At 42.2% G+C, this 72,089-nt stretch overlaps 2 protein-coding genes across 2 annotated transcripts in view; both read right to left on the bottom strand.

The window, feature by feature from the left end:
• Positions 1-12,565, bottom strand: part of LOC115177971 (myosin heavy chain, fast skeletal muscle-like) — a 20,960-nt gene extending 8,395 nt beyond the window's left edge. Inside the window, exons 1-22 of the mRNA XM_029738974.1 lie at positions 12,541-12,565; positions 12,075-12,119; positions 11,714-11,941; positions 11,230-11,376; positions 10,862-11,018; positions 9,875-9,902; positions 9,518-9,626; positions 9,267-9,359; positions 9,031-9,091; positions 8,793-8,891; positions 8,355-8,458; positions 7,846-7,984; positions 4,565-4,683; positions 4,249-4,398; positions 3,984-4,154; positions 3,452-3,755; positions 3,032-3,096; positions 2,854-2,941; positions 2,617-2,734; positions 1,444-1,567; positions 860-996; positions 142-397 (exon numbers count right to left, since the gene is read on the bottom strand). Of these exons, the coding sequence (XP_029594834.1) occupies positions 142-397; positions 860-996; positions 1,444-1,567; positions 2,617-2,734; positions 2,854-2,941; positions 3,032-3,096; positions 3,452-3,755; positions 3,984-4,154; positions 4,249-4,398; positions 4,565-4,683; positions 7,846-7,984; positions 8,355-8,458; positions 8,793-8,891; positions 9,031-9,091; positions 9,267-9,359; positions 9,518-9,626; positions 9,875-9,902; positions 10,862-11,018; positions 11,230-11,376; positions 11,714-11,929 (2,685 nt within the window). The 5' untranslated portion in view covers positions 11,930-11,941; positions 12,075-12,119; positions 12,541-12,565. The remainder of the gene's footprint in view (positions 1-141; positions 398-859; positions 997-1,443; positions 1,568-2,616; positions 2,735-2,853; positions 2,942-3,031; positions 3,097-3,451; positions 3,756-3,983; positions 4,155-4,248; positions 4,399-4,564; positions 4,684-7,845; positions 7,985-8,354; positions 8,459-8,792; positions 8,892-9,030; positions 9,092-9,266; positions 9,360-9,517; positions 9,627-9,874; positions 9,903-10,861; positions 11,019-11,229; positions 11,377-11,713; positions 11,942-12,074; positions 12,120-12,540) is intronic.
• Positions 12,566-40,292: 27,727 nt separating this feature from the next.
• Positions 40,293-57,734, bottom strand: LOC115177969 (myosin heavy chain, fast skeletal muscle-like). Its single transcript, XM_029738972.1, has 40 exons — positions 57,693-57,734; positions 57,334-57,561; positions 56,856-57,002; positions 56,503-56,659; positions 56,095-56,122; positions 55,745-55,853; positions 55,488-55,580; positions 55,253-55,313; positions 55,006-55,104; positions 54,567-54,670; positions 53,904-54,042; positions 53,555-53,673; positions 53,238-53,387; positions 52,973-53,143; positions 52,468-52,771; positions 52,043-52,107; positions 51,860-51,947; positions 51,644-51,761; positions 50,580-50,703; positions 50,020-50,156; positions 49,140-49,395; positions 48,659-48,901; positions 48,142-48,318; positions 47,900-48,045; positions 47,630-47,720; positions 46,897-47,286; positions 46,649-46,775; positions 46,343-46,461; positions 45,918-46,114; positions 45,589-45,772; positions 45,313-45,478; positions 44,872-44,996; positions 44,403-44,711; positions 43,978-44,181; positions 43,711-43,836; positions 43,420-43,590; positions 41,621-41,725; positions 41,429-41,524; positions 40,841-40,972; positions 40,293-40,409 (listed from the first exon to the last, which is right to left on the bottom strand). The coding sequence occupies exons 2-40, from the start codon at positions 57,547-57,549 to the stop codon at positions 40,389-40,391; spliced, it is 5,814 nt and encodes a 1,937-aa protein (XP_029594832.1). The 5' UTR covers positions 57,550-57,561; positions 57,693-57,734; the 3' UTR covers positions 40,293-40,388.
• Between the last annotated feature and the right edge of the window lie 14,355 nt (positions 57,735-72,089).

The raw sequence follows: 72,089 nt of genomic DNA, 5'->3' as shown, positions 1-72,089 counted from the left end.
ATAGAAATTCACGAAATATATACAATATATAACATGGGCAATAAAAATGTGTGAGTTAACCACATACTTTTCAGTGTGTTCATATGTGTGTGTATTCATGTGTATGTAAATGTGTCCATACGAGGGTAGGTGCTGACTCACAGATGCGACTTGGAGTGCCAGGTCGTTCTTTTCCTGAGTCAGGGACACCAACTTCTCCTCCATTTGCTTCTTTGTAGACAGAGCCTTGGCCAGGTCTGTCTTCATTTTCTCATAGTTCTCCTTCATGTTGGCCAGCTCCTTCTCAGTCTCAGCGCTCTGCAGCAGGGGCTTGATCTTGAAGTACAACTTCATCCATGGCCAGGTTTTCACATTCATGAATGAGCGGATGTTGTACTGGATGGAGTAAATTGATTCTCTGGTCGACAGAAACGATGGAGTGGCATGGTGAGTCATTAGATGATGGAATTAGATGAACAACAAAACAGAACCACCTGTCACTGTTTGTTTACAGATGAGCAAGGGGGCTAGAGAAATGTAACCCCTCCTAAATGCACAGATAGTGGACTAGATGCAAGGACTGACAGGTTATGCTAAGCTCATGATGTATTTTATATTCTTCAAGAATTAAAAGGTAAATACCACACATTTAAAAGACAGTTGAACAGCCAAATCCCAAACTGCAACTATAATGCTAGAATCCTTAGTTGCTACATCCATTTCTGGACTTATAAATGAATTAACCCAAAAGATTTAGTAGACCATTATAAGATGTACTTTCTCATTCTGAACAGCTCACAGCATATACAGTATGTAATCATAATGCATTAGATACAGGTGGTTGACAGAAAGCTTTGCCAAGATGTCTACTATTCCTCACCTCCTCTCCATCATCTTGCTAAACTCTCTCCTCATGAGGAATCCACGGCTGAGAGCCTGGACCATGCCGACCAGAGTGGCCAGCTTCTCATCTCTCATCTCCTCCAGGACACCCAGCAGACCGGCTTTGAAGAACACCTGAGACACAGGTTAACATGGTCAATGGAACCACAGACGGTGACAGATAGAAAGGGTTGAATCAAAAGAGGGGAATATCACCACTAGATTGATTTAAACAACATTAACTTTGCTGTGGCTACAAACAAACCAACCATGTGATAGGTTGTTTCTAAGTTGTTAGTTATTGTACAGTTGTAGATTAATAATGTACACAGATACAGATAACTGAATCCATACCACTCTAACACAATGTACATGATAATGAGTTTAGTTTCTCTTCTATACTTGTGATGTATGACTTTGGAGGAAAAAAACATAATTTTTTTCCACCTTTTCCATTAGTTAAATGAAGAAGAAAGAACAAAAGGATGGATAGATCACCTGGAGAGATTTTATATGGTACGGGTTTAAATTATTATTGAAGTTGTGTTTTGTTGTCAGCTTTGCTGGGGGTATTTGACTGACCTTGGTGTGTCCAAACTTGTAATCTTCGTGATTCACATCAATGGATCCAAGCAGCTTCTCAGAAGCCTTCTTGTTGTCCATGAACTGGCCTTCAGGGATGACACTGGCATTCAGTACTTTGTACCTGAATGAGAGGACAGTTTTAAAATATGGCAAGTTGTAATTGGTTGGTTGGATATACAGTGAGGTTCAAAATGATTTGCACCCTTGATAAAGATGAGGAAAATAGACTGTATCAAATGAACAATACAAATGCTGAGATATATTGTATGGTCAAAATGTTTTTTGGATTCGAAACAAATATGTAAATGAGGAAAATAACCCCATACCTACTGTAAAATATGTATATGAGGAAAATAACCCCCATTCCTACTGAAAAATATGTATATGAGGAAAATAACCCCATACCTACTGTAAAATATGTATATGAGGAAAATAACCCCCATACCTACTGTAAAATATGTATATGAGGAAAATAACTCCACACCTACTGTAAAATATGGTGGAGGATCTTTGATGTTATGGGGCTACTGTACATCAAATGATCTGGGGGCCCTCGTTAAGGTCAACGGCATAATGAACTTTACCCAGTACCATGACATTTTTGCCAAAAACTCGGTTGCCTCAGCCAGGAGGCTGAAACGTAGCCACAGGTGTGTATTACAGCAAGACAATAACCCCAAACACACATCAAAATCCACAAGGAAATGGTTAATCGACCACAAAATCAACATTTTCCTATGGCCGTCTCAGTCTCCAGACTTGAACCCCATTGAAAACCTGTGGTTTGAACAATGGATATCAAGGATCTGGAAGAATTCTGTAAGGAGGAATGGTCAAAGATCCCTCCCAATGTGATCTCCAATCTCATACAACATTCTAGAGAAAGACTCAGTGCCATGATCCTCTTATTGAAAACAGGGGTGTCAATAATTATGAGCCTATCTTGAAATAAAATATGAATTGTTAAACGAAATCTTTTTCTCTGAGTATAAAATAATATAATTGTCACAAATGCTTGATCATAAAATATAGCTCAGTATCAGTGTTATTTATTTGATACAGTCTTTTCTGCTCATCTTTATCAACAGTGCCAATCATTTCTGTGTGTGTGTGTGTGTGTGTGTGTGTGTGTGTGTGTGTGTGTGTGTGTGCATGCTTGCATGTATGTACCTTTGCTTGAAGTCAGCATAGATAATTCTGCTGGGGAAGCCCTTTCTGCAGATCCTGATACCCTCCAGTACACCATTACACCTGAGCTGGTGGATAACCAGGAAGTTCTCCATCAAACCTGATAAAACAAACCAAGTCTCTTTTAATACTCATAAACAGGTAATTAAAGATTGGAATGCTTGAGGTTACTGATACTGTACTGATAAGATGACATATTTAACTCAATATTTCTTGTACCTGGAGTCTTTGACTCGTTGGGGATCAGGCAGCGCACAAAGTGAGGATGAGTGCTCCTCAAGTTGGTCATCAGCTTATGTAAGTTCTCCTGTAAGAGGGTTACAAACCATTTTCTCAGAAACCATTTATAATAATTGCACCTTTGAAAGGACTGAATATGCAGATTTCAAAAGCTCACCCTGAACTGGGAGGACACAGTCTGCATGGAACCACCCTTCTTCTTGCCTCCTTTCTTGGCTTTATCTGTTAAAATGGGGAAAAGTAAAAGATAACTAGAAAAGTACATTTCCTAGAGTGGGTGGAATAAATATAATATTAATAATATGTAAGAAATCTAGAGTGGTCTTGTCTTCAGCAAGCACACTAATTATAAACCAGAGAATCTCTGGTTAACTTCACACTTATCTAGAGGCAAATGCTGCCAATGAGATTATGTTAAATAAGACCTACTGCATGATTAAATTAACCAAGTCTATGAGTAAATCAACCTAGTAATAAACGTTGAGAAATTGTCATACATTCTAAGACTTTAAAGAACATTTGGGTCTGAGTTGTAACTAGTGCCTAATTAAATATTGTGACATGATGCTAGTCTTACCCTCAGGAGGTGGAGGGGGATATAGTGCAGCCAAAATTTTGACTCCGGACTTCCCATACAGTTGACAAACTGAGTCGTTCAAGGGGTCCTTGTTCTTCTCCAGCCAGCCAGTGATGTTGTAGTCCACAGTACCGGCATAATGCACCAGGGAGAAGTGGGCCTCTGCCTTGCCTTTGGCAGGCTTGGGCTTCTCAAACGCCTTTGTTTTGCCAAGATGCTGGGCGTACAGCTTGTCCTTGAAGGTAGTGTCTGAAGACTTGGGGAACATGCACTCCTCTTCAAGGATGGAGAAGATGCCCAATGGCTTTACGAAAATAGATGTATTTCAAATTAGTGATATTTCCATTTAGGATCGCAATCATTCCTTTAGTAAACATTATATTTGAGGATTACATTAATTTTGGGGTACATAATAGGAAACATATTGAGTTCTCAACAGTCAGATACGTTGTACCACTGTGATAATATCTCACACAGGACTCACTATGATCTTCGCTTTTGCGGTCCATTACAATCTTCACAGACAGCTTACCTTCTCAATAAGCTCAATGCAGGCAGCCAAATCCATGCCGAAGTCAATGAAGGCCCAGACGATTCCCTCCTTCTTGTACTCCTCTTGCTCCAGGACGAACATGGTGTGGTTGAAAAACTGTTGCAGTTTCTCATTGGTGAAGTTGATGCACAGCTGCTCCATGCTGTTGTACTGTTGATGGAGTTTTAAAAGGGATCATTTCATCATACAAGGCTGTAATCAATCTGAATCACAACTAATTGTCTTGTTCTGGTGTCATACTCACATCAAAGATCTCAAACCCGGCAATGTCAAGCACACCGATATAGAACTGCCTTGGATTCTTGGTGTCCAACATCTCATTGATACGGATGACCATCCACAAGAACATCCTCTCATAGATGGACTTGGCCAGAGCACTGACTGAGTTATTAACCTGCAATGATAATACCTCAAATTAATACATTAGCTATTGACCGTGTCTGGTGATAAGGTGATAAGACCTTGGGATAAACAACATCACTATTTAAAAAAGCAATGCACTCGTCCCCAAATAATTCCGGTGCTCAGAAAATGGTAGATGCTGTGTTTTGCAGTCTTACCTGAGCCACAGTCTGTCCCTTGGTCACATACTCGTTGCCGACCTTCACTCTGGGGTAGCACAGAGCTTTCAACATCTCAGCTGAGTTCAGGCCCAGCAGGTAGGCGATTTTATCAGCCACTGGAGAGAGAACCAACAACAACAGATTCAGTGACACTAGATCGCTTGTTTCTGATGTCACACTGACAAAATACTTTGGATAACTTTTAGGTTAGGTTTTGATTTTCTCCCATATTCATCATTTCAAATCATTTCTGGAGGTGGGAATTTGGTTTCCAAAAACTCTCCTGCATGACTTTTAAAATGTAATTTCTCCACTAAAGACGAACACTCAATGTAAATGAATCCTTCTTTATTAAGAGTAACATTGTTAGACTAAAATGAAAACAATGCCTTCCAATAAGGAGAAAGGTATCATGTTTGTTTTGCATGTTTCTCAACCTTACAATAGGGGTAAAAGCAGAACATTGTTTGAGTGATCCATGTGTATTAGCAGTAGTGATTGAGAGGGGGTTTTCCTACTGGAAAGACCTATGTCCTAGTTGAAGGAAACTGATAACCCATGTTCTTCTGAAAGGGGAAAGAACACTCACTTAATGGTGTTGAATGACCTTTGCTCTGACTTTCTGGTGAGGCCTAATCACTCAAAGGCTAGAGACACTGGGTGAGATTTCAGTATAATATGTAAATGCTGGTAAATGCTATTAAGTAGTGTTTTGCTGTTGTTGTTTGGCTTCAATACACATCTCACCAGATTGGGTCTGCTGTTCTCTGACTCCCTGACCCTGTAACTCTGCCATGAGGTTGCCAATATGATAGGGGAGTATAAGCCAATTTGCAAACAGTTGTGATTCTCTTTGACACTTGAAATGGTGTGAACAGTTGTGATTCTCTTTGAAATTTGAATTAAGAATATTGGGAATGTAATAATTTGTCATGCAATGAATAGTTATTCTGGATTTCCTGAATCAGAAACAGCCTAAACTGTTGTTCTGGTCTGTCCTCTCTCGAGGTTATGGCGAAGGTGACCACAGATGGTATCTAGATGCATGGAAGAGATCATTCCGCCGAGAACAGTGTGACCCTCAACCCCTCCAAACTTATCTCGTGCTACTTGTGCACTGGCCGGAAAACGGATAAGACAGAATGGACCACAAAGGGTGGTGGCGGCGGCTCAGGTGAGTGTTTCGTCTGCTTGGGGATATTGAAATCGGGACATTATCAAGGGCCATCCACATTGACAGGCATGAGTTCCATGTGTACCATTATGAGGATGAACTGCAACGCTATCTTAAGAAGAAAACAAAGAGATGCCAGAAGAATGAGTGCTGGGAGGGAGGAGGAGTGGTCAACCGTTATCCGTAATTGATTTAGGATTGTCCAAAATGGTTTATTTGGGGGTATTAGGTTGATTGTGGGGTCTGCACACTGTGAAATGTTATTTAGTAATTTAGAATAGAAATGCATTGAGATACCGATCTGTCACTAACATGCCACTGGCGAACAGTGTAACACAAGGACAAAGATATGTTGACATGTAGTACATGTACACACCCTTGTCTTTAGATGTACATTCTGCCAGTGTCGGTCGGTGTGTGCTAAGTTGAGAGTCTTAAATTAAAGTCAGAGATTCAAGAAGCATGGGATCATTTATCAGTAGTTTAAAGAATGATTTGAAAAGCTGAGAAGGAGAGAAAATGATTAAACATGTATTCTCTATCTTCCCTGTTCAAGGCAATATGTATTCTTGGTGGTGTGGAACATGTGAGTGATCACCGTTCCAGATGAGGGACTAATTGTTTGACTTGACCATGTTTTAGTATGTTTGTTAAAGTGGCCTAGTAGCGGTAATTCATGTGTTATGGGTTAGATGGAATGATCTATGTGCAACTGTATTTGTGGCCGGTGGCAAAGTACAAAGGGGGCATGTCTCTGAGACAGAATGTTTCTACAAGAGTGAGATAGGAGTCATATCATAGAGCTAACTATATAGATTATGAACTATTGCCGTATAAAACTGTCTTATAGCTTCACTGTTTTATATCATTATATAAATTGCTTATTCTCAAATAGCTGTTTGTGTATGAGTCTGGGTAATTATTAACAAAGGACAGAGGCAGGCTGCAAGAATGCGGACTTCCTAATCTGAAGGCTTCTCCTGACTGATATCAAGACTGGGAGACACCACCTGAATAGCCACAGAGATTCATTGTACATCCTAGACTCAGAAGGGGAGAGGGCTTGTTTGGGAAAACAATAATTATACTTGGGAAAATAATAATTATACTTGTTGACTGCATATAAGCATGACAAATAGAGGCGAAGTGAGGCTATTACTAACACTGGTCATATTCCGTTTTTTATTTTTATTTTCAAGTCTCTTAGGAACCAGAAGGTTGAAGAGAAAGTCTAAAGCTCCAGTTCTCCCCTGCCGCTTATGATGTTTCTATAAATAAACGTATGTAATGAAGCATGTGTGTACTTGTATGAAAGGAAGGTCTTAAGTTAAACCATTCTACTACAATGGTTTTACAAGTGTTAGACCTATGGAATAAGGATAAGTTATTAGTTAGATTGTGTAACCCAGAATGAAGGGTTTGAAAGGATAAAGTGTCACTATGTGTTGATTTCACTTACTTTTATAGAAGTATTTTGATAGAACCTCCTTTGCTAGTTTATGCCATAATCTAATGCTCACCTTATGTTACAATTATTATAACGGAAGTGATAAAAGGAGGGAATGTGATGGAACATTTTCTGTTTGTGTGTTTTCAGATTAATGCTGCTTTTTCTAAAAATGCTTTTTCTTATTACCAATTCTGTTGGTTTCATGCGAGTGACTGATTGTACTCACTATCACTGTATAAGCAATTTGGCAGTTCGCCTAGAACATTGCTCCGGGAACCAAGAGGAGTATCTCAGTTTCAAGGTCTCAGCTTTGAGAGAAGAAGCCTCGTGAGGTATGGGTCAGTCACATGCAGGAACCACCGTTAATAATGAATAAGGTAAATCATGCTGATATGACTTGTTTGTGTAGCAGTATATAAGGACTGAAAGGGTACGCCCTTGTCAGAGTTTTCATCAAGCTTGTATTGAGTTTGTGAACCTCTCCAGTTAACTGTTAATAAAGATGGATTCATTTACATTGAGTGTGCATCCTTAGTGGAGAATTTCCATTACACTTTCATGTGGCACTGTCTGTCTTAGGTGTTCTATTTCTATGTTGGAGACTGAGAATGGGACTAATGCTCTACATATTGTATGTCTATGAGTGGGACTCACCCTCTGTGCCGTCTGGCTCGGCCTGCTCCTCACGCTGCTTCTGCTTGAATTTCAAGTTGCCATGGTGCACTACAGCTCCTGTCAGCTTGTATATTCCAAGCTTCTCCTCATTAGTGAAGCCCAGGATTGTAATGGCTTCCTGGCAATAAAGAAGAGGTACAAAAATTACGTTACGCTACAGTTCTGTGCTCACTCCAGAACGAATGGGATGGATAGATTTGACTCTTGGCCAACACATTAGTAGATGGCAACACAAAAGGAGTTTTACACAGTTCCACAGGGCACTTAGTGGTGCTCTCTTTTGGATGTCTTACATGTATGTGCCTCAGGGCGAAGTGTGAAGGCATGAAAAGTTCCTTTATGTTCATGCTTAACTAACACAAGGCATTTAAAATCAAACAAAAATACATGAAAATTCCTAGCAAGTTGGAATTTTACAGACCTTCAGTGTGTATGGTGGTCCTACCCATTCTATATCTATAGTTTGGTTAACCCTTTGTTTGACTCACATCTGTGGCATCCAGCTCTTCATTGTCGTTGATGCTGGCCACAGTGATCTGTCCCTGGCTGCACATGGGGAAGTCGTAGGGGTTGGTGGTGAGGAGCGCCAATTCTGTGGACAACAGAGAACAGCTTGTCAGTTAAATCTTAGAATTCTGCTGTCCTACCTTTACAGTATCTCTCCCTCCTTTACTCAATAGATGGACTCAATGATACATGTAGTATATAATAAATAGCATCAAAAGAGGAGACTGAGACTTGTGGACTAGTGCATCACAGTGCATTACTTTACAGATATTTCCCAAAGACCTTCCAAATGTCTAGATGCCTTGTTACCTTGGATGTACTCATTGTAATAGTATTATTAGTGTGTACTATGAATATTTTTAACAAGTTCCACAGATGGGGGTGGGAATCATTTCCCCTGGACCTCTACTTTGTCTTACCAACTAGCTCAGGTTTGTGGCCTGTCATCATCTGGAAGAAGATGTGGTAGCCTCTCTCATCGGGAAGCTGGAAGGACACTCTGGACTTCTCCAGCAGGTCTGAGGGTGAAAGAGAGAGCGCGAGTGACACAAAGAGAGAGAGAAAACATAAGATGAAATCAAATTTGATGTTAAGATCTCCAAAAAATAATCTGTGTGAATTTAGGAAATCATTGAGAAACAATCAATACCAACTCACAGGTCTCAATGTCAGCTTTAGCCAGTTTACCAGCTTGGAAGTGAATCCTGATGAATTTACCCTATAGTAGAGCATGGGGGTTAGAAATAGGTCAACAAATAAATCTAACATTTTACTTTGATAGACCCCTTTAAATGTTACAGTTTGTTGGACATCTATTGATATAACAATAGGGAATTACTGAAATACATTTTTTCCAATATAAGGTTACTTCCACAGTACGCCACAATACTTACAAAGCGAGACGAGTTGTCGTTCCTCACTGTCTTGGCATTACCGTAAGACTCCAGCAGAGGGTTAGCTGCAATGATCTGATCCTCAAGAGACCCCTGATTGAGATAAACACAAGTTGCTCAGAAATGGGAAAAGTGGTACAGTTTGTTTTTCTCTATGACTTGAACACTTTTCTTGAAACATGATTCACAAAAAGTTTGCTCAGAAAACCAAACTGAAATGTGATTAAAAGGCAAACATAAGAACAACCTACCTGCATTTTGTTGGGGTCTGCTTCCTTCTTGCCACCAGACACTGCAATGGTGGCAAAGTACTGGATGACACGCTTGGTGTTGACAGTCTTTCCTGCACCGGATTCTCCACTGGTTTATATGACAGAGAAAGAGGCGTTTTAGGTACATGTTTGAGTGTCAGTTTGGCTTTCACCAAGAAATAGCATAGAAAAATACCTGTTTTCTAACATAAGTAAATATTCCCTTTCATCAACTCGTTATTACACATAGCCTAATGTCATAATCCATTCATAATGTCATGTATTTCATCACACCAAGTGACCCAACTTATTACAATAGAAATACTTTCTCAAGTGACATTTTAGTAAACAACTTACGTAATCAGGACGGACTGGTTCTCCTTATCTGGAATCAAAATACATATTGCTTATCATACTCAAGCAACATTATGGGTACATTATTGCATTTGTATAATCATGAATTTAATTTTGGAACATTTTCCATTCATGGATACTGAAATCAGACGTTCCCAGCAAACTGTTCTAACCTTGACGAGTAAACTCTAAAGCATATTTGACTTTGATTTGATTTGATTTTACACCCAACAATCGGTCCATCCATCCATCCATCCATTAGCACTTATGGACTGTGAGATCTATATGCAGTTATGGATATCCATAGAGCTCCATTTTTATGGATTGTCTATCCGTGTGAGAGACGACAACTCGTTCTCGACCTTTAAGTCTGGTGAAATTCTCCTCTCTTAGCTGGGTTCCTGTATGAACTTAAGTATTCTCTCTCTCTATCTCTGAGGACCAGAGCCCTAGGACCATGCCACAGGACAACCTGGCTTGATGACTCCTGGCTGTCCCCAGTCCACCTGGTCGTGCTGCTGCTCCAGTTTCAACTGTTCTGCCTGCGGCTATGGAACACTGATCTGTTCACCTGACGTGCTACCTGCTGGTTTTTGACTCTCCCTATCTCTCTCTCTCTACCGCACCTACTGTCTCGACCTCTGAATGCTCGGCTATGAAAAGCCAACTGACATTTACTCCTGAGGTGCTGACCTATTGCACACTCCACAGCCACTGTGATAATTATTTGACCCTGCATGTCATCTATGAACGTTTGAACATTTTGTATTGCCTTAATGGCCATATATTCCTATAATCTCATGCCAGAAGAGGACTGGCCACCCCTCAGAGCATGGTTCCTCTCTAGGTTTTGACTTAGGGTCTGCATTGCTTGGTGTCTAGGGTTTCAGGCTGGGTTTCAGTATAAGCACTTTGTGACATCTGCTTATGTAAAAAGGGCTTTATAAATAAATTTGATTGATTGATCCATCCATCCATGACAGCTCGTACCAATCATCATGAACTGAAAGGCGTTGTCAGAGACGGAGAAGATATGGGGTGGAGCCTCCACCCTCTTCTTCCCTCTGTAGGCGTTGACAACCTCTTCGTCGTACACTGGGAGCCACTTGTAGGGGTTCACCGTGGCACAGAAGAGCCCAGAGTAGGTCTGGATGAAAGCATAATTAAAATAAAGGATTAACAAAATCAGATGTACTTTAACTTGGATTTATGTGAGGATGTGGGTGTACTTTGGTATAATGATGTGGGGTCTACTGTATTGATATGTTTTGGTTTCTACCATTTAATTATGTCTAGTACTGTATGTGTGTATTTATTATGTTCATGTATGTGTGTATGTATATGTGCAGGCCTCTTACATAGATCATCCATGCTGCATAACGCTCTTTGAGGTTATACAACACAGAGGCTTCATTCAGGTAGGTCATCATGGCCATGTCCTCAATCTTGTCATACTTAGGGGGGTTCATCTCATAGATGTCTGCATCTTTGAACTCTTTTCCTTCCTGAAACAGTCAGAAACCTAGTTTACACGCAGATCAAAGTAGACATGACTGAATGCTTTTTGCTCATTAAATACAAGTTTAATCATTTAAAAAATGCATATCCACATTAAATCCAACTACTTTGTTATCACCCACTGACACATAACTGGAGATTCTTGACTAGTCAACATGAGAAATTCCATATCATTTTTAAATAGCATCAATAAAATGTATGTCTTTGAAGATTATATTCTGTTTACAAAAAACATTGGAAGGTTGTTTTTGCATTTAGTTGACTTTTCAAGAATTAGAGTGATTGCACAAACTTGAACTTGAATACTTTTCTGATCAGGCTTACCTCCTTACTGCCGTCAGGGTTGGTAACTGTCACAGTACACTTTCCGTCGGCCCTGGCAGTGACTAAACCCTTAAGGTACAGCTCCACCTTGTCTGTCACATAGCAGGCGTTCTTTGAATCAAAGGGCATGGCTTGTGCCTCCATCCTCTCCTTCTCAGACTTACGAAGGTATATGGCAGCCTTGCCATAGACTTGCATCTCTGCGTCCGTACTCATGGTGACGGATAACTAGGAAAGAGATGAAACAAGAAACATGACTGAATCTGTGGTGCTTCCTCCCCAGTCAACAGAGTTTGGTGAGCGGTATCTCTCTCAGAATATTCTCATCACTTTTTATGTGAAGACTGAAACCATGTCTCACCTTCTTTTCCCCTCCTACAGATGAATGTGTACTTCTTGGAGGACCCTGTGACACATTAGGGTGTTGTGAAAACACACAAGTCTAAAGCCTTATCATTTATCCCCTAAAGGGCTAGAAAACATTTAACTCAATCATTATATTTCAAATTCAACTACAGGTGCAACTGGTAACTTTCCTTTACTACACATCCACACATTCTGTTAGGAATTCAAATAAATACCCCTGAAAACCCAGTTACATTCTAGAACACCCTTTCAAGTGCAGGAGCACCACTTTTTACTGTAAATGAAAGTTACAGATTTGAAGTAAAACACATAATAAAAACAACATTGTTTTTAATGCCACTTGATTTAATATTTTAGAATCTTACAGAACTCAATACAAATAGTGCAGTTAGCTACTGCCTCAGATGCTGAGTGCAAGGACGAGACACACTTAAAAATCTAAGGAGGTGGAGCGGTCTTACCACAGAAGAAGAAGGTATCTGACTTATGGATGCTGGGGCCTCAGCCTCCTTATATCTGGTTGGAAGTGCTAACCAAGCAACAGTTAATTATGGACCACTCTGGGAAAGGAAATGAATTGGATGAGAGACCTGTTTATTTCTGTCTCTCACTAGCACCTCCCACTTCCAGGAGCACCACACTCCCATTACATTACTTTTTAATGTCATATTTGTCTCCGATATTGAATTTCAGTGAATTAACATAAATTAGAGATTTCATTACCAATATCAAAAGTTTGTTTAATCTAATTGATTCCAATGTTCCTACCACTGACCCTCAAATACTGTAGTGGAATCCATGTTGCCCCAACACCTTGAAATAGTTTTCATTAAATCTAATCTGACCTTATTTAGTTTCATTTTAGTGGCATTAATCCTCATCAACAACTTTATATATATATGTTCACCTACTTTTATATTGTTTAGCTTGTAAACACATCTGAACTGTCTCCTCACCTCATGCTTGTGACGGAGTTGGCCGTTACCTCGTGCTTTGCTTAGTTTGATTTATCACCCTGGTGGAACCATATTAAATTAAGATTTAAAAGCTAGAATGGAAACATTTAGGCTTTTAATTACAGCTCATAAAACTGTTAAATATAATGTTTAGGTAAACTATATATAAACATACATACAAGTATGTGAACACCCCTTCAAATGAATGGATTCGGCTATTTCAGCCACACCCAAAGCTGACAGGTTTATAAATTCGAGCACACAGCCATGCAATCTCCATAGACACACATTGGCAGTAGAATGGCCTTACTGAAGAGCTCAGTGACTTTCAACGTGGCACTGTCCTAGGATGCCACCTTTCCAATAAGTCAGTTCATCAAATTTCTGCCCTGCTAGAGCTGCAGTTAAGTGCTGTTATTTTGAAGTGGAAATGTCTAGGAGCGACAACTGCTCAGCCACGAAGTGGTAGGCCACACAAGCTCACAGAACAGGACCGCCGAGAGCTGAAGCACGTACAAATCGTCTGTCCTCGGTTGCAACACTCACTATGGAGTTCCAAACTGCCTTTGTCAGCACAATAACTGTTTGTCGGAAGCTTAATGAAATGGGTTTCCATGGCCGAGCAGCCGCACACAAGCCTAAGATCACAATGCCCAATGCCAAGTGCCAGCTGGACTGGTGTTAAGCTCGCTGCCGTTGAACTCTGAAGTTGTGGAAATACGTTCTCTGGAGTGATGAATCACGCTTCACCATCAGGCAGTCTGACGGAAAAATCTGGGTTTGGAGGAAAGCTACCTGCCCGAATGTGTAGTTCCAACTGTAAAGTTTGGTGGAGTAGGAATAATGGTCTGGGGCTCTTTGTCATGGTTCAGGCCCGGCCCTTAAGTTCCAGTGAAGAGAAATCTTAGCGATATAGCATACAATGATATTCTAGACAACTCTGTGCTCTCAACATTGTGGCAACAGTTTGGGGAAGGCCCTTTCCTGTTTCAGCATGACAATGCCCCCGTGCACAAAGCGAGGCCTATACAGAAATGGTTTGTCGAGATCAGTGTGGAAGAACTTGACTGGTCTGCACAGATCCCTGACCTCAACTCCATCGAATACCTTTGGGATGAATTACAACGTCGACTGCGAGCCAGGCCTAATCGCCCAACATCAGTGCCCGACCTCACTAATGCTCTTGTGGCTGAATGAAAGCAAGTCTCCACAGTAATGTTCCAACATGTAGTGGAAAGCCTTCCCAGAAGAGTGGAGGCTTTTATAGTAGCTAAGGGGGGACCAACTCCATACACCTATGATTTTGGAATGAGATGTTCGACGAGCAGGTGTCCACATACTTTTGGTCATGTAGTTTATCAACACTATGATAGTCGTTCCACGAAATGAGTCCCTTTAGCATCCATTTGACATTTTAAGTAGAACTTGTGCACCAATATTGCTTTTTAAAAGCCTGTTATAGTAAATGAAATGCTCTGATCTCTAATATAAATAAAGACTTGCTATGTGCCAAAATTCATGCATTTAGGAATGTCCCTCTGTGAACCCTCTGTGACTTCTAGGAAGATTTTAACCCCCTTAACCCCAGTAATTTTATCATTGCTATTGTTTTGTTGCTTTGACAAATACATGTTGGAAGATTATTTATTTCATGTGATTAGTGATTCATTTTAAGGTCAATGTGATCTGAACTCCTGTTTTAATATGATGAATCCTTCTCCTTTGTAAATATTTTTTTCAATGCAAACATTGAATAGTCAAATGTTGGTGTAAAAGCAGGTGAGCTGGTTCTACTCTTTTTGGCCACTTTGTGGTGGTAAACTGAGCGGGTCAAGAATAACACAACAACCCTGTTACCCTTAGACATACAGGATAGAAATGTTTTAACAATTACATTTGTTTTGTAAAGCTTTCATTCAATTGCCCTTCCCTGTTGCACACAGCAAGCCTGTCACAAGGGGATTCATGGCTGATTTCAGATAAAAACCTCAACCCTGTTACGATCCATCCTGTTACCTTATTTGGCACTTAATGTAGAGGCACTTACTATAGTATTATTTTTGTTGAACTTCTATCAATGGGAAAACATGTTTTATTAAGTTGAACATGTTCTCTTTACGACGGAATGTTAAAATTAGGTGAAATCAAATGTTTTTATTCGCCAAGTTTCACTACCCAAAAGGGACTCATTATGTGGAACGAGCTATATCCTATTGAAGATTCTGGAGGCGCTTTTATTAGTCTCACATTTCAGTTGGCTAAAACGGTCCAGTAGGATTCTTATGACTTACATAACACCAGTACAGTATTTCAATAATCTTATCCACTCATATTGCTGACAGCGATATAACTGCCTCAAACTTTTATTACACTCTGATATAAACTGCTTAGCAGAATATTACCTGAAATCAGCTGAATGAGCCATGTTGGGATGATGAGTTAAGGGACCTGTGGTCTGTAATGTGAGGAGCCCTTATTTACACAGCGTAAAGATAGGACAAGAAGAGGCCATCTTAGAAAGTATGTGTTTTATAAAATATACTGCCTATTCTAACACAGATATCAGAGAGGGCAGTTATTACACCTTGAGTAGATACAGATATGAAATACTCTACAGTTATGGAACCTAATAAGTTAGGAACAACAAAACAACAACAAAAAAGTTCAATTGGAAGTCCGGGAAGAGCGGTGTGGGGGGGATGAACTCTGATAACACACAGGTACTTAATGAGTGGTAGAAGGGGTTTGCTAATTTGTTCTCAAGTAATGAAAATGTGGCATATTTTGAGGAAGAATTTTATAAAGCCACATGTTCACTGAAAACTAAACTGAAAACTAAAAAACAATGTCAGAGCTCTCTTATATCCAGCATTTTATTTTATGTTTCCAACACAAGAACAGAGTTTGGTAGGGAGTCATTTTATATAGTGTTCCAAATACAAAAACAGAGTTTGGAAGGAAGTCATTTTATACAACGTTCCCAACAAAAGAACAGAGTTCGGTAGGAGCGCTTTTAGCTTTGTTGAACTATCCTCGTGGAACATTTTATACAGCTATTTTCATGTCTCTCCAGAGATGTTCGTTCGGGTTCAAGTGCTGGCTCTGGCTGGGCCACTCAAGGACATTCAGATACTTGTCTCGAAGCCACTCCTGCGTTGTCTTGGATGTGTGCTTAGGGTTGTTGTCCTGTTGGAAGGTGAACCTTCACCCCAGTCTGAGGTCCTGAGTGCTCTGGAGCAGGTTTTCATCAAGGATCTCTATGTACTTTGCTCTTTTCATCTTTGCCTCGATCCTGACTAGTCTCCCAGTCCCTAATGCTGAAAAACATCCCTACAGCATGATGCTGCCACCACCATGCTTCACCGTAGGGATGGTGCCAGGTTTCCTCCAGACGTGACGCTTCGAACTCAGGCCAATGATTTTAACCTTGGTTTCATCAGACCAGAGAATCTTGTTTCTCATGGTCTGAGAGTCTTTAGGTGCCTTTTGGCAAAGTCATGTGCCTTTTACTGAGGAGTGGCTTCCATCTAACCACTCTACGATAAAGGCCTGATTACTGGAGTGCTGTGGAGATGGTTGTCCTTTTGGAAGGTTTTCCCATCTCCACAGAGGAACTCTAGATTTCTGTCAGAGTGACCATCGGGTTCTTGGTCACCTCCCTGACCAAGGCCCTTCTCACCCAATTGCTCAGTTTGGGCGGGCGCCCAGCTCCTGGAAGAGTCTTGCTGGTTACAGACTTCTTCCATTTAAGAATGATGGAGGCCACTGTGTTCTTGGGGACCTTCAATGCTGCAGACATTTTTTGGTACCCTTCCCCAGATCTGTGCATCGACTCAATCCTGTCTGAGCTCTACGGACAATTCCTTCAACCTTATGGCTTCATTTTTGTTCTGACACACACTGTCAACTGTGGGACTTTATATAGACAGGTGTGTGCCTTTCCAAATCATGTTCAATCAATTGAAATTACCACAGGTGGACTCCAATGAATGATCAATGCAAACAGGATGCACCTGAGCTCAATTTCAAGTCTCATAGCAAAGGGTCTGAATACTTACGTAAATAAGGTATTTTTTATTTTTAATACATTTGCAAAAATGTCTACAACCTGTTTTCGGTTTTTCATCAGGGGTATTGTGTGCAGATTGCTGCGGAAAAACATTTATTTAATCCATTTTAGAATAAGGCTGTAATGTAACAAAATGTGGAAAAAGTCAAGGGGTCTGAAAAATTTCCAAAGTCATTGTATGTTGTGTTGTGTTTCATATGTTTACTATATGAATGCTGCTTTCTAGTCCATGGCTCACTGTCAATCTCGATGAGACTTTCTCAAGTTACATAAAGGATAAATACAAATATCTGTAATCCGTAACTAAATGATTGACGAACTGTCTAATGAAGTCTTAAAATCCCTGAATTGACTGAAGTTCTACATGGTTTGATCCTAATATGTTTTGAGTACAGTATACTGCCATCCGCTTGGTGTAAGTCCATAGTGAATCCCATTCCCAAATCTTAAACAATGTATCCGTTATAGACTCGTTCTCGCCTGGGTGTGGTTCGACTGAATGTTAACTTGATGATATTCGGAGGAACGTACCCACCCGCGATCACACTCAAACCACTCTTGGGGTGGCTGTGACCCTTCACGTCAAAGTGAAGAAATTCGGTGAAGTACGGTTATAGATGGCGGGTTACTACAATTCTCTTACAGTGGGCTTGTTTGTGGTTCTTTTGGGTTCTGTTGGGTACCTGTTTGGGGTTGTTTTGGGTACTTTTGGGTTGTTTGGGGTGATTAGTAAGACCCCTTGGGAGTTATAGGAAAAACAAAAACACTGAAGACATTGGTTATGCCACGTATTCCAAGGTGTATCAGACGTGTGTGTGTCCTGTTCTGAACTATTCAGCAGGAGGGTGGGGTTCTAAAAGGTATGAAACAAATTAATATGTCCATAACAGAGAAGGGTGTTATTTTTTTGGTGTTCAAAAGTGTACGCCTATATTGGCAGTAACTGGGGACATAGGCTGGGAACATATAGCAAAGTGCATGTACGTATAGATTGCGTAGGTCTCTATCTCTCACACCTGACTCTTCTCTTTGTGTCAGAATGGGTTTAAATGCCATCCATTTAATTTATTTGTTACCGCTCTAGGGTTATTGTTATTGCTTGGATTACCTTATCTACTATTATATATTAATATTGATTCATTCTTTATGCCCAGTGTCCACCCAGCACATCAGTACAAGAAGCCCCATATCTGCTGGATACACTAGTTGAGCAGGGTGACCATCTGGAAGGATCCCATCAAGGCCTTTTCATTTCTTGGACTGTGCTCTCATCTTCACTGCAGCCAAGGTTTATTGTTCGGTATATCTGCCAACACAGCTTAATTCTGGCACCGACGCCACTGTTATTAGACAAGATATTTACTTGCCATGTTTGTGGGTGGAGAGAACATTAGCACCATGCAGACAAAACATTTATGATATTAATTTTAATGTGCAAAGATCTTGCATGATCTATGACCTGCGTTTTTGTATTTGAGGGACATGTTTAGCTCCAAACTTGCTCTGGGCAGAAGTTACCCTCTGGGATATAACTGACCTTAGATCAGTGTCAGAGGAATATGTACAGCTGTCATACCCAACTAGACAACTGTGCATTTGGCTACAAAGACCTCATCTGACTTTACAGCCATGGGTCTTCTCACAATGCAGATCAGGGGTCATTTCAAGTAAATTCAGGAAGTGAACTGAAATGATGTCTATTTAAAAGCATTGTGAAATGTTTGAATTTTGTTTACTTCCTTTATAGGCAGCCTACTACGACAATCCATAGAGGAAAAATTCCACTCCAAAACGTATATATTTAAAAAAAATAGATATTTCACCTTTATTTAACCAGGTAGGCTAGTTGAGAACAGGTTCTCATTTGCAACTGCGACCTGGCCAAGATAAAGCATAGCAATTCGACACATACAACAACAGAGTTACACATGGAATAAACAAAACATACAGTCAATAATACAGTAGAAGAAAAGAAAAGAAAAAGTCTATATAGTGAGCGCAAATGAGGTAAGTTAAGGCAATAAATAGTCCATGGTGGCGAAGTAATTACAATATAGCAATTAAACACTGGAATGGTAGATGTGCAGAAGATGAATGTGCAAGTAGAGATACTGGGGTGCAAAGGAGCAAGATAAATAAAATAAATACAGTATGGGGATGAGGTAGGTAGATAGATGGTCTGTTTACAGATGGGCTATGTACAGGTGCAGTGATCTGTGAGCTGCTCTGACAGCTGGTGCTTAAAGCTAGTGAGGGAGATATGAGTCTCCAGCTTCAGTGATTTTTGCAGTTCGTTCCAGTCATTGGCAGCAGAGAAATGGAAGGAAAGGCGACCAAAGGAGGAATTGGCTTTGGGGGTGACCAGTGAGATATACCTGCTGGAGCGCCTGCTACGAGTGGGTGCTGCCATGGTGACCAGTGAGCTGAGATAAGGCGAGGCTTTCCCTAGCAGAGACTTGTAGATAACCTGTAGCCAATGGGTTTGGCGACGAGTATGAAGCGAGGGCCAACCAACGAGAGTGTACAGGTCGCAGTGGTGGGTAGTGTATGTGGGTTTGGTGACAAAACGGATGGCACTGTGATAGACTGCCTCCAATTTGTTGAGTAAAGTGTTGGAGGCTATTTTATAGATGACATCGACGAAGTCGAGGATCAGTAGGATGGTCAGTTTTACGAGGGTATACTTGGCAGCATGAGTGAAGGATGCTTTGTTGCGATATAGGAAGCCGATTCTAGATTTAATTTTGGATTGGAGATGCTTAATGTGAGTCTGGAAGGAAAGTTTACAGTCTAACCAGACACCTAGGTATTTGTAGTTGTCCACATATTCTAAGTCAGAACCATCCAGAGTAGTGATGCTGGACGGGCAGGCAGGTGCGGGCAGTGATCAATTGAATAGCATGTATTTAGTTTTACTTGTATTTAAGAGCAGTTGGAGGCCACGGAAGGAGAGTTGTATTGCATTGAAGCTTGCCTGGAGGTTAGTTAACACAGTGTCCAAGGAGGGGCCAGAAGTACACAGAATGGTGTCGTCTGTGTAGAGGTGGATCAGAGAATCACCAGCAGCAAGAGCAAGAGCGAGAATTGAACCCTGTGGCACCCACATAGAGTCTGCCAGAGGTCTGGACAACAGGCCCTTCGATTTGACACACTGAACTCTATATATGCTTCTTCTGCTCCGCAGACACACACACACACACACACAAAAAATAAGACCACTTCTTGTGACTCTCACTGACTCCACACTTTCCTCCAACACGTCCCAGATATTCCTGGAGATGTTAAACGGATTTCCCAAGTAGCATTGATCTAAAATACCTCACTCCGACTAAAAACGAGTCTCGTGATTACCTTTTTTCCACCACAGCTTTGCTTCTCTTGTTACCCTTTTTCTTCGCCACGGTAACCCACTCATTCTCACTTTCTGTACTATTAGCTTCAGTCGACTCACAAGCATTTTCAAACAAAACCTCAGTTTCCGCCATCTCCAGTTCTCTTCTATGGTATAAAGGCGTTGACACAATTTGAATGTGCATGCCGCCATCTACTCACCACTTCTATATGGAAATGAAAGGGGTGGAAAAGGGCAGCAACAGGTGATTAGGGAGTGGTAACAGGTGTGGAGGGAAGGGGCGTGGCCTAGGGTAATTAGAAGCAATTGGGAGTCCTGTATGAGTAGCATGACCCTTCACAACAAGTTGATTTTGCCAAAGATTGTTTATTATATTGACAATATATTTTTGTGACCACTCTAATAATGGAAATGGGAGGAGGTGAGATTAGGTCTGACCATTTTAGCCAATGAGAGGGCAGGTACTGTGGGTTAACAACAGATAGATAGAGGACTCATATTTGTATCTGTGCCATTATAGTGTCTGTGACAGCATGGGCAGTGCCATTGAGGCTATCTCCATTTTAGAGTAGTAAATTCTATTCTTCTTCATTGGCTGATGGCTCCCAACTCATAGGAATCCCAACCTGATTTCAAGTAATTAAGGGCTAAATTGAAGGTTATGATCATTTGATGTAGCTGAACCCACTGTGTTAGTGCTGGGGTGGAATAAAAGCCTGCACCCCATGTGGATGGGCTGTCCAGAACAGGAGTTGCAGGTCCCTGATATACTGTTATTAACTGTCAGATGTCATTAAGCAGTTGAGTAAACTGTCATTATAAAACTGTTATTGTACATTTGTATTTTAGCAGGGCTTTGGGGGGGAGGAATCAGATAGCAACTGTTGATCCAATACATTTTGTTCTGTAAAACGACCTGCAAAGTAGTTGGCCTGAGACACAACAGAGCCTTGGATCACGTCAGCATTTTGTTTTACATGATTCAATCCATTAAAATGTCAAAGCCACTCAAATCTATATCTGGATTTGAAATGTCACATGCTGTGGCATGGACCTACTAAACATCCAATCTTGGCTCGGTAAATTCAGATATTATTTTCCAGGTCACATATCTTGCTGTAAATCAATGACGGTGTCAGCAATGTGAGGACCTCATGGTTGACTATTAAGGTCAAAATAATGTGCTGGCCTGTATCAGATCTCTCTGTGCTCCCCCTTTCAGCATGCAGTGTAATGTCAATGAAATATTAATCTAATACATTTACAAGGATAAACACTTGGATCAAATGGGGAGTTGTTGTGTTTTGTTGTGCAGAGTTACAGGAAGCAAACTAAATCAACAGATCATTTACAAGCCCAATATGTCCATGTTCAGAAACAGGTGTGTCAGAAATACATCCAGCTTCCACAGCAATACAGTGCCTTCGGAAAGTATTCAGACCCCTTCCATTTTTCCACAATTTGTTACCTTACAGTCTTATTCTAAAATGGATAAAATCAAGTAAATTCCTCATCAATCTACACACAATATCCCATAATGACAAAGTGGAAACAGGTTTTTTGAAATTTTACCAAATGTATTAAAAAAACGTATTTACATAAGTATTCAGACCCTTTGCAATGAGACTCGAAATTGAGCTCAGATGCATCCTATTTCCATTTATCATCCTTGAGATGTTTCTACAACTTGATTGGAGTCCACCTGTGGTAAATTAAATTGATTGAACATGATTTGGAAAGGCACACACCTGTCTATATAAGGTCTCACAGTTGACAGTGCACGTCAGAGCAAAAACCAAGCCATGAGGACGAAGTAATTGTCCGTAGAGCTACGAGACAGGATTGTTTCGAGGCACAAATCTGGGGAATGGTACCAAAAAATGTCTGCAGCATTGCAGGTCCCCAAGAACACAGCGGCCTCCATCATTCTTAAATGGAAGAAGTCTGGAACCAGCAAGACTCTTCCTACAGTTGGCCGGCCTGCCAAACTGAGCAATCAGGGGAGAAGGGCCTTGGTCAGGGAGGTGACCAAGACCCGATGGTCACTCTGACAGAGCTCTAGAGTTCCTCTGTGGAGATGGGAGAACCTTCCAGAAGGACCTCTGCAGCACTCCACCAATCAGGCCTTTATGGTAGAGTGGCATAGACGGAAGTCACTCCTCAGTAAAAGGCATACGAAAGCCGCTTGGAGTTCGCCAAAAGGCATATAAAAACTCGTAGACAATGAGAAACAAGATTCTCTGGTCTGATGAAACCAAGATTTAACTATTTGGCCTGAAGGCAAAACTTCACGTCTGGAGGAAACATGGCACCATCCCTACGGTGAAGCATGGTGGTGTAAGCATGCTCTTGTGGGATGTTTTCAGCGTTAGGGACTGGGAGACTGGTCAGGTTTGTATGGAAACATGAACGGAGCAAAGTACAGAAAGATCCTAGATTAAAACCTGCTCCAGAGTGCTCAGGACCTCAGACTGGGGTGAAGGTTCACCTTCCAACAGGACCGCGACCCTAAGCACACAGCCAAGATGCGGGAGGGGCTTTGGGACAAGTCTCTGAATGTCCTTGACTGGCCCAGTCAAAGCCCGGACTTGAAGCCGATCAAACATCTCTGGATGTAGAATAATAGTGAAGACATCAAACTATGAAATAACACATGGAATCATGTAGTAACCAAAAAAGGGTTAAACACATATTTGAGATTCTTCAAAGTAGCCACCCTTTCCCTTGATGACAGCCTTGCACACGCTTGACATTCTCTCAACTAGCTTCACCTGGAATGTTTTTCCAACAGTCTTCAGAGAATTCACACATATTGAAATTGTTGGCTGCTTTTCCTTCACTCTGCGGTCCAACTCATCCCAAACTATCTCAATTGGGTTGAGGTCAGTTGATTGTGGAGGCCAGGTCATCTGATGCAATACTCCATCACTCTCCTTCTTGGTCAAATAGCTCTTAAACAGCCTGGAGGTGTGTTGGATCATTGTCCTGTTGAAAAACAAATGATAGTCCCACTAAGCGCAAACCAGAAGGAATACCCTGATCTGTTTCACCTGTCTTTGTGATTGTCTCCACCCCCCTCCAAGTCTCGTCCATCTTCCCCAATATCCCCTGTGTATTTATACCTGTTTTCTGTGTGTGTCTGTTGCCAGTTCGTCTTGTTTGTTCAAGTCAACCAGCGTTTTGTGTCTCAGCTCCAGCTTGTCGCAGTCTCTCTTTTCTTGTCCTCCTGTTTTTGAACCTTGCCTGTCCTGACTCTGAGCCCGCCAGCCTACCACTCTTCCTGCCCCTGACCCTGCCTGCCGACTTGTACCTTTGCCCCCCTCTGGATAACTGACTTCTGTCTTACCCTGACCCTGAGCCTGCCTGCCGCCCAGTACTGTTGCCCCACCTCTGGTTTACAGACCCCTGTCTGCCTTGACCTGTCTATTGCCTGCCCCTGTTGGATTATCGTTTCTTCGACGTTGTCTGCATCTGGATCTTACCTTCATACCTGATAGTGGTAGTCAAAAATTATAAAAAGTAACTCAATAAAATAACAATAACAAGGTTATATGGAAGGGGTACTGGTACCGAGTCAATGTGCGGGGATACAGGTTAGTCTAGGTAATTTGGGTAAAGTGACTATGCACAGATAATAGATAATAGACAGAGTGTAGCAGCAGTGTAAAAACAAATGGGGGGGGGTCAATGTAAATAGTCCGGGTGGCCATTTTATTAATTGTTCAGCAATCTTATGGCTAGGGGTTAGAAGCTGTTAAGGAACCTTTTGGTCCTAGACTTGGCGCTCCGGTAACGCTTGTAGTGCGGTAGCAGAGAGAATAGTCTATGACTTGGGTGACTGGAGTCTTTGACAATTTTTTGGGCCTTCCTCTGACACCTCCTAGTATATAGGTCCTGGATGGCAGGAAGCTTGGCTCCAGTGATGTACTGGGCCGTACACACTACCCTCTGTAGCGCCTTACGGTTGCCATACCAGGCGTTGATGCAATCGGTTAGGATGCTCTCGATGGTGTAGCTGTAGAAACTTTTGAGGATCTGGGGACCCATGCCAAATCTTTTCAGTCCCCTGAGGGGTAAAAGGTATTGTCGTGCCCTCTTCACGACTGTCTTGGTATGTTTGGACCATGATAGTTCGTTGGTGAGGTGGACACCAAGGAACTTGAAACTCTCGACTTGCTCCACTACAGCCCCGTCAATGTTAAAGGGGACCTATTCAGCCCGCCTTTTCCTGTAGTACACGATCAGCTCCTTTGTCTTGCTCACACTGAGGGAGAGGTTGTTGTCCTGGAATCACACTGCCAGGTCTCTGACCTCCTCCCTACAGGCTGTCTCATCGTTATCGGTCATCAGGCCGACCACTGTTTTGTCGTCAGCAAACTTAATGACGGTGTTGGAGTCATGTTTGGCCACGCAGTCATGGGTGAACAGGGAGTACAGGAGGGGACTAAGCACATACTTCTGAGGGGCCCCCGTGTTAAGGATCAGCTTGGCAGATGTGCTGTTGCCTACCCTTAGCAACTGGGGTGGCCCGTCAGGAAGTCCAGGATCCAGTTGCAAAGGGCGGTGTTTAGTCCCCAGTTCCCGGGATGAGTTTTGAGGGTACTATGGTGTTGAACGCTGAGCTGTAGTCAATGAACAGTATTCTCATATAGGTGTTCCTTTTGTCCAGCTGGGAAAGAGCAGTATGGAATGCGATTGCGATTGCTGTTTCCGGGATGATGGTGTTGATGTGAGTCATGACCAGCCTTTCACAGCACTTTATGTCTATCGATGTGAGTGCTACGGGGCGGTAATCATTTAGGCAGGCACTTCACTTCCTTGAGCACAGGGACTATGGTGGTCTGCTTGAAACATGTAGGTATTACAGACTCAGTCAGGGAGAGTTTGAAAATGTCAGTGAAGACACTTGCCAGTTGGTCCGCATATGCTTTGAGTACACATCCTGGTAATCTGTCCTGCCCCGCTGCTTTGTGAATATTGACCTGTTTAAAGGTCTTGCTCACATCGGCTACGGAGAGCGTGATCACACATTCACCCGGAACAGCTGGTGCTCTCATGCATGCTTCAATGTTGCTTGCCTCAAGCAAGCATGAAATGCATTTAGCCTTTTATGGTAGGCTCACGTTACTGTGCAGCTCGCGGCTGGATTTCCCTTAGTAGTCGGTAATAGTTTTCAAGTCCTGCCACATACGACGAGCGTCAGAGCCGATGTGGTAGGATTCAATCTTAATCCTGTACTGATGCTTTGCTTGTTTGATGGTTCGTATGAGGGCGTAGCGGGATTTCTTATAAGTGTCCGGATTAGTGTCCCACTCCTTGAAAGCGGCAGCTCTAGCCTTTAGCTGGATGCGGATGTTGCCTGTAATCCATAGCTTCTGGTTAGGATATGTACGTATGGTCACTGTGGGGACGACGTCGTCGATAAATTATTGATTAAGTTGGTGACTGAGGTGGTATACTTCTCAATGCCATTGGGTGAATCCCGGAACATATTCCAGTCTGTGCTAGAAAAACAGTCCTGTAGCGTATCATCCGCGTCATCTGACCACTTTTTGCTTGTAAGCAGGAATCAGGAGGATATAATTATGGTCAGGTTTGCCAAATGGAGGTCAAGGGAGAGCTTTGTATGCGTCTCTGTGTGTGGAGTAAAGGTGGTCTAGAGTTTTTTTCCTCTTGTTGCACATGTGACATGCTGGTAGAAATGAGCTAAACGGATTAAGTTTGCCTGCATTAGAGTCCCCGGCCACTAGGACTGCCACTTCTGGATGAGCATTTTCTTTTTTGCTTATGGCCATATACAGCATGTGGAGCACGGTCTTAGTGCCAGCATCGGTTTGTGGTGGTAAATAAATGGCTACGAATAATATAGATGAGAACTCTCTTGGTAGATAGTGTGGTCTACAGCTTATCATGAGGTACTCTACCTCAGGCGAGCAATACCTCGAGACTTCTTTAATATTAGACATTGCGCACCAGCTGTTATTGACAAATAGACACACACCCCCACCCCTTGTCTTACCAGATGTAGCTTCTCTGTCCTGCTGATGCACAGTAAACCCAGCCAGCTCTATATTATCTGTGTCGTCGTTCAGCCACGACTCAGTGAAACATAATATGTGACCGACCTGCTCAAATCTTATGTAGCAAAATCTGAAATTGTGTTTTTTACATTGGATAAAAGTAGAGACTCAGAGCTACAAAATGGTATACCATACACTGCATTTTTAGGAACATTGGGAAAGTCATTCTGCTTTCAAAGTTGATAAACTGTCACAGTTGTCGTAAGGAGGAGCGGACCAAAGTGCAGTGTGTGTGTCGCTCCACATTTTACACTGTGAAACTATGCAATACATATAAACCAACTGAATAACAAAAACAACACACCGTGACACAGAGTTAACGTTCACATACTCAAAAACATTCTCCCACAAATCCAGGTGGGACAAACACCAACTTAAATATGACCTCCAATTAGAGACAACGATGACCAGCTGCCTCTAATTGGAGATCATCCCAAACAAAGCCCAACAGTACCGCCCCCAAAGGTGCAGACTCCGACCGCACCAAAACAACAATGAACCCCCCCCAAAAGGGAGGGTCAGGGAGGGTAACAAATGTCTATGGTTGCTATGGTGCAGTAAGCAGAACCTTCTCATCCCGCGGATCCTCCAACAGAGTTGGCGGCTCCGGTTCAGGGCGTAACCCCCGCGCCGCCCGCTGATCCCCCTGCTTTTGTGCCACCGGCCCGTGGATTGTCGTCGGAGGAACCGGACCATTGGTCATCGTCGGAGGCTCTGTGCTGCAGACCGCCGCTGGAGGTTCTGGGCTGCAGGCCGCCGCTGGAGGTTCCGGGCTGCAGTCCGTCTCAGGAGGTTCCGGGCTGCAGGCCGTCTCAGGAGGTTCCGGGGTGCAGGCCGTCTCAGGAGGTTCCGGGCTGCAGGCCGTCTCAGGAGGTTCCGGGCTGCAGGCTGTCTCAGGAGGTTCTGGGCCGTAGGCCGTCGCTGCAGGCTCCATGCTGCAGGCTCTGCGCCATGGATCACCACTGGAGGCTTTGTGCCATGGATCATCCCTACAGGCTCCGGGCCATGGATCATCCCTACAGGCTTCGTGCCATGGATCATCACTGGAGGCTTCGGACCATTGATCATCACTGGAGGCTTCTTACGTGGAGCCGGAACACGTCTCACTGGACTGGGGAAAGTCGATGGAGGCTCCGGACTGGGGGACGTCGCCGGAAGCTCTGGACTGGGAACTGTCGCAGGAAGCTCTGGACTGGGAAGACACACTGGAGGCCTGATGCGTGGGGCTGGCACAGGTGGCACCAGACTGGTAACACGCACCTCAGGGGGAGTGCGAGGAGAGGGAACAGGACACACCGGACTGGGCAGGCGCACTAGAGACCTGATGTGTGGGGCTGGCACAGGTGGCGCCAGACTAGTGACACCCACCTCACGGTAAGCACGAGGAGTTGGCTCAGGTCTCCAACCTGACTCTGCCAATCTCCCCGTGTGCCCCCCCAAAAAATGTTTTGGGGCTGCCTCTCATGCTTCCCTTGTTGCCGTGCTCTCGCTGCCTCCACCTGTTCCCATGGGAGGTGCTTTTCTCCTGCCCCTAAATCCTCCAAAGCCCTGGATATACTCCTCCTTATCTCCTCAATAGTCCACTGGTCCATACCACGCTGCTTGGTCCTTTAGTGGTGGGAGATTCTGTCACGGTTGTTGTAAGGAGGAGCATACCAAAGTGCAGCGTGTGTGTCGTTCCACATTTTATTTACACTGTGAAACTATGCAATACATATAGACCAACTGAATAACAAAAACAACAAACTGTGACACAGAGTTAACATACACGTACTCAAAAACATTCTCCCACAAACCCAGGTGGGACAAACACCAACTTAAATATGACCTCCAATTAGAGACAACGATGACCAGCTGCCTCTAATTGGAGATCATCCTAAGCAAAGCCCAACATAGAAATACAAAACTAGAACAGCCCAACATAGAAATACAAAACTAGAACATAACAACATAGAAAAAACGAAACTAGAAAAAAACCCTGTCACGCCCTGACCTACTCTACCATAGAAAATAACAACTTTCTAAGGTCAGGACGTGACATAAACTTGTAATCTCACTTTTGTGAAAATGGCCTTTGAATGTTTTGGTACCTATTGGAGAGTTCTCCTTTGTCTACACCCATTCAGCATTGTTCACACCCTCTTAAGCCAGTCCCACCCACCTGTTTAAGAATTCACATGTGAGATCTTGTGCCAAACAGTGAGTAGTGTAGTAAAGATTAAGACTAAAAGTGGTAAAAGTAGTAGCCTACAATAAGGGAAAATTCCAGGTAAACAGAAAGTGTCCAGATTAAAATATGTTATAAATATTAGATGACGCTTCCCAGACACACTTGTCTAAATTGATGGGTCATGTGAAAGACATGCTATGACCCCCAGCAACATCTTGCCAAGTGGATGTGTCTCCACAGAAGGTGTAAACAGTACAGCCAAATGGTTACTTGCATAGTAGCAACATCAGAAATAGATAGTGTCAATATAAATAAAACAATATACCGTATGTACAAGAACAATATCAATAACAATATCAGTGAAAGATGAGGTAGTTATATGCACACAATCAGTGGTAAAGTGGCTGAGCAACAGGAGAGTTTTTGGAGAGTCATTTGAATAGAGGCACTACAGATAGTGCTGATGACTGGTCCGTCCAAACCACGCATGAACAAGGGAATCTATATTCGGAAAGCATGTTTCTGTCCTGCCCTTGACTTTAGTGCAGGGCATGTGATGTCCATAGCCTCTTTGTCGCAAAACTCCCTGATCTTCTCAAAAACATAAGTTTGTCTAGCTGTGTCCAGTCCAAGTGGTGCTTGTACAGGCAGACCATCTATGGGAGGGAGGATGTCAGCATTGCACAGCAAATGAAACCTGGTCCTGACTGAGTCCGAAAGCTCCTTGGTGACAATAACACCAGGCTCCAGAGCATCGAAGCTGTAAAACAGGAAATAACAAAAAAAATGTAGAAGACATTACAACCTTCCACAACATCAATTCACCTCCCAAGTTTGTATAAGAAGAATAACCTCACACAATGCAATGAAAATGATATTCACCTGAAATGCTGGTACTGCTTGAACTGTGGCAGCGGCCTGAAGTACGGAGTCAGGTGTTGTTGCCAGCCATAGCTTTCCACCAGCACCGTACCATCCTCCAGTCCAACCAGCTGTGGGATGTTGATCCCTGTCACAGTGCTGTCCTTCACAACACCAGAATTATTATTTCTCCTATATTTCTCCTAATTATCCTATTTACACTTTGTAGTCAATTTGGCACTAGAGTAAATGTTTCTGACTCATATCAAGCCACACTGGCCATTTTTAAAAGGAGAAGTTGGTTTTGAAGGGCAGTCGACCGACTATTAACTGCTGCTTTGGTATTATCCTTGACCTCTATAGCAGCTGTTATGTCTGGGATGACTGAAGACCTGATGATAGGAGCCTCTGTTTTATAGTCCTGCAATTTATCCCACAAACAGGGCCATGTACCAAGTCATAATATGTCAAACGGTCATAATAACAGTCAACTTTAATATCACAGTCATCTCAATAATGTTGTATTTTTTTCAATTTGGTGATTGGAATTAGGGTTGTGTTCATTAGGTACAGCGTGGCAAAACATTAAGCCGGCAGCCACCGACTTCTTACATTTTACATTTACATTTTAGTCATTTAGCAGACGCTCTATCCAGAGCGACTTACAAGAAGGCATTGATCAATGCTCAATGTTCAATTATTATCTTTCTACCATCAGATCTAAGCCAATATCACAACAATTGACTGTAGATGAAACTTAGAAAATCAACTTGTATGGAGACACACAACACACTCCCCTCCCCGCTTCTCGTCATGTTCCATTCAGCCATTACCGAGAACCACATACGTGATTTTTAGGGCTGTTAAATGTCACATATGATCCAACTTCATTTAATTATTTCTCAATTATGCTTTAAGATCCGAATTTAGAAATTGTATGTTGACCATCTTAGAGAATATTTTGTATAGTTGGTGTTCTGTTTTTGTGTTGTTTGTGAAAAAAATATTAGCCCCCCCAAAAAACAAGCTAATGTCAAATATATGTCAACAATCCTTCCTCCAAAGGACCCTCTATGGATTAAATGTTGTGATAATCCCCAACATCATGGTCTTGTTTTTGTTTCTTGAGGAATCACCACTAATACCTACAATAACGTGGAATACAGACTGTGACTTTCTAAGTAACCTTCTTTCTCAAATAGTTAATGCTTCATCTTTCTTCTTTCAGAACCTATTCAACACTAAATATGTTCAAAATCACAACATGGAAGTGACATCAATGTGGGACCAATGTGTTTGATCAACTTGCCCTCACACTCCATGGCCCGAGGCAGGACCTTTCTCTTTAGGTCATATAGGATCATGATTCCAGAGTCTCTTATTGGTTGCAGTGCATCAACCAATTGTTGTGTGCCACGTCAGATTGCTATACCATATGATGTAGTCAGCCGATATGTTAATAAACATAAAATCCAGGCGTTCTGGGATCTGGCATGAGTCTTCACTGTAGTCAGCATGGAGGGTGGCCATTGGGTTTCAGAACCACAGATTTCACAAAACCTGCAACTAAAGTAATCTGACAGAGTAGGTAACTGCTCACTGCTCCATGACTGCCTTCTGACACCATGTATCTAGTCTGTGTTGGCTGACTGTTTGGCCTTCATTCCAACCTCTCCCGTCACTGTGGATTATATTTATATCCATCTCATAAAAGTGTGAAGCCTCTGATATGCTGACAAAGCTATCAAGCCTCTAACTCATTGAAATTTGAACCCTCTAGTATATCTGGATATGTGTAACATTACCGAATGCCTTTAAAATACTTTTTCCTAAACGGGTCTGGACTTGTTATTGCTTGTGTAGCAGATGGGGATCTGTGAAACTCAGTCGTCAGCCTGCAGCGTCTCCAATAGTTTGCTTTTTGGTGGCGCGACTGGCTAAGACGCTTCAGTATATAATGTGTTTGTGAGATAGAGGTCCTGAGTTTGAGCTTCGGTATGTTCCGAATAAGGAGGAAGTGGTGATCGCTAAGCAAGCTGCATGATGTCCTTTACATTTGGTTCAAGTGAACATTGACAGCACAATTAGTACAAATATTCTATTGCCAAGTGAATCTTACCCCCCCACACAGTGAGGAAGATGGTTCGGGAAGGAAAGAAATATCCATGGTCGAAAGTTGGAGATTAACAGAACCTGGTCGCATCTTCGGGTTTAATCTGGTTACTACTCCTGCCCAGTAACTAGAATATGCATATAATTGTTTGATTTGGATAGAAAACACCCAAAGGTTTCTAAAACTGTTTGAATGGTGTCTGTGAGTATAACATAACTCATTTGGCAGGCCAAAACCTGAGAAGATTCCAAACAGGAAGCGCCACTAACCTTTGCAGTGGCAGGCAAAAGAAGGGCTTCAAAGTGTTTCCTTTCAAATGGTACCAATAATATGCATATCGTTACTTCAGGGGATGAGCTACAGGCAGTTAGATTTGGGTATGTCATTTTAGGTGAAAATTGAAAAAAAGGGGTTAATCTTCCATGGGATCGGTGTCCCCCCGCAGGACGGTTGAGCTAACGTGCACTAATGTGATTAGCATAATGTTGTAAGTGTCGTGACGTTGTATTAGTTAATGTGACGACTGTTGCTCATCGAATGATTAACGGTTTATAATTACGTGATTAAATGAATTAAGCAATGAATCAAGCAATTATTAACTCATTAACCTGGGGCACCATGGGAACATTGTTTTGATTGAGTTTCTATTTCCCAAATTAACTCAAAGGATATCAGAATATCGATTACAACAGTCGCTAAATTAATCAATTTCCTCTACAGTCTCATAATCTGAAAGTCGTATAATCCGGGAATCTGCACGGACCCGGGCTTTACCACTGAATTTACCACACCAATCTTAGTTGATTATTTATTTACTAGCAAGCTAAAATGATGATAAAAATGCACATACACAAAACACAGTCTAGCTATCGATTAGGACTTAGTATAACGGGCCAACACACTATGGCGCTTGTTACCCAAAACGGGGATTTTAAAGAGAGAGAAAGAAAGGAAGTACACGAGAGAAATATACATTTGGGTTCATTTGTCAGCCATGCTTATTTAAAATTAGCCTTGCCCCGAACTGCCGCTCTTATGGGTCAGAATATAATGATGTAATTACGTGTTGTAGTTCTCAGGTGGGAAGCTCCGCGTGGGTCGTTTAGGCTTCTAAATGACGCACTTCTTCTCCGGCGCAACTCTCTGGTTGTCCTCACGATGTCAGTGTCCTTCTTGGCTAAGTGGTCTGATCCTCACCCTTGATCGGAAAGGGGTCTTCTGAGGACAGACAGCTCTGTAGCTCAGAGCTCACAGCTTCGGCTCGAATGGTGTCGATACCACGATTCAATGGAGAGTGGAGGCTGGGTGGTTCGGCTTGAATTCACCCGCTTAGACACAGCTACTCGTCCGTAGCTCGTGTAGAAAACTATTTCTTTGTCTTCAACCTTGTGTTTCGTTTTGGGGTTCGTCGACTTTGTTAGACCTTGGCTGCAGCTTGGGGTCAATAGTCTACTATGTTAATTCTTCACTCTCCTGTCTTATACCCTCGGGTCAGAAGTGGGTGTAACAGCCTTTAGGGCGATTCTCTGGGCGGACCAAGTAAAAGGGGCAAGGCTTAGATTTGGCTAAAAATCCGATTTTAGACACTAACTTCACATTTCATCTTTATCAAAACATTCTGTTTGATTTGGATATTTTCCAAACAGCGTACAATGTATAAACATCAGGCATATACTGGGAAAACTCTTAAAGGTACAATGTTTTCATAATAACGTCATCTCTTAACCTTTAAAAACAAATACAAAAGTTACATACATTTTAATATTCCACTTTTCGTCATAACCACCATTGTGGCTGACGGAAACCATTGTTCCAAAGTCCCTTTATTGCATGTTTAAGGTTCTGAGGCCAGTTCTCCATTGTTAGGACAAAGGAATTTCTCTGTATTATGGGCATGAGGTGTCATAAAACCCCCACATCTTCAGACCCCTAGATCTCTCCTCCTCTGTTGGGGGTTTGGGAGATAATCTGTAGGGTGGTGGTCTCCTGTACCCTGACCTGATCAGGACAGTCATGACATAAGTAACAAGAACATTTCCCAAAACATAGATATGTCTTATATGATCAGAAAGCTTACATTCTTGTTAACCTAACTACACTGTCCAATGTACATTTTAGTCATTTAGCAGACGCTCTTATCCAGAGCGACTTACAGTAGTGAGTGCATACATTTTCATACTTTTTTTGTTGTTGTTTTTCTTCCATTCTGGTCCCCCGTGGGAATCGAACCCACTACCCTGGCATTGCAAACACCATGCTCTACCAACTGAGCCACACAGGACCACCATGTACAGTAGCTATTACAGTGAAACAAATACCATGCTATTGTTTGAGGAGAGTGCACAAAAACAAAAAACTTTTATCATGGCAACTGGTTTGATTCATTCACCTCTGAAGGTAAATAATGTACTTACATTCAGTAATCTTGCAGTGATATGTCATCCTGAGGCTCCCAGAGATAAAATGTAGCATGGCTTTGTTCGATAAAATCATTTTTTTTATTCAAATGTGTGTGTCAGTCTAAAACTTTGCACATACACTGCTGCCATCTCGTGGCCAAAATCAAAATTGTGCCTAGACTCTTAAGTGTAATAATGGCTTTTCTTGCATTTCAAAGATTATGAAAACAATTACCGTAAATTCCGGACTATAAGCCGCAACTTTTTTCCCACACTTTGAACCTCGCGGCTTAAACAATGACGCGGCTAATATATGGATTTTTCCCCCTTTCAATTTTTTTTTCTCCAAAAAAACACATTCTGTGACGTGCTCAGTTTTTTGGCGGCATGAAGCTTTCATTAGACCAATGAATTGCCGAACGGGTTAAGGTCAAACAACTTTTTAGTTTACTGTTTAGATTAAATCGAGCGCTCTCAAACTTCCCATCATTCTGATTACGGTAGTCATTTTGTCACCCTCATCATGGCAAAGACACGGAGAAATGCATATGATGCAGCTTTCAAGTTGAAGGTGATTGATCTGGCTGTTGGAAAAGGAAATAGAGCTGCTACACGGGAGCTTGGTCTTAATGAGTCGATGATAAGACGTTGGAAACAGCAGCGTGAGGAATTGACTCAGTGCAAAAAGACAACTAAAGCTTACTGCTAATTTTTTATTTTTTGTTACAAGCCGTGTTTCGTTAAAGCCTATTTATTTTTGTTACAAGCCGTGTTTCGTTAAAGCCTATTAATTTTTGTTACAAGCCGTGTTTCGTTAAAGCCTGTGTAAAGTTAATTTGTTTCAATGTACCGGTAGGCACCTGCAGCTTATAGACATGTGTATTACCATGTTTATAATGTATTACTGTGTTTATAATGTATATAACCATTTTTGTATTACCGTGTTTATAATGTATATTACCGTGTTTATAATGCGTTTGCTGTGTTTATAATGTGTATTACTGTGTTTATTTTGTGTATTATTGTGTTTATAATGTGTAAAACCGTGTTTATAATGTGTAAAACCATGTTTATAATGTTTATTACCATAATTTATCTAAGAAATCATACGAAAATGTATTACCATAAGAACTCTAATCATTACAGAAGTGTATATCTGCTGAAAAGGTTTCTTTGCAAATGCAAACTGGCTAATGATAAAAAAATTCACATTTGTCATTTATTTTCTCATTTATATGCACATAATATCAGTAAAACCCAGAACTAAAATCTTGAGTAATTTGGTCAGATGCTCTATCACCATTAATGTTTACGTAGTGTGTCCACAACAGATTCATATTTGCATAATCTGTGAAAAAATTATAATACGCTCCCGCGAGGCGGGTTGCCTCACCCAATGCGGTATGGATCTGCTATTTTCTAAAGTATTTTTCTTTACTTTCGAATCCCCCAACAGAAGCTAGCCAGCTAACTAGCTACTAGCTAGTAGTCAGCTAACCACTGCTAGCGGTCAATCGCTAACCTCTAGCTCGGAAAACTCTCGCCAGTTCAAACGTGATTCAAACCAGAGCATACCGTACTTATTTTCTCTCCATATATCCGGATTCCTACCGCAAGCTCTGAACCATTTCACCTGGATCATCACAGCTAGTTAGCTGCAATCCAAATGGCTACTCCTGGCTAACGTCTCTGCCCCGAAACAAGCACCAATTAGCCTGGAGCTAGCCCATGCTAGGCCCATCTCCTGGCTAGCTGAAGAGGTCCATCAGCCACTCCTTGGGCTACAATACCTATTTTGCCAATTGGCCTGGACTCCTTTTACTACACGAAGCCCTGCTAATCCATCACGACTGGACTACCGACGTAATCTGCCTGAGGGTTTTTTTTCTTCCAACAGGCCCCTCCGTCGTGACGTCCCCTGAATGCCCATCTGCTAGCCTGCTGTCCGTGGCCCGCTAGCTGTCTAGAGCATATCGGACTGTTAGCTGAATAGGTCCATCGGCCAATTTCTTGGGCCACTATACCTATTTTGTCAATTGGACTGGGCCCCTTTACTGTCCCGAACCCTACTAGTCCATCACGGCTGGTCTGCCGATGGAACCACACGAGGAGGCTCCGCACAAGGAGGCTACAACAGACTTCTTCCGTCGCAACGTCCCTCTAAGGCCCTTCTGCTAGCTTGCTAGCCCCGGCCCGCTAGCTGTCTGAATCGCCGTGTCTCCAGCCAGCTTAACTACTCACTGGACCCCTATGATCACTCGGCTTCGCATGTCTCTCCCTAACGTCAATATGCCTTGTCCATTGCTGTTCTGGTTAGTGATTATTATCTTATTTCACTGTAGAGCCTCTAGCCCTGCTCAATATGCCTTAGCTAACCCTTCCGTTCCACCTCCCACACATGCTATGACATCACCTGGTTTAAATGATGTTTCTAGAGACAATATCTCTCTCGTCGTCACTCAATGCCTAGGTTTACCTCCACTGTATTCACATCCTACCATACCTTTGTCTGTACATTATGCCTTGAATCTATTCTATCACGCCCAGAAACCTGCTCCGAAAGTACTAGACGACCAGTTCTTATAGCCTTTAGCCGTACCCTTATCCTACTCCTCCTCTGTTCCTCTGGGGATGTAGAGGTTAATCCAGAACCTGCAGTGCCTATCTCCACTCCCATTCCCCAGGCGCTCTCATTTGCTGACTTCTGTAACTGTAAAAGCCTTGGTTTCATGCATGTTAACATTAGAAGCCTCCTCCCCAAGTTTGTTTTATTCACTGCTTTAGCACACTCTGCCAACCCGGATGTGCTAGCCATGTCTGAATCCTGGCTTAGGAAGACCATCAAAAACCCTGAAATTTCCATCCCTAACTATAACATTTTATGACAAGATAGAACTGCCAAAGGGGACGGTGTGGCAATCTACTACAAAGATAACCCGCAGAGCTCTGTCTTACTATCCAGATCTGTACCCAAACAATTGGAGCTTCTACTTTTAAAAATCCACCTTTCCAGAAATAAGTCTCTCACCGTTACCGCTTGCTATAGACCACCCTCTGCCCCCAGCTGTGCCCTGGACACCATATGTGAATTGATTGCCCCCATCTATCTTCAGAGCTCATGCTGCTAGGTGACCTAAACTGGGACATGCTTAACACCCCAGCCATCCTACAATCTAAGCTCGATGCCCTCAATCTCGCACAAATTATCAATGAACCTACAAGGTACAACCCCAAATCCGTAAAGACAGGCACCCTCATAGATATCATCCTATCCAACTTGCCCTCCAAATACAACTCTGCTGTCTTCAACCAAGATCTTAGTGATCACTGCCTGTTGCCTGCGTCCGTAATGGGTCTGCGTGTTCAAACGACCACCCCTCATCACTGTTAAACGCTCCCTAAAACACTTCAGCGAGCAGCCCTTTCTAATCGACCTGGCCCGGGTATCCTAGAAGGATATTGACCTCATCCCGTCAGTAGAGGATGCCTGGTTATTCTTTAAAAGTGCCTTCCTCACCGTCTTAAATAAGCATGCCTCATTCAATTTTTTTTGAACCAGGAATAGATATAGCCCTTGGTTCACATCAGACCCGACTGTCCTTGACCAGCACAAAAACATCCTGTGGCGTACTGCATTAGCATCGAATAGCTCCCGTGATATGCAACTTTTCAGGGAAGTTAGGAACCAAAATGAACAAGCGGTTAGGAAAGCTAAGGCTAGCTTTTTCAAACAAATATTTGCATCCTGTAGCACAAACTCAAGAAAGTTCTGGGACACTGTAAAGTCCATGGAGAATAAGAGCACCTCCTCCCAGCTGCCCACTGCTCTGAGGCTAGGAAACACTGTCACCACCGATAAATCCACGATAATTGAGAATTTCAATAAGCATTTTTCTACAGCTGGCCATGCTTTCCACCTGGCTACCCCTACCCTGGTCAACTGCCCTGTACCCCCCACAGCAACTCGCCCAAGCCTCCCCCATTTCTCCTTCACCCAAATCCAGATAGCTGATGTTCTGAAAGAGCGGCCAAATCTGGACCCCTCCAAATTAGCCGGGCTAGACAATCTGGACCCTCTCTTTCTAAAATGATCTGCCGAAATTGTTGCAACCCCTATTACTAGCCTGTTCAACCTCTCTTTCGTATTGTCTGAGATCCCCAAAGATTGGAAAGCTGCTGCGGTCATCCCCCTCTTCAAAGGGGTAGACACTAGACCCAAACTGCTGCAACCTATATCTATCCTACTCTGCCTTTCTAAGGTCTTCGAAAGCCAAGTTAACAAACGGATCACAGACCATTTCGAATCCCACCGTACCTTCTCCGCTATGCAATCTGGTTTCCGAGCTGGACATGGGTGCACCTCAGCCACGCTCAAGGTCCTAGACGATATCATAGCCGCCATCGATAAGAGACAATACTGTGCATCGACCTGTCAATCACCACATTCTTATCGGCAGACTCAACAGCCTTGGTTTCTCAAATGACTGCCTCGCCTGGTTCACCAACTACTTCTCAGATAGAGTTCAGTGTGTCAAATCGGAGGGCCTGTTGTCCAGACCTCTGGCAGTCTCTATGGGGGTGCCACAGGTTTCAATTCTCGGGCTGACTCTCTTCTCTGTATAAATCAATGATGTCGGTCTTGCTGCTGGTGATTCTCGGATCCACCTCTACGCAAACGACACCATTCTGTATACTTCTGGCCCTTCTTTGGACACTGTGTTAATTAACTAACCTCCAGACGAGCTTCAATGCCATACCACTCTCCTTCCATGGCCTCCAACTGCTCTTAAATGCAAGTAAAACTAAATGCATGCTGTTAAACCGATCAGTGCCCGCACCTGCCCGCCCTTCCAGCATCACTACTCTGTTCGGTTCTGACTTAGAATATGTGGACAACTACAAATACCTAGGTGTCTGGTTAGACTGTAAACTCTCCTTCTAGACCCACATTAAGCATCTCCAATCCAAAATTAAATCTGGAATCGGCTTCCTATTTCGCAACAAAGCATCCTTCACTCATGCTGCCAAACATACCCACGTAACACTGACCATCCTAGCAATCCTCGACTTCGGCGATGTCAGTTACAAAATAGCCTCCAACACTCTACTCAACAAATTGGATGCAGTCTATCACAGTGCCATCCGTTTTGTCACCAAAGCCCCATATACTACCCACCACTGCGACCTGTATGCTCTCGTTGGGCGGCCCTCGCTTCATACTCGTCGCCAAACCCACTGGCTCCAGGTCATCTACAAGTCTTTGCTAGGTAAAGCCTCGCCTTATCTCAGCTCACTGGTCACCATAGCAGCACCCATCCGCAGCACGTGCTTCAGCAGGAATATTTCACTGGTCACCCCAAAGCCAATTCCTCATTTGGCCGCATTTCCTTCCAGTTCTCTGTTGCCAATGACTGGAACGAACTGCAAAAATCACTGAAGATGGAGACTCATATCTCCCTCACTAACTTCAGGCACCAGCTGTCAGAGCAGCTCAAAGATCATTGCACCTGTGCATAGCTCATCCAACTACCTCATCCCCATACTGTATTTATTTATTTTGCTCCTTTGCACCCCAGTATCTCTACTTGCACATTGATCTTCTGCACATCTATCACTCCAGTGTTTAATTGCTATACCAGAATTACCTTGCCACTATGGCCTATTTATTGCATTACCTCCCTTAACTTACCTCACTTGCACACACTCTATATAGACTTTTTTCTCCTGTATTATTGACTGTATGTTTGTTTATTCCATGTGTAACTCTGTGTTGTTGTATGTGTCGAACTGCTTTGCTTTATCTTGGTCAGGTCGCAGTTTAAATGAGAACTTGTTCTCAACTAGCCAACCTGGTTAAATAAAGGTGAAATTAAATTAAATTGAAAAAAATGCAAAATTCTGGTTTGTTGTTTTCTGAGAACATAGTTCTGAGAATATCCCTACAATTCCAGCGTAAAGAGTGTAAAGAGTTAAAACTATATTTTTTATGTTATGGATGGTCAGTCCTTACATCCATAGCTCAGTCTGAGAATTTGATAGTGGTTACATTTCTCCATCCTCATCCCTCAGATGTTTACCAAAAAAAGTTACCACTTTGTTGGGGTGTCTGCTTTGTTGTTTTTGGAATCCCAAATTGGTCCATTAATTAAAGTACAATATTTTATTATTTGAAAAATCTGTTTGCTGAGTAATAAGTCCACAGTCACAAAGGAATTGTATGTAGACCCACATGTTTTTAATCAATGCTCAACATTTCACCATGAAAATCATATTTTATGCAACACAGGAAAATGAGACTTTGGTCTTCGTTTATTCAGCAACTTCTTTTCCCTGTAAGAAGAAAGAAATAATATAATGGATCAGTAATAATAATGAACATGATACATATAGGGATAGACTTGGATAGAATATAATGGATCAGTAATAATAATGAACATGATAAATATATGGGTTGACTTGGATAGAATATAATGGATCAGTAATAATAATGAACATGCTAAATATATGGATAGACTTGGACAGAATATAATATATCAAGCATTTAATGCTCAGTGCTCAGCTTGGATTTTCAATTTTGAAGTACCAACAGAATGAACCTTTCTTTTTTAGCAATTCCTGAAATGTGCTGCTTGGTGATCTTAAATACAGCTGAACAAGTGTAAAAGGTCAGTATTGACCTCTGAGAAGACTGAATCATAGGTGGTGTTGATGTGGTCATATCTGAACATGAGTCAGGTACAGGTTTAGCAGCAGTTCTGTACCTTTCCAGAGTCACGGGTCTTGGCTCTGAGCTTGTTGACCTGAGTCTCAGCGATGTCAGCACGCTCCTCAGCCTCCTCCAGCTCATGCTGAACCTTCCTGAACTTAGACATGTGCTGGTTTGCTGCTTCCTCCTGGGTGAGGAAAAGAGAGCAGAGCATCAGCATTTCAAGTTTGATGCTTCAGGTAGCAAATTAATATTCTGTCAATTGTTTTAAATAAAAAAAGACAGATTTAGGATAGCAATCTATACAGGTAGACAGATGATACAACAGAAGAAGTGAGTGTCAGAATGGGGGATCAAAATGCCTCCAGCACGATCACTGGACCAGCCCCCGGTGCAGCAAATTAATATTCAACCCCTCTCCTTTAAGTTGGTTACACATAGGAATAGGAGGCACTCAGAAATGTGCATAATTTCATCAGCAATTACTTGCACTATCAATTATCCCTGTTGACTGATGTGCTGTAGCAACACTTACTTCAAACTACATTGTATGGACATTAAGTTTTGTAATGTTTACGGGGATTATATAAAAAAAAATGTCGAATTTATGCATTCAGGGTATTTAACTCAGTATTTGACTCACCGCTTCCTCAGAATGCCTCTTGTAGGCCTTCACTTTCATCTGCAGCTTATCTACCAGGTCCTGAAGTCTGTTAACGTTCTTCTTATCCTCCTCAGTCTGTGGGAGAAGATCAAATAATCAATGTCAGTATAATTTTATACACAAACCTATCTGTGTTAGTGTCAAGTGAGTGAAGAATGCACTTTCTCTTACCTGGTAAGTGAGCTCCTTGACTCTGCGCTCATACTTGCGGACTCCCTTTACCGCATCTACACCTCTTCTCTGCTCTGCTTCCACCTCAGTCTCGAGCTCACGCACCTTTGTGGAACAAATACATTTAGGCATTTGAGGTGGTGAAACAAATCTTTGTAAAACAGAGGTAGAGTCTTCTACCAAGTCAAGGAGGCACAATTGTTGTCTTTCACTATGTACATTTCCAAGTGGTTCCCAAAGTGGGATTAACATTTAAATTTGTTCATGAATATTGCTAGCAACAACAGATGAAACTACCAAGGATCTGTGGAACAAGATTAGAAGGTCCAATACAATACAATGTAAAATTATTAATCCACTATTTATGTTCTTAACCCTTAGATGTACAACATGGGTGTGGGAGGCTCACAGGGATATTGGTAGGCAGACTATTCCAACAATTGCACATTTTTTTTAAACTAAATTCTTCTTGTAGTATTAATATATAGGACTCTTTTTACATTTGACCGATTTTGTCGTACATTTAGCAGTGCATGTTGCAGTACCAGTATGGCCAATAGAGGTCGCCAATCGCCTGTTTTAATGTTATGAGTTTGCTTCTGTTATGGGGGATTGCAAAGTTTGCCACAGCAAGACAGAAGCACCGACATAAATACATTTTTATGTCTTTATTTTTAAGGTAAGCGAGTGGAAAAGCACCATATTCTAGAGAGTAATGTTTGTTAAGATGTTATATTTTCATGAACTTATGAAAATCCTGTAGCCTACAGGCTAATTTAGCCATTAGCCTTCTAGCTGGTAGCCCCGCAAAGCAATGCTAGCTTTCCTAGTAACGGCCCTTTTGCAGCAGAGTGAATGAGACATGTAGCTAGCAATCTAGAGAGAGAGAGAAATGAAATATTACTTTGAGATGAATTAGATGAATGTGTGTTCATGTATCATGAATTTGTATTATTATTATTGAATCTATTAATTAACTTGCAGTTGTCACGATCGTCGTATAGAGCGGACCAAGGCGCAGCGTGAGTTGAGTTCCACATCTTTATTCAAAGTGAAACTACCAAAAAACAAATAACCAACAACGAAACCGTGACCACAGTGGCGCTACATGCACAGACACAAAACAATATCCCACAAAGCAGGTGGGAGAAAGGGCTTCTTAAATATGATCCCCAATTAGAGGCAACGATTAACAGCTGCCTCTAATTGGGAACCATACAAGTCACCATCATAGAAATAGAATGACTAGAACACCCGCCACTCACGCTCTGACCTAAACACCATAGAGAACCAAGGGCTGTCTATGGTCAGGGCGTGACAGCAGTTTAGAAGAATTGTACAAGACTAAATGAAACAACTAGATAAATACATTTTCATATCTTGTCTCCAATTGTTCTCAACTTCCTAACATAAGTGTAACATATTGCCAATGTTTTTGTTTTGAACATAATTGTAATGTAATTTTTGCTTTAAAACTGGAAAATATTCCCTCTGATGCCAAGAGAGGGGACTTACAAATGTTCTTTCCCAGGGGCCAAGACTTGATTAGTCTGACCATGCACTGCTGAAGTCATAGTAAAACTGTGTGGATGCTATTTATATCGCACTCTAATGTAAGATTTGTGTTCTGATATTATGAAGGGGTCCCTGATGCAAAGACATTTGGGAACTCCTGATTTAGGTGGGTTAATGAGAGAAAAAGTAATTACAAAATGCTCCAGTGTATTTTACATGATCAAATACATTTCCAGGACACTGTCTTTTAATCCAACCCCAAATCCACCCTGCTGATAACTCACCCTGGATTCCAGTTTCTGAAGTTGTTTCTTGCCTCCCTTCATGGCCAGATTCTCAGCCTCATCCAGGCGGTGCTGCAGGTCCTTGACTGTGATCTCCAGGTTCTTCTTCATCCTCTCCAGGTGAGAGCTGGTGTCCTGCTCCTTCTTCAGCTCCTCAGCCATCATGGCCGCCTGGAATGGTAGTTTGTTTAATTCATCATAACGTTCCTCTGAGATCTTTGTTGTTCGTAACTAGCCCAGCTACCATTGGCGCTTAGGGACAATTCAAGATGATGTAATTCAAGGACTCACGTCAGTGATGGCCTTCTTGGCCTTCTCTTCTGCATTCCTGGCCTCCTGGACGATGTCATCCACCTCTCCCTGCACCTGCACCAGGTCAGTCTCCAGCTTCTTCTTGGTGTTCAGAAGGCTGGTGTTCTGAAGGAGGGAACAAGATGATTTGTTTAGCTCTAAAGAGAATTTACAAGGCTGAAATTATTAAAATCTCAATGCAAGCATGGTTGAATTCAAGGTGTGTTTAAACAGTATGCTTGGTTGGAAATGGCTTTTGTCCCATACCTGGGAGTGCAGCAGTCCAACACGCTCGCTGGCGTCTACCAGCTCAGTCTCAGCCACTTTGCGGCCTCTCTCTGTCTGCTCCAAAGCAACTCTCAGCTCCTCGATTTCAGCCACCATCAGACCGTTTCTGCGCTCCACCATGGCTGCCTGCTCCTTCATGTCCTCTGCGACACGGACGGCATCATCAAGGTGCAATTGGGCATCCTGGGATTCACAATGACATACGTTCATTAGGACTTGTGGAAATAGGGGTGATAGGATGGGTGATAAAAACGTTCATTGGGAAGAATTTACCCAGCATCCCTAAATTTCTACAGTGCATTGTCCACTCTATTCAATTCCTCTGTTCTATTCTTTTCTACAGATTCACAAACAAATCCCTCTCCATGTTCAGGTTTTTGAGCCTGATGTCCCAGTCCCTTTACCTTGAGCTGTCCCTGGACGTTCCTCAGCTGTTTCTGGGCCTCAGCGGCCTGCCTGTTGGAGTGGCTCAGCTGGATCTCCATCTCATTCAGGTCTCCCTCCATCTTCTTCTTCACCCTCAGGGCATCATTCCTGCTCCTGACCTCAGAGTCCAGGGTGCTCTGCATGGAGTCAACCATCCTCTGGCTGTTCCTCTTGATCTGCTCCATCTCCTCGTCCTTCTCAGCGATCTTCCTGTCCACCTCACCCTTGATCTGGTTCAGCTCCAGCTGCACACGCAGAATCTTGGATTCCTCATGCTCCAGTGTTCCCTGGACAAACAGAAGCAGTCAGGCCAATTGTGTTCAATACATTTGGATGTAGGAATTAAATATATGTGACCACAATCAACTCCAATACAGGGATCATTGGACTGTAGCTGGCGTTGGCTAGTGTAACACTGCTTTCCCATCAAACTGCTGTAGTTTGTACCTCAGCCTCCTCCAGAGCGGTCTGGATCTCAGACTTCTCTGTCTCCACGGTCTTCTTGGCCTTCTCCAGCTCATGGATGCTCTTGCCAGTCTCTCCAATCTGCTCAGTAAGGTCAGAGATCTCCTCTGCACACACACACACACACAAGAAGTTTAGACTTGGGAGATTTTCAGTGGATATGCCAGTGCGCTGAATTTGACATTGAATCATATTAATAGTTCATTAACTAACATTACCTCATAGCATCTTGCAAATATAATTGCCTACCACTTATTTGGAATATTCAAAGGAATACTGTCTACAAGTAAAACAATATATACAAATTATGCTGAACATGACATTTCTGAAATGGTGTAATAATAGTTTTGATGATTGCATTTCCCTCCATTTTCAAAACACTAGTCAAACATGAGCCAAATAGAACTGCTGTCAAATGCTCACGTTGCAGGTTCTTGTTCTCTCTCTTCAGAGTCTCCAGATGATCCAGAGCCTCCTCGTAGGAGTTCTTCATCTTGAAGAGTTCAGTGCTCATAGAGCGAGCCTCCTTCTGAGCTCCTTCCAGCTCAGCCTGGCCCTCCTCATACTTCTGCTTCCACTCTGCCAGAACCTAGGGGAATCCATGGGATATTCATTAGAAGTCAAAGATGAAGAGTTTTTAAATTAGAAATATGCAACAATTATACAATTGATAACAAATATAGGTTTATTAATTTTCACCTTGTCAAAGTTCCTCTGCTTCTTGTCGAGGTTGGCGGCCAATGCGTTGGCTCTCTCAACATCAATCATGAGGTCCTCCACCTCTCCCTGCAGCCTCTGCTTGGTCTTCTCCAGGGAGGCACACTTGGAGTTGGTCGCCTCAATGGTCTCCTCGGCATCCTGCAGACGCTGGGCCAGCTTCTTCCTGTTGGACAACAGACGGTGGTTTTATGGTGTAATTTTAAAACATTTTGACAAACAATACATCTTGATGAAACATTTTCTCAGAGCCCCCTACCACCCTCACCATCCACACCATATCTGAGTTTTTTCTGTTGCGTGCGACTCACTTGGCCTCCTCCAGCTCCTCTGTGCGCTGGATAGCATCAGTTTCATACTTAGTCCTCCACTGAGCCACCTCACTGTTGGCCTTGGACATGCCGCGTTGAAGCTCTGCCTTGGCCTCCTGCTCCTCCTCAAACTGCTCCCTCAGGAGGTCACAGTCATGGCGGGCAGACTGGACACCGTGGGCCAATGCATTTTTAGCCTGTGAGAAAGAATGAAAGACAAAGAGTGATGAGAGAGATAATAAAACAAATTATGGTAGCAGTCTCTGAGGGTGGAGAGACAGTAGCAGTCTCTGAGGGTGGAGAGACAGTGGATGTCTCTGAGGGTGGAGAGACAGTAGGAATCTCTGAGGGTGGCGTAGTCACCGTCTATATAAATATATAGCTCTAAACTCTGTGGACGGTGGAGTCCATTTTGAGTCCCTTACCTTGACCTCCTCCTCAATCGCCCTCTTCAGCTCCTCCACCTGCTGGGTGAAGGCCTGTTTGCCTCTGGTCAGCTGAGACACCAGGGCTTCCTTCTCCTCCAGCTGGCGGCCAAACTCACCTGCAGGGACAGGGGAATATCTTGTTAATAAGGTCTCTGTTCTCTAAGATTGAAAACGTATGTTGAGGAATCGTAGGGCAATTTTAGGTGGTGAATAGTACAGTAGAAACTATGTGGATTTAGCCCTTAATACATGTTGTGTTCTACTGAAGGAAAGCATTGGCTTGTTGTTCATTGTTGATGTTACCATTTTCTGTCAGGAGTCTGGCCCTCTGTCCGCTGATGTCGTTGACCTGGCGAACATTCTCATCATTCTTAGTCTTGAGCTCACTCAGCTGGTCCTCAAGAGTACGGCACATCTTCTCCAGATTGCCCTGTTAGTGAAACATGTACCTTCATTACTTGATATATGTGACTCCTGTCAACTTCAGTTCAATTGAATGGTAATGTAGTTGACCCTCCTCAACACTGCTTGACCAAAACATTACTACTCACCTTAGCCTTGGCGACGGCCTCCATGTTGCTGGAGAGGTCATCAATCTCCATCTTGTACTCGCTCTTCTCCTTCTCCAGCTTCTGCTTGACGCGCTGCAGGTTGTCGATTTGCTCCCCGAGCTCAGCCACACTGTCGGCCTGCTTCTTGCGCAGAGCGGCGGCTGTGGCCTCATGCTGCAGGGTGGACTCTTCAAGATCACGACGCAGCTTCTGGAACTCAGCCTCACGCTTCTTGTTAATCTCAATCTGAGCAGCAGTGGCGCCTCCTGCCTCCTCCAGCCTCTCGCTGATCTCCTCAAGTTCCCTGGAGAGATCGGCCCTCTGCTTCTCAACCTTAGCCCTGGCAGCACGCTCAGCCTCAATTTCCTCCTCCAGCTCCTCAATACGGGCCTATAACAGGGGGCAGGAGCAGGGGGGATGAACACTACAATACAGTTGAAACAATTGAACCTCAAAAAATTATAATAGTATGTATATTTAGCAAAAATGTGTTTAATACAAAGCCAGTTACACTTATATATTCAGTAGACAGTGTCCCATGCAGGAACCAAAATCACAATGCTAAGAAGCACCATCTTTACAATGTTTAGAATCACCAACAAGAAGCACCATCGTCAAACCTACTCAGCCATCAGAAGCCCCCGTGAAAAATGTGTGCTACCAGAACAATGTTTTTCAGGAAATGATTAAAGTCTGTGCTTTTCTGTACTGGAGTTTATGTCCTCTACTGTACCTGGAGTTCCTTGATCTTCTTCTGCAGCTGAGCTCCCAGAGACTGCTCATCCTCAACCTTGCTGAGGAGCTGGGTGGTCTCAAACTCCTTCCTAAGAATCAAGAATACGTCGATTGCAGAGTTTGTTTTTGTTTGATAGTGTAAAAGGAGAATATTATACCATTCACTTTGCTTATAAGAATACCATTCAAGTGCTAATTCATAATTACAATAATTAGTCAAGAACAACCATTATAGCAGGTAATACTGTAGTCATTTGTTTGTGTTTACTTCTTGATTTTCTCATCAGCTTGCTGCTTGTCATTCTCCAGGTCCATTATGGACTCCTGGGCCAGTTTCAGATCTCCCTCCAGCTTTCTCTTGGATCTCTCAAGGTCCATGCGGAGCTTCTTCTCTTGCTCCAGAGAACCCTCAAGCTAGAAGATAAAAACACATATATTGTTAAAATCTAAACAACTGAAGATAATATCATTTTACATGCTATCATGGCCAAAATGTCCAACTCCACTCACGTCGTCCACTTGCTGTTCCAGCTTGGTCTTGGCCTTGGTCAGAGTGTTGACTTTGTCCTCCTCTGCCTGCAGGTCATCCAGTGTCTGCTGGTGGGCCTCTTGGAGGGCTTTCTTCTCCTTGGTCAGCTTGGCAACACTCTCATCCATAGATGCCATCTCCTCTGTCAGGTTTTTAACCTGTAAATGGCCACAACATAATTACACTTCACCATAAAGGGGAGATTTAGTTTGTTATATATTGCATTCATTTCATTTCGATATTTTTTTTAATCAACAATTACTGTACTAAAGATTCAACACTAGATGGCAGTGTTCACAATGTCAGTGTACTGAATGGAAGTCATAAATGAGGGGGATCAGAACATGCAATGAATGTTGGGAGTACCCCGCAACTGAAATTCCACTATTGTGTCTTAATTTTTCCTGCACCCACAATACAACTTGAATTCCATTTCTGTTAAGCTATGTTTTGATTGGATTATTGTTTGGTTAGACGGTCTATGGTAAGACACAAGACCTTGTTTTCAGTGGCGTGCTTCTCCTTCTCCACTTTGGCCAGGGTGAGCTCCAGGTCATCAATGTCCTTCTTCAGCTCAGAGCACTCATCCTCCAGCTTCCTCTTCTTGGCAGTCAACTCAGCATTGATCTCCTCCTCATCCTCCAGTCTCTCGGTCGTCTCTTTGAGTTTGGCCTCCTGCTGGATCTTGCTCTTGATGAGCCCCTCGCACCTTTCCTCAGCATCGTTCAAACTCTCTCCTTCCTGGTTTCAGAACAGGAGTAAACAAATCAGAGGCCTCACTTTGTGAATCAAAATATACATTTTACTCAAAGAGGTCAGAGCAAATCAATAGAAATTCATGAAATATATACAATATATAACATGGGCAATAAAAATGTGTGAGTTAGCCACATACTTTACAGTGTGTTCATATGTGTGTATGTGTGTGTGTATTCATGTGTATGTAAATGTGCCCATGTGAGGGTAGTTGCTGACTCACAGATGCGACTTGGAGTGCCAGGTCGTTCTTCTCCTGCGTCAGGGACACCAACTTCTCCTCCATTTGCTTCTTTGTAGACAGAGCCTTGGCCAGGTCTGTCTTCATCTTCTCATAGTTCTCCTTCATGTTGGCCAGCTCCTTCTCAGTCTCAGCGCTCTGCAGCAGGGGCTTGATCTTGAAGTACAACTTCATCCATGGCCAGGTTTTCACATTCATGAATGAGCGGATGTTGTACTGGATGGCGAAGATGGACTCTCTGTTCGACAGAAAGGACAGAGTGGCATGGTGAGTGACATCCCAGTTCAACGTCTAGTTTTGATTTACTTTTGGTCTAATGTGAATTCAACGTGAAATCAACAAAAATGTCACGATGTTATTGGATTTAGATTAAAAGCTGAGTGAAAATAAAAGACAATTCCCTTACATTGATAACTTTTTTTAAATCCAGTTTGTTTCAACGTCATCACATTTAATTTTGGGGTTGAAATTACATGGAAATGACCAGTGGGATGTTTCATAAAGCTACATTCCGGGAGTTGAATAATAACACTGTTTGTTTACAGCTGGGAAAGGGGCCAGGACTGACAGTCATGCAAAGCTCGTGAGATATTTTATATTCTTCAACAATGAATAGGTAAATACCACACATTTAAATGACAATTGAACAGCCAAATCCCAAACTGCAACTATAAAGCTAGAATCCTTAGTTGCTAAATATATTTTTGGACTTTTTAATTAATTAACCCAAAAGCTTTAGTTGACCATTATAATATGTACTTTCTCATTCTGAACAACTCACAGCATATACAGTATGTAATCATAATGCATTAGATACAGGTGGTTGACAGAAAGCTTTGCCAAGATGTCTACTATTCCTCACCTCCTCTCCATCATCTTGCTAAACTCTCTCCTCATGAGGAATCCACGGCTGAGAGCCTGGACCATGCCGACCAGAGTGGCCAGCTTCTCATCTCTCATCTCCTCCAGGACACCCAGCAGACCGGCTTTGAAGAACACCTGAGACACAGGTTAACATGGTCAATGGAAGAACAGACGGTGATAGAAATAAAGGATCAAACCACTAGATTGATTTAAACATTAACTTTACAATGGTTGCAAACAAACCATGTGATGGGTTGTTTATAAGTTGTTAGTTATTGTACAGTTGTAGCTTAATAATCTACACAGATACAGATAACTGCAGCCATACCACTCTAACACAAAGCACAATTTTAATGAGTTTAGTTTCTCATCTATACTTGTGATGAATGACTTTTAAGAAAAACACTACAATGTTTTTCCACCTTTTCCATTAGTTAAATGAAGAAGAAAGAACAAAAGGATGGATAGATCACCTGGAGAGATTTTATATGGTACAGGTATAAATTATCATTCAAGTTGTGTTTTGTTGTCAGCTTTTACTGGGGGTATTTGACTGACCTTGGTGTGTCCAAACTTGTAATCCTCGTGATTCACATCAATGGACCCAAGCAGCTTCTCAGAAGCCTTCTTGTTGTCCATGAACTGGCCCTCAGGGATGACACTGGCATTCAGTACTTTGTACCTGAGTGAGAGGACAGTTTTAAAATATGCCAAGTTGTAATTGGTTGGTTGGTTATACATTGAGGTCCAAAATGATTGGCACCCTTGATAAAGATGAGCAAAATAGACTGTATAAAATGAATAATACAAATACTGAGATATATTGTATGGTCAAAATGCTTTTTGGATTCGAAACAAATATGTGTATAAAGAAAATAAACCCCATACTTACTGTAAAATATGGTGGTGGATCTTTGATGTTATGGGGCTACTTTACGTCAACTGATCTGGGGGCCCTCATTAAGGTCAATGGTATCACTTTACCCAGTACCATGACATTTTAGCCAAAATCCTGCTAACCCCAGCCAGCAAGCTGAAACTTGGCCACTGGTGGTTATTACAGCAAGACAATAACCCCAAGCACACATCAAAATCCACAAGGAAATGGTTAATCAACCACATAATCAACATTTTACTATGGCCATCTGTCTCCAGACTTGAACCCCATTGAAAACCTGTGGTTTAAATTGAAGAGGGCAGTCCATAAGTGCAGATGGTGGATATCAAGGATCTGGAAGGATTCTGTAAGGAGGAATGGTCCAACATCCCTCCCAATGTGATCTCCAATCTCATACAACATTCTAGAGAAAGACTCAGTGCCATTATCCTCGTATTGAAAACAGGGGTGTCAATAATTATGAGCCCTATCTTGAAATAAAATATGAATTGTTAAACAAAATCTCTTTCTTTGAGCATTTGTATTAGTATAAAATAATAGAATTGTTACAAATGTTAGACCATACAATATAGCTCAGTATCAGTGTTATTTATTTGATACAGTCTTTTCTGCTCATCTTTATCAAGAGTGCCAATCATTTCTCTCTGTGTGTGTGTGTGTGTGTGTGTGTGTGTGTGTGTGTGTGTGTGTGTGTGTGTGTGTGTGTGTGTGTGTGTGTGTGTACCTCTGTTTGAAATCAGCATAGAGGATTCTGCTGGGGAATCCCTTTCTGCAGATCCTGATACCCTCCAGTACACCATTACACCTGAGCTGGTGGATAACCAGGAAGTTCTCCATCAGACCTGGTAAAACAAACCATATACAGGTTAAAGATTGGAAGGGTTGAGGTTACTGATGCTGTACTGATTAGATTACATATTTAACTCAATATTTATTGTACCTGGAGTCTTTGACTCGTTGGGGATCAGGCAGCGCACAAAGTGAGGATGAGTGCTCCTCAAGTTGGTCATCAGCTTATGTAAGTTCTCCTGTAAGAGGGTTACAAACCATTTTCTCAGACATACTGTAATTTATGATAATTGCACCTTTTGATGGACTGAATCTACACATTTCAAAAGCTCACCCTGAACTGGGAGGACACAGTCTGCATGGAACCACCCTTCTTCTTGCCTCCTTTCTTGGCTTTATCTGTTAAAATGGGGAAAAGTAAAAGATAACTAGAAAAGTACATTTCCTAGAGTGGGTGGAATAAATAGAATAATAACACATATATGTAAGAAATCTAGAGTGGTCTTGTCTTCAGCAAGCACACTAATTATAAACCAGATAATCTCTGGTTAACTTCACACTTATCAAGAGGGAAATGCTGCCAATGAGATTGTGTAAAATAACACCTATTGTATGATCTGAATTAATCAAGTGTATAAATAAATTAACCTGGTGAAAACACCCTGAGAAATTGGTATACATTGAAAGCCTTTAAAGAACATTTGGGTCTGAGTTATAAGTAGTATTTAGTTAAATATTGTGACGTGATGCTGGTCTTACCCTCAGGAGGGGGAGGGGGATACAGGGCAGCCAAAATTTTGACTCCTGACTTCCCGTACAACTGACAAACTGAGTCGTTCAGGGGGTCCTTGTTCTTCTCCAGCCAGCCAGTGATGTTGTAGTCCACAGTACCGGCGTAATGCACCAGGGAGAAGTGGGCCTCTTGCTTGCCTTTGGCAGGCTTGGGCTTCTCAAACGACTTTGTTTTGCCAAGATGCTGGGAGTACAACTTGTCCTTGAAGGTAGTGTCTGAAGACTTGGGGAACATGCACTCCTCTTCAAGGATGGAGAAGATGCCCAATGGCTTCACGAAAAGAGATGTATATCAAATTAGTGATATTTACATTAAGGATCACATTTTTTCCTTTAGTAAACATGCTATTATAGGATTATATTAATTTAGGGGCACATAATAGGAAACATATTGAGTTCTCAACAGTCAGATGCATTGTACCACAGTGATAATAATGGTTCCTAAGTGCTTTGCTGTGGCGGTCCATTATACCTTCTCAATAAGCTCAATGCAGGCAGCCAAGTCCATGCCGAAGTCAATGAAGGCCCAGACAATTCCCTCCTTCTTGTACTCCTCTTGCTCCAGGACGAACATGGTGTGGTTGAAAAACTGTTGCAGTTTCTCATTGGTGAAGTTGATGCACAGCTGCTCCATGCTGTTGTACTGTCGATGGAGTTTTAAAAGGGATAATTTCATCATACAAGACTGTAATCCAGCTCAATCACAACTAATTGTCTTGTTCTGGTCTCATACTCACATCAAAGATCTCAAACCCGGCAATGTCAAGCACACCGATATAGAACTGCCTTGGATTCTTGGTGTCCAACATCTCATTGATACGGATGACCATCCACAAGAACATCCTCTCATAGATGGACTTGGCCAGAGCCGAGACTGAGTTATTAACCTGTAATGACAATACATCAAATTACAACATGAGATATTGACCATGTCCAGTGATAAGGTGATACGAGCTTGGGAAAAACAACATCACTATTCAAAAAAGCATACCACTCATCCCCACCAAAATTTCTGTTCTCAGAAAATGGTAGATGCTGTGTTTAGCAGTCTTACCTGAGCCACAGTCTGTCCCTTGGTCACATACTCATTGCCAACCTTCACTCTGGGGTAGCACAGAGCCTTCAACATCTCAGCTGAGTTCAGGCCCAGCAGGTAGGCGATTTTATCAGCCACTGGAGAGAGAACCAACAACAGACTCAGGGACACAAGATCACTTGTTTCTGAATTCACATTGACAGAACAGTTAGGCCAAATCATATCTGAAGGTGGTATTTTGGTCTCCAAAAATGATCTCCTGCCTGACTTTCATGTGGCACTGTCTGTCTTAGGTGTTCTATTTCTATGTGGGGACTGGGAATGGGACTAATGCTCTATATGTTGTATATCTATGAGTGGGACTCACCCTCTGTGCCATCTGGCTCGGCCTGCTCCTCACGCTGCTTCTGCTTGAATTTCAAGTTGCCATGGTGCACTACAGCTCCTGTCAGCTTGTAGATGCCAATCTTCTCTTCATTAGTGAAGCCCAGGATTGTAATGGCATCCTGGCATTAAAGAAGAAGTACTACAGTGATGAACTGAACAGTAGTTTGCTCAGTTACACTACAGTTCTGGGCTCACTCCAGATCGAATGGGATGAATAGATTTGACTCTTGGCCAACACACTAGTGATGGAAACACAAAAGGAGTTTTACACAGTTCCACAGGGCACTTAGTTGCGCTCTCTTGTGGATGCCTTACATGGCGAAATGTGAAGTTATGAAGATTGGCTTGAGGCACATGCCTAACTAACACAAGTAATTTGTCCGTGTAGCTCGGTTGGTAGAGCAGGACACTTGCTACGCCAAGGTTGAGGGTTCAAATCCCACAGGGGACCAGTATGAAAATGTATGCACTCACTACTGTAAGTCGCTCTGGATAATGTAGTCTCCTAAATGACAAAAATGTAAATATACTGTAAATAAAAAATCATTAATTCTCAGCTGCTACCAACTTTTAATTGCACAGTATGTATGGTGGTCCTACCTATTCCATATCTAGTGTTTGGTGAACCCTTTGTTTGACTCACATCTGTGGCATCCAGCTCTTCATTGTCGTTGATGCTGGCCACAGTGATCTGTCCCTGGCTGCACATGGGGAAGTCGTAGGGGTTTGTGGTGATGAGCGTCATTTCTGTGGACAATGGACAACAGCTTGCCAGTTAAATCTCTTGGAATTTTGCTGTCCTACCTTTACAGTATCTCTCCCTCCTTTACTCAATAGATAGACTCAATGATACATGTAGTATATAATAAATAGCATCAAAAGAGGAGACTGAGACTTGTGGACTAGTGCATCACAGTGCATTACATGATAGATATTTCCCAGAGACCTTCCAAATGTCTAGATGCCTTGTTACCTTGAATGTAATCATTGTAATAGTATTATTAGTGTGGATTATGAATATTTTATATATATCAATATATGGGGGTGGGAATAATTTCCCATGAACCTCTACTTTTCCGTACCAACTATCTCAGGTTTGTGGCCTGTCATCATCTGGAAGAAGATGTGGTAACCTCTCTCATCGGGCAGCTGGAAGGACACTCTGGACTTCTCCAGCAGGTCTGAGGATGAAAGAGAGAGAGAAAGTTTTAGTGACACAAGGAGAGTGAGAAAGAAAGAGAGAACATGAGATAACATTTAATGATATAATCTCCCCAAAAAAGAATTTGAATTGAGGAAAGAATTAAGAAACAATCAAAACCAACTCACAGGTCTCAATGTCAGCTTTAGCCAGTTTACCAGCTTGGAAGTGAATCCTGATGAATTTACCCTGTAGTAGAGCATGGGGGTTAGAAATAGGTCAACAAATAAATAAAACAATTTCTTTGATAGACCCCTTTAAATGTTACAGTTTGTTGGACATCTATTGATATGACAAAAGGGAACAACTGAAATACATTTTTCCAATATAAGGTAACTTCCACAGTATGCCCTTCATACTTACAAAGCGAGACGAGTTGTCGTTCCTCACTGTCTTGGCATTACCGTAAGACTCCAGCAGAGGGTTAGCTGCAATGATCTGATCCTCAAGAGACCCCTGATTGAGATAAGCACAAGTTGCTCAGAAACTGGTAAAGTGTTAGTTTGTTTTCACTCGATTGCTTGAACAAATTTCTTGAAACATGATTCACAGCTGGAAAAAAGTGTACATATCCAACCATACTGAAATGTGATTAAAAGGCAAACATAAGAACAACCTACCTGCATTTTGTTGGGGTCTGCTTCCTTCTTGCCACCAGACACTGCAATGGTGGCAAAGTACTGGATGACACGCTTGGTGTTGACAGTCTTTCCTGCACCGGATTCTCCACTGGTTTATATGACAGAGAAAGAGGGGTTTAAGTTACATGTTTGAGATTAAAATTTGCTTTCACTAAGAAATAGCATTGAAATTACACCGTAATGAACAAATATTCCCACTCATTGACTCGTTACTACACATAGCCTAATGCTCTAATCCATTCATAATATAATGTACTTCATCACACCAAGTGACCCAACTTATTACAACAGAAACACTTTCTCAAGTGACATTTTAGTAAACAACTTACGTAATCAGAATGGACTGGTTCTCCTTATCTGGAACCAAAAAACATATTGCTTATCATACTCAAGCAACATTATGGGGACATTATTTAATTCATAGCATCAACAAAAATGTAATTTAGGAAAATGTTCCTTTCAAGTGAATCAGATATTCCAGGCAAACTGTTAGAAAACAGTAGATACCTTTCTGAAGCATATTTTAATTTCCATTGATACATCCATCCATCTATCCGTAAGCACTCATGGACTTTGATATCCATATGCACTTATGGACATCCATCATCCATCAATCACAACTATCCATCCATCCATCCATCCATCCATCCAACCAAACCATCCATCCGTCCATCCATCCATCCATCCATCCATCCATCCATCCATCCATCCATCCATCCATCCATGAGATATCGTACCAATCATCATGAACTGAAAGGCGTTGTCAGAGACGGAGAAGATATGGGGTGGAGCCTCCACTCTCTTCTTCCCTCTGTAGGCGTTGACAACCTCTGCGTCGTACACTGGGAGCCACTTGTAGGGGTTCACCGTGGCACAGAAGAGCCCAGAGTAGGTCTGGATGAAAGCATAATTACATTAAAGGATTAGTAAAGTCAGATGTACTTTTACCTGGATTTATGTGAGGATGTGGGTGTACTTTGGTATACTGATGTGGGTCTACTGTATTGATATCTTTTGGTTTCTACAATTCATTTATGTGTGTATTTCTTATGTTCATGTATGTGTGTGTTTGTATGTGCAGGTTTCTTACATAGATCATCCATGCTGCATAACGCTCTTTGAGGTTATACAACACAGAGGCTTCATTCAGGTAGGTCATCATGGCCATGTCCTCAATCTTGTCGTACTTAGGGGGGTTCATCTCATAGATGTCTGCATCTTTGAACTCTTTTCCTTCCTGAAACAGTCAGAGATCTAGATTACACGCAGATCAAAGTAGACATGACTGAATGCTTTTTGTTCATTAAGTACAAGAATAATCGTTTAAAAAATGCATATCCACATTAATCCAACTAATTTGTTATCACCCACTGACACATAACTGGTGATTGTTGACTAGTCAACATAAGACATTCCATGCCATTTTTTAATAGCAGCGATAAAAATGATGTGCTTGAAGGTTATATTCTGTTAGCAAGAAAACAAATGCCAATGTGTATATTTACTTGAATGGAGAATTAGAGTAATTGCACAAACTTGAATTTGAATACTTTTCATATCAGGCTTACCTCCTTACTGCCATCAGGTTTTGTGACTGTTACAGTACACTTCCCGTCGGCCCTGGCAGTGATTAGACCCTTAAGGTACAGCTCCACCTTGTCTGTCACATAGCAGGAGTTCTTTGAATCAAAGGGTGCGGCTTGTGCCTCAATCCTCTCCCTCTCAGGCTTACGAAGGTATATGGCAGCCTTGCCGTAGATTTGCATCTCAGCGTCCGTACTCATGGTGACGGATAACTAGGAAAGAGATTAAACAAGAAACGATTGACTCTGTGGTGCTTCCTCCCCAGTCAACAGAGTTAGGTGAGCGGTATCGCTCACAGAATATTCTCATCACTTTTTATGTGGAGACTCAAACCATGTCTCACCTTTTCCCCTCCTACAGATGAATGTGTACTTCTTGGAGGACCCTGTGACAGGGAAGTGGGAAGTGTGACACATTAGAGTGTTGTGAAAACACACATATCTAAAGCCTTATCATTTAGCCCCGAAGGGGCATTACAGCCATGTCCAATTTAATTACAGGTGCAACTGGTAACTTTAATTTTCCTACTGGCAACTCACTTCACTAAGCATTCTTTCAGGAATTCAAATAAATACCTGAAAACCCAGTTACATTCTAGAACACCCTTGCTAGTGCCGGAGCACCACTTTTTACTGTAAATTAATGTTACAGATTTGAAGTAAAACACATAATAAAGAAATACATATTTTTAAATAAATGCCACTTGTTCGCATATTGTCAAATCTTACAAGAGAAATGCAGAAGTCAATTCAAACAGTGCAGTTAGCTACTGCCTCAGATGCTGAGTACAACGATGAGACAAATGTAAAAATCTAAGGAGGTGGAGAGGTCTTACCACAGAGGAAGAAGGTATCTGACTTATGGATGTTGGGGCCTCAGCCTCCTTATATCTGGTTGGAAGTGCTAACCAAGCAAAAGTTAATTATGGACCACTCTGGGAAAGGAAATGTACTGGATGAGAGACCTGTTTATTTCTGTGTATCACTAGCACCTCCCACTTCCAGGAACACCACACTCCCATTACATTACTTTTTAATGTCATATTTGTCTCTGAATTAAATTTCACAGAATTTATGTAAATGAGAGATGTCGTTTCCAATAATTATGACATTATCAAAAGTTTGATTCATCCCAATGTTACTTCTACTGAACCTCATATACTGTAATGGAATGAGTCCATGTTGCCCTACTACAACTAAAATAGTTTTCATTAAACCTAATCTGGCCTTATTTAGTTCCATTTGAGTGGCATTAATCCTGAACAACAACTTTATATATATGTTCACCTGTTATTTATAATATTTAGCTTGTAAACACATCTGAACTGTCTCCTCACTTCATGCTTGTGATGGAGTTGGCCGTTACATCGGGATTTGCTTAGTTTGATTTATCACCCTGGTGGAACCATATTTATTGAATATTGAAAATCTAGAAAATAAACATTTAGGCTGTCAATTAAAGCTCATAAAACTGTTAAATCTAATGTGTTGTTACACTATCCATACACATACATTCAAATATGTGGACATCCGTTCAAATGAATGCATTCGACTATTTCAGCCACACCCAATGCTGACAGATGTATAAAATCGAGAACACAACCATGAAATTGTCACGTCCTGACCAGCAGAGGGAGTGTTGTTTAGTATTGGTCAGGACGTGGCAGAGGTTGTGTGTTGTATGTAGTTTCTAGTTGTTCTGTTTCTGTGTTAGTCTGTGTGACTCCCGATCAGGAACAGCTGGATATCGTTGTTCCTGATTGGGAGTCATATATTAGGTGTGTATTTTTCTCTTGGGGTTGTGGGTTGTTGTCTTTAGCACTGCTGTAGTAGTATAGCATGTTAAACTGTCGTTCACTTTATTTAAAATAAATATTCAAGATGAGCATCCACATTCCTGCTGCGATTTGGTCCTCTCTACCTGAAGACAGCCATTACAGAAATCTCTTTTGACAAACATTGGCAGTAGAATGGCCTCACTGAAGAGCTCTGTGACTTTCAATGTGACACCATCACAGGATGCCACCTTTCCAACAAGTCAGTTCATGAAGTTTCTCCCCTGCTAGAGCTGCCCCGGTCAACAAGTACTGTTATTGTGAATTAGAAACGTCTAGGAGCAACAACGTCTCTGCCGCAAAGTGGTAGGCTACACAAGTTCACAGAACGAGGCTGCTGAGTGCTGAAGTGAGTAAAAATAGTCTGTCCTCGGATGCAACACTCACTATCGAGTTCCAATCTGCATCTGGAAGCAACGTCAGCACAATAACTGTTTGTCGGCTGGTCATGAAATGGGTTTCCATGGCAGCCGCACACAAGCCTAAGATCACTATGCACAATGCCAAGCGTCGGCTGGAGTGGTGTAAAGATCACCGCCATTGGAGGAAAAGTGTTTTCTGAAGTGTTGAATCATGTGTCACCATCTGTCAGTCTGACGGACGAATCTGGAGGAGTCCAGGAGAACGCTACCTGCCTGAATGCATAGTGCCAACTGTAAAGTTTGGTGGAGGAGGAATAATAGTCTGGGGCTCTTTTTCATGGTTCGGGCTGTGGCAACAGTTTGGGGAATGCCCTTTCCTGTTTCAGTATGACAATGACCCCGTGCACAAAGCAAGGTCCATACAGAAGTGGATTGTCAAGATGGGTGTGGAAGAACTTGACTGGCCTGCACAGAGCCCTGACCTCGACCCCATCGAACACCTTAGGGATGAATTGGAACGCCGACTGCAAGCCAGGGCTAATCTCCCAACCTCAAATCCCCGCAGCAATGTTCCAACATCTAGTGGAAAGCCTTCTCAGGAGAGTGGAGGCTATTATAGCAGCAAAGGGGAGACCAACTCCATATTAATGCCCATGATTTTGGAATGAGATGGTCGACGAGCAGGTGTCCACTTACTTTTGGTCATGTAGTGTATTTATCTTCAGTTTGATAGTCGAAATGAGTCCCTTTAGCATCCATTTGACATTTTAAATAGAACTTGTGCACCAATATTGCTTTTTAAAAGCCTGTTATATTAAATGAAATGCTCTGATTTGTAATATAAATAAAGACTTGCTAATGTGCCAAAATTCATGCATTTTGGAATGTCCCTGTCACGACCATCAAAGGGAGTAGACCCAGGTGCAGCGTGGTGAGTGCTCATCTTTGTATTTAATTATAAATCAGAACACTACAAACAAAACAATAAACAACGACCATAACTTCTTGCAGGCTTAACAAGCAGTACAAAAATAAAGATCCCACAACTACAGGTGGGGAAAGGCTGCCTAAGAATGATTAATAATCAGAGACAACGATAGACAGCTGCCTCTGATTAGGAACCATACTCGGCTCAAAACAAAGAAATAGACATCATAGAATGCCCACCCCACACCCTGACCTAACCACATAGAGAAACAAACCCTCTCTCTCAGGTCAGGGTGTGACAGTCCCTCTGTGCACCCTCTGTGAAATCTAGGAAGATTTTAACCTCCTTAACCACAATCATTTTATCATTTCTAGTTGTTTTGTTGCTCTGACAAATACATGTTGGAAGATTATTATTTATTTCATGTGATTAATTTTAAGAAAAATTTGAACTGAATGTTTTAATATGATGAATCTGTTTTTCAAAGCAAACATTGAACATCTAATAGTCAAATCTTTGTGTAAAGTGAGCTGGTTCTACTGTTTTTGGCCATTTTGTGGTGTTTTGTGGTAGAAAACGGAATGGGTCGAGCATAACACGTTACCCTTAGAGAGGCTAGAAAAATTTCAACAATAAACACATTTTTGTGAAGCTTGCATTCAATTGCCTTTCCCTGTTGCACACAGCAAGCTTGTCACGAGGGGATTCATGGCTGATTTCAGATGACAACCTCAACCCTGTTACGGTCCACCCTGATACCTTATTTGGCACTTAAGAGTGTCTTACTATAGTATTTATTTAGTTGAACCTCTTGAGATGGGAAAACATATGTTTGATTAAGTTCAACATGTGCTCTTTATGACGGAATGTTAAACTTAGGTGAAATAAAACGTTTTTATTCGCCAAGTTTCACTACCCAAAAGGGACTCATTATGTGGAACAACCCATGTTCTATTGAAGATTCTGGAGGCACTTTTATTTGTCTCACATTTCAGTTTGCTAAAACGGTCCAGTAGGATTCTTATGACTTACATAACACCAGTACAGTATTTCAATAATCTTATCCAGTCATATTGCTGACAGCGATATAACTGCCTCAAACTTTTATTACACTCTGATATAAACTGCTTAGCAGCTGAGCTGACTTCAATGATGACCTTTATTTATGACCTTTTCTGTTGGACATGAATTTTCTGAGCGACTACTGAGCTTAACTCAGGGCAAAATATACATACCCTACAAAGGGATAAATGTAAGAAAATAAATATGGCAAATGATTTCCTTTGGTCTGAAATGGCACACAGAACACTGTTAGAACTCATCAAATGACAGCTTGGATTTCGAGAGACACAATTTGATTTATACAAGTGGTGTGAAACATTTTGTGATATCATATATTCTGAAATGGGGGGAAATGATGTGAATAAAGAATACACCCCCAAGTCAGGAAAGTTTACAAGCTGAACAAACATTAATGGAATGATGAGTTAAGGGACCTGTGGTCTGTAATGTGCAGAGCAGAGAACTTATTTTTACAGTGTAAAGATAGGAATACAAGAGGCCATCTAAGAAAGGAATTTAAGATAAAAGACTGCCTATTCTAACACAGATATCAGAGAGGGCAGTTATTACACCTTGAGTAGATACACATATGAAATACTCTACAGTTCTGGAACCTAATAAGTTTGGAACAAAACAACACAAAAAATTCCATTGGAAGTCCAGGAAGAGCAGGGGAGAGGTTGAACTCTGATAACACACAGGTACTTAATGAAGAGCAGGGGAGAGGTTGAACTCTGACAACACACAGGTACTTAATGAAGAGCAGGGGGGTTAAACTATGATAACACACAGGTACTTAATGAAGAGCAGGGTGGGTTAAACTATGATAACACACAGGTACTTAATGAAGAGCAGGGTGGGTTAAACTATGATAACACACAGGTACTTAATGAGGAGCAGGGGGGTTAAACTATGATAACACACAGGTACTTAATGAAGAGCAGGGGGGTTGAACTCTGATAACACACAGGTACTTAATGAAGAGTAGGGGGGTTGAACTCTGATAACACACAGGTACTTAATGAAGAGCAGGGGGGTTGAACTCTGATAACACACAGGTACCTAATGAAGAGCAGGGGGGAGGTTGAACTCTGATAACACACAGGTGCTTTTAGCTTTGATGCCTCATCATCGTGGACCATTTTGCAAAAGGATTTAAAGCTGGATCATTTTACTCTGATTGATGATTTTAAATCCCAGATTGAAGGGCACTTTTTAGGGGGGTTACAGGAAAAACAAAAACACTGAATGATATTGGTTATGCCACGTATTCCAAACCGCATCAGACATGCATGTGTCCTGTTCTGGGAAAGGTTTTAAAGAAAAGGTACACATTTTTTTACATGTCCATAACAGAGAAGGAAATTCTTTTTTAGGTGTTGTCACGTCCTGACCAGTATAAGGGGTTATTTGTTATTGCAGTTTGGCCAGGACGTGGCAGGGGGTGTTTGTTTTATGTGGTTCGGGGTTTGCTGGGCTATGTTCCTATGTAAGAGGGGTGTTTGTTTAGAGTGTTTCGGGGTGTGTTGGGCTATGTTCTTGTCAGTTTATTTCTATGTTAGTTCTAGTCTTTCTATTTCTATGTTTAGTTAATGGGGTTGACCTTCAATTGGAAGCAGCTGCTCCTCGTTGCTTCTGATTGAAGGTCCTATGTACAGGGGTGGTTTTTTGTTTTTGTCTGTGCACCTGACAGGACTGTTCAGTGTCGTACTTTGTTTTGTATACGTGATTTTTTATTTTTTTTTTCCTTCTTTTGATTTAATAAAGAAGATGCGTATACACGTTCCCGCTGCACCTTGGTCCAATCCTTACGACGCCCGTTACAGGTGTTACCAAGTTTGAGCCTATATTGGCAGTAACTGGGGACATATAGCAAAGTGCATATATGTATAGATTGTGTAGGTCTCTGTCTTTCACGTCTGACTCTTCTCTTTATGTCAGAATGGGTTTAATCGCCATCCATTTCATTTATTTGTATTCTTGTATTGTAATTACAGTGCATTCGGAAAGTATTCAGACCACTTGACTTTTTCCACATTTGCTACGTTTACAGCCTTATTGTCAAATTGATTACATTGTTTTCCCCCTCTCATCAATCTACACACAGTACCTCATAATGACAAAGCAAAACATTTTATTAAAAATATAAAGCTGAAATATCACATTTACATTTACAGACCTTTTACTCAGTACTTGATTGAAGCACCTTTAGCAGTGATTACAGCCTTGAGTCTTCCTGGGTAAGACGCTACAAGCGTGGCACACCTGTATTTGGGGAGTTTCTCCCATTTTTCTCTGCAGATCCTCTCAAGCTCTGTCAGGTTGGATGGGGAGCGTCGCTGTACAGCTATTTTCAGGTCTCTCCAGAAATGTTAGATTGGGTCCAAGTCCAGGCTCTGGCTGGGCCACTCAAGGACATTCAGAGACTTGTCCCGAAGCCACTCCTGCATTGTCTTGGCTGTGTGCTTAGGGTCGTTGTCCTGTTGGAAGGTGAACCTTCACCCCAGTCTGAGGTCCTGAGCACTCTGGAGCAGGTTTTCATCAAGGATCTCTCTGTACTTTGCTCCGTTGATCTTTCCCTCGATCCTGACTAGTCTCCCAGTCCCTGCCGTTGAAAAACATCCCCGCTGCATGATGCTGCCACCACTGTGCTTCACCGTAGGGATGGTGCCAGTATTCCTCCAGACGTGAAGCTTGGCATTCATGGCAAAGAATTCAATATTGGTTTCATCAGACCAGAGAATCTTGTTTCCCATGGTCTGAGAGTCCTTTTGGTGCCTTTTGGCAAACACCAAGCGGGCTGTCATGTAAATTTTACTGAGGAGAGGCTTCTGTCTGGCCATTCAACCATAAAGGCCTGATTGGTGGAGTGCTGCAGAGATTGTTGTATTTCTGGAAGGTTCCACAGAGGAACTCTGGAGATCTGTCAGTGACCATTGGGTTCTTGGTCACCTCCCTGACCAAGGACCTTCTCCCCCGATTACTCAGTTTGGCCTGGCAACCAGCTCTAGTTAGAGTCTTGGTGGTTCCACATTTCTTCCATTTAAGAATGATGGAGGCCACTGTGTTCTTGGGTACCTTTTTGGTACCCTTCCCCAGATCTGTGCCTCAATACAATCCTGTCTCGGACATCTATAGACAATTCCTTCGACGTCATGGCTTGGTATTTGCTCTGACATGCACAGTCAACCGTGGGACCTTATATAGACAGGCATGTACCTTTCCAAATCATGTCCAATCAATTGAATTTACCACAGGTGGACTCCAATCAAGTTGTAGAAACAGCTCAATGATGATCAATGGAAACAGGATGCACCTGAGCTCAATATCGAGTCTCATAGCAGAGGGTCTGAATACTTATCTAAGGTATTTCTGTTTTAGTGTTTTTAATAAATGTTGAAGAAATTCTAAAAACCTGTTTTGACTTTGTCATTATGGGGTATTGTATGTAGATTGATGAGGCAAAACACGTATTTTATCAATTTCAGAATAAGGCTGTAACGTAACAAAATGTGGAAATGCACTGTATGTATTAGTTACCTCTCTAGGGTTATTGTTATTGCTTGGATAACCTTAAAGAAGCCTCATGGGGGGAGCTGCTGGATACACTAGTTGAGCAAGGGGCTGACCATCTGGAAGGTCCCCATCAAGGCCTTTTCATTTCTTGGACTGTGCTCTCATCTTCACTGCAGCCAAGGTTTATTGTTTGGTATATCTGCCAACACGGCCTAATTCTGGCACTGTTATTAGACAATATATTTACTTGTCGTGTTTGTGGGTGGAGAGAACATTAGCACCATGCAAACTAAATGTTTATGACATGTATTTTAATGTGCAAAGATCTTGCATGATCTATGATCTGTGTTTTTGTATTTTAGGGCGATGTTTCTCTAAGCTGCAAACTTGCTCTGAGTAGAAGTTACCCTCCAGGATATGTACAGCTGTCATACCAAACTAGACAACTGTGCATTTGGCCACAAAGACCTCATCTGACTTTACAGCCATGGTCTTCTCACAATGCAGTGAGCACTGTATCGTTGTATTTTAAAACGTTAGACAAGCCACTTCCCATGAGACAATAGCTTGTCATTTAGTGGGTTAGGCCAGTAGTCTACCCTTTTGCAGTGTGACTTATCAAGGAAACTTATCAAGTGTGTACAACTGGTGTTGGGACTTTATTACATGTACAGTGAAATCAAGTGGGACATTTATCCTAACTGAGTGCAGTGAACCACTTCTATATGGAAATGTAAGGGGTGTAAAAAAGCAGAGGTGAGGTGATTGGGGAGTGGTAACAGATTTAGAGGATTGGTGCGTAATTATGAGCAATTGGGAGTCCTTTTGCCAAAGTTGATTTTGCCAAAGATTGTTTATTATATTGACAAGATATTTGAGTGACCACTCTAACAATGGAAATGCATGTCTTCAAAGATGGAAGGCAGGTGGGAGGAGGCAAGATTAGGTGGGACCATTTTAGCCAACGAGAGGGCAGATACACGTGTTAATAACAGATAGATAGAGGACTCAAATTTGTATCTGTGCCATTATAGTGTCTGTGACCGCATGGGCAGTGCCATTGAGGCTATCTCCATTTTAGAGTAGTTTATTCTATTCTTCATCATTGGCTGATGGCTCCCAACTCATTGGAATCCCAACCTGATTTCAAGTAATTAAGGGCTAAATTGAAGGTTATGATAATTTGATTTAGCTGAACCCACTGTGTTAGTGCTGGGGTGGAATAAAAGCATGCACCCCATGTGGATGGGCTGTCCAGAACAGGAGTTGCAGGTCCCTGATATACTGTTATTAACTGTCAGATGTCATTAAGCAGTTGGGTAAACTGTCATTATAAAACTGTTATTGTACATTTGTATTTTATCAGGGCTTTGGGAGGATTGGATTGTAACTGTTGATCCAATACATTTTACTCTATAAAACAACCTGCAAAGTAGTTGGCCTGAGACACCCCAGCGCCTTGGTTCACATCAGCCTTTTTTTACATGATTCAATCCATTAAAATGTCAAAGCCACAACCAATCTAAATCTGGATGTGGTATGTCACATGCTGTGGCATGGACCCACAAAACATCCAAGCTTGGCTCGGTTAATTCAGATTTTATTTTCCAGATCACATGTCTCTCTGTAAATCTATTATGGTGTCAGCAATGTGAGGATCTTCTGGTCGACTAATAAGGTCAATATAATGTGCTGGCCTGTATCAGATCTCTGTGGTCTACAGTATAGGTATGAGGTCTTCACTCTTCAGCATGCAGTGTGAAGTCAATAGAGGGCTAAATGTAATATTAATCTAATACATTTACAAGGAGAAACACTTGGATCAAATGGGGAGCTGTTGTGTTTTACAGATCTCTACACAAATAACTCCACAATGATTACCCCGTCAGTGACCTTCTCCAAACATGGCCGTGATCCAAAACTGGCAGCCTAAAGTCATTTGGGATTTCTTCATGCTTTATGACCCTGCGTCATAGAGATAGTATCAAACCACATCTGCTGAGCTGTTCTTGAAACTCCAATTTGATCCCAATACAGTCGAAGCAATCTAAAGCCACAGATAGTTTACATGCCCAATATGTCCATGTTCAGAAACAGGTGTGTCAGAAATACATCCAGCTTCCACAGCAATATATCTAAATTAATTTGGCTTTGCTTTATTGGAAGATCTGTTGCCATTTGCGCCAGAGGATATGACCATATAGATTCCACCAGATGGACCCACCAATGATCAATGTTTAGAAGTGGAACACTTCACATTCAGTAGCCAAATTGGAAGACTCATTTAAATCATGGGGAAATTGGAAAGTGTTCCTGTCTGCATGTGAATGAGTTGAATAAGTGTTGAATAGAAGGTTGTCAAGTTTAACTGCTGCTTTGGTAGTAGCCTTAATCTCTATAGTAGGAACCTCTGCTTTATTGTGCTGCAATTTATACCACAAACAGTGCAGTGTACCAAAAAGTTATAATATGTTAAACAGTCATAATAACAGTCAACTTTAATATCGCAATCATCTAAATAATGTTGTACTCAACTTGTTGGATCAGAATCAGGGCTGTGTTCATTAGGCACAGTGTAGCAAAACATTAAGAAGCTGGTGGCCACCGGCTTCTTTTGAAGGCATTGATCAATGCTCAGTGTTATATACAAAATCTTTCTACCATCACATCTAAGCCAATATGTCAGCAATTTCAATGAAACTTAGAAAATTAACCTGTATGGAGTTATACAAAACAATCCCCGCCTCTCGTCATGTTCTGTTCAAACGTTTTCGATAACCACATACCAGATTTTTAACAGGGTCATTAAATGTAAAAAATGTTACAACTTAAATCATTTATTTCTCAACTATGCTTTAAGATACAAATGTCAAATATATGTCAACAATCCTTCTTCCAAAGGACCCTACTATGGATTAAATGGTGTGATAATCCCCCAATATCATGGTCTTTTTTTGTTCTAGTTTGGTGAGGAATCACCCCAATAGCTTTCTAATAGCTAGAACAATGTGATACACAGACTGTGACTTCCTAGCTAACCTTCCTTTCTCAAGTAGTTAATGCTTCCTCTTTCAACCTATTCATAATCCACATCCCTCTTGCTGCATTCCAGGTAACTATCTCATGAAGCTGGTTGAGAGAATGCCAAGATTGTGCAAAGCTGTCATTAAGGCAAAGCGTGGCTACTTTGAAAAATCTCAAATCTCAAATATGTTTTGATTTGTTTAACACTTTTTTGGTTACAACATGATTCCATACAGTATGTGTTATTTCATAGTTGTGATGTCTTCACTGTTATTCTACGATTAATAAAATAGTAAAGATAAAGAAAAACCCTTGAATGATTAGGTGTGTCCAAACTTTTGACTGGTACTGTCAAATTAGTGGATTCGGCTATTCCAGCCACACCCGTTTTGGACGGGTGAATTAAATCGAACACTCAGCAATGTAATCTCCATAGACAAATAATGGCAGAAGAATGGTCTTACTGAAGAGCTCAGTGACTTTCAATGTGGCACCGTCAAATTCCTGCCCTAATCGAGCGGTCTATAAATATGCTAGCCAACCAACTGTCAGGAAAAGCCCTCACTACATGCTGACTCACAGATGGTCAGGGTGGAGAGGTTAACTGTTTTGGCAATGCTTTAGGCTTCTCTGATTCCCCAATGATTTAGGCTCCTCCGATTCCCCAATACTTTAGGCTCCTCCGATTCCCCAATGCTTTAGGCTCCTCCGATTCCCCAATGCTTTAGGCTCCTCCGATTCTCCAATGATTTAGGCTCCTCCGATTCCCCAATGCTTTAAGAGTCCTCCGATTCCCTTCAATGATCTCTTTCAGGGACCTCCAATAACTTTTGCAGTGTCAGGTATAAAAAGGCCCTGGGACTTTAGAACCCTCTATTGATGAGTAGTTACTACATGTTGTTTGGAGATTTTGCAATAAATAGTAAGGCCCTTGAGGTGGGTCATGTTCATTACTACTTCCCAACCCTCTCCTCGGGGACAACCAGATGTTTCACAAATGTGTTGTAGCCCTGAACTGGCAGTCTTGATTCCATTAGTCAAGTACTTGGAGATAGTTGGCTATTGGAATCAGCTGTACCAGTTTGAGGTTACAACAAATATATGAAACATCAGGTGGTCCCTGAGGAGACGGTTGGGAAACCCTGCATTAGAGCACGCAATGAAAACGTCTTCAAACATTTTGCAAAGGCAAACTAAAATGTATGGTTAGCCCCTGTCAATAGAATATCAGAAAGTTGTGCAACATCATGTTTCTGATTGTTTGCCAGACGTCATGGACATTGAATACTAGAAAACCAGTCAGTATCTGGTGTGACCACCATTTTCCTCATGCAGCGCAACACATCTCCTTCACATATTGTTGATCGGGCTGTTGACTGCGGCCTGTGGAATGCTGTCCCACTCCTCTTCAATGGCGGTGCGAATTTGCTGGATATTAGCGGGAACTGGAACATGCGGTCTGTCATACATGCTCAATGAGTGACATGTCTTGTGGGCCTCAGGACAAGGACAATGACAACGGGCCTCAGGATCACGTCACGGTATCTTTGTGCATTCAAATTGCTATCGATAAAATGCAATGTCTTCATTGTCCGTAGGTTATGCTGTCATACCATAACTCCACTGCCTCCATTGGGCACATCAGCAAACCGCTCACCCACACGACGCCATACACGTGGTCTGCGGTTGTGAGGCTTGTTGGACATACTGCCAAAACTTGACAGCGTGCCAGAGGCCATCTAAGGTGAGCATTTGCCCACTGAAGTTGGTTACGAAGTCGAACTGCAGTCAGGTCAAGACCCTGGTGAGGACGACGAGCACACAGATTAGCAGTTTGTGCAGAGATTCTTTGGTTGTGCAAACCCACAGTTTTATCATCTGTCTGGGTGGCTGGTCTCTGACACGTGACATTCTCTGGCAACAGCTCTGACGGACATTCCTGCAGTCAGCATGCCAATTGCACGCTCCCTCAAAACTGTGGCATTGTGTTGTGTGACAAACCCGCATATTTTGGAGTGGCCTTTTATTGTCCCAGCACAAGGTACACCTGTGTAATTAACATGCTGTTAAATCCGCTTCCTGATATGCCACACCTGTCAGGTGGATGGAATATCTTGACAAAGGAGAAATGCCAACAGGGTGAGCCATGTCTGAGTGACATGGACTAAAACACAGTAGAATACAGTATATACATATGAAATGAGTAAAGCAGTATGTAAACATTATTAAAGTGACCAGTGTTCCATTTAAAGTGACCAGGAATACCATGTCTATGTACATAGGGCAGCAGCCTCTAAGGTGCAGGGTTGAGTAACCGGGAGGTAGCCGGCTAGTGATGGCTATTTAACAGTCTGATGGCCTTGAGATAGAAGCTGTTTTTCAGTCTGTCTATCCCAGCTTTCAATGCACCTGTACTGACCTCACCTTCTGGATGGAAGCGGGGTGAACAGGACGTGGCTTCATTGGATTATGTCCTTGATGATCTTTTTTGGCATCGGCTTTGGCATTGCTGTGACATCGGGTGCTGTAGGTGTCCAGGAGGGCAGGCAATGTGCCCCCGGTGATGTGTTGGGCAGACTGCACCACCCTCTGGAGAGCCCTGCGGTTGTGGGCGATGCAGTTGTCGTATCAGGCGGTGATACAGCCCGACAGGATGCTCTCAATTGAACATCTGTGAAAGTTTGTGCAGGTCTTAGGGGCCAAGCTGAATATCTTCAGCCTCCTGAGGTCGAAGAGGAGCTGTTGTGCCTTCTTCACCACACTGTCTATGTGGGTGGACCATTTCAGATTATCGGTGATGTGTACGCCGAGGACCTTGAAGCTTTTCACCTTCTCCACTGCGGTCCCGTCGATGTGAATAGTTGGTCTTGCTGTTATGATTTCTGTTGTCCTTGATGTCTTTTGTTTTTTGCATTGATGTTTTCTGTTTTCCTTTGTCTCTCTCTTTTTTCTATTTTTTCTCTTTTGTTCATTTTGTTGGTTGTTGGTGCATTGGGGGACAGGGCTTGTGGGGAATGGAATTATTTTATTTTATTATTATTGTTTCGGCGGGGGGGGGGTCCTGGGTGGTTGAGGGGCATCTCTCGGGGAACTGTGGGGGGGATCTTGGGTGGTTGAGGGGCATCTCTCGGGGAACTGTGGGAGGGATCTTGGGTGGTTGAGGGGCATCTCTCGGGGAACTGTGGAGGGGATCTTGGGTGGTTGAGGGGCATCTCTTGGGGAACTGTGGGGGGGGGATCTTGGATGGTTGAGGGGCATCTCTCGGGGAACTGTGGGGGGATCTTAGAGGGCTGGTGGCCTGGTGGTTGGGAGCTGAAAGGTCGCTGGTTCGGGTCACCATTTTTGACTTTGTGGGAGATCTGTTGACGTGCCCTTGATTAGGGAGTTGACCCTTGTTGCTTCTGTGGGTCTACCAGACGAACTCAATGCATTTTATGCACGCTTCGACAATAACAACATGGTGTCGAGTGTGAGGGTAGCCACCGACCCAGAGGATAGGGTGATCTCTCTCTGAGGCCAACGTGAGTAAGGTCTTTAATTAGGTCAACACCCGCCAGGCCACAGGGCCCGACGGTATTCCAGGGTGCATTCTCAGAGCGTGTGCAGAACAGCTGACAGGCAGATTCATGGTCATTTTCAACCCCTTTTCATCCCCATGTGTTTTAAGATGATCATCATCATTCCTGTTCACAACAACTCCAAGCACTCACATCTGTAATCATGAAGTGCTTTGAGAGACTGGTTATGGCACACATCAATTTCAACATCCCAGACACCCTAAATCCACACCAATTTGCATACCACCCCAACAGATCCATAGACGGCACAATATCAATTGCACTCCACACTGCCCTCACCCACCTAGATAAGAGATATACAGAGCATTCAGACTTTTTGTGGAAAAAGGGAAGGATACTTTCTGAATGCGCTGTATCTATGTGAAAATGCTGTTCATTGACTATAACTCAGCGTTCAACCCCAACTGTCCCATCCAAGCTTGTCACCAAGCTTAAG

This window comes from Salmo trutta, chromosome 38 (genome assembly GCF_901001165.1).
Source record: "Salmo trutta chromosome 38, fSalTru1.1, whole genome shotgun sequence".
Taxonomy (NCBI): domain Eukaryota; kingdom Metazoa; phylum Chordata; class Actinopteri; order Salmoniformes; family Salmonidae; genus Salmo; species Salmo trutta.
Note: the sequence above shows the minus strand (reverse complement) of the source record. Positions and strands in the feature narration are given on the sequence as shown.

What these genes read in the sequence shown, in the direction of transcription:
- LOC115177969 (XM_029738972.1), bottom strand. Translation starts at nt 57,549, where the DNA reads ATGAGTACGGACGCTGAGATGCAAATCTACGGCAAGGCTGCCATATAC. An exon ending in CAGACTCCTGACAGAAAATG is followed by an intron (nt 46,462 to 46,648) that starts GTAACATCAACA and finishes CTGTCCCTGCAG; the next exon opens with GTGAGTTTGGCCGCCAGCTG. An exon ending in CCGCTCTGGAGGAGGCTGAG is followed by an intron (nt 44,712 to 44,871) that starts GTACAAACTACA and finishes CTGTTTGTCCAG; the next exon opens with GGAACACTGGAGCATGAGGA.